The 72,089-nt window shown below is 46.4% G+C and overlaps 2 protein-coding genes across 3 annotated transcripts in view; one reads left to right on the top strand and one right to left on the bottom strand.

The window, feature by feature from the left end:
- Positions 1-5,712: 5,712 nt before the first annotated feature.
- gpn1 (GPN-loop GTPase 1) lies at positions 5,713-49,348 on the bottom strand. 2 transcript variants are annotated; one of them, XM_072264675.1, is made up of 14 exons: positions 49,214-49,348; positions 46,657-46,750; positions 46,511-46,554; positions 45,085-45,147; positions 44,657-44,694; positions 40,760-40,838; positions 38,831-38,925; positions 30,678-30,723; positions 10,063-10,209; positions 8,386-8,468; positions 8,138-8,177; positions 7,297-7,393; positions 6,288-6,398; positions 5,713-6,075 (listed from the first exon to the last, which is right to left on the bottom strand). In XM_072264675.1, exons 1-14 carry the CDS (start codon positions 49,307-49,309, stop codon positions 5,990-5,992), a joined length of 1,119 nt encoding a protein of 372 aa, XP_072120776.1. In that variant the 5' UTR covers positions 49,310-49,348; the 3' UTR covers positions 5,713-5,989. The 2 variants fall into 2 exon arrangements, with proteins under 2 accessions (XP_072120776.1, XP_072120775.1); XM_072264674.1 differs by having other exon boundaries at positions 6,288-6,401.
- Positions 49,349-58,184: 8,836 nt separating this feature from the next.
- The window catches only part of LOC140201975 (endonuclease 8-like 2), a 16,056-nt gene continuing 2,151 nt past the window's right edge, over positions 58,185-72,089 (top strand). Inside the window, exons 1-3 of the mRNA XM_072266842.1 lie at positions 58,185-58,322; positions 58,730-58,980; positions 63,287-63,483. Coding sequence (XP_072122943.1) covers positions 58,185-58,322; positions 58,730-58,980; positions 63,287-63,483 — 586 coding nt within the window. The remainder of the gene's footprint in view (positions 58,323-58,729; positions 58,981-63,286; positions 63,484-72,089) is intronic.

Raw genomic sequence — 72,089 nt, forward strand, 5'->3', positions numbered from 1 at the left:
ACGGCAAAAATGTGGCAAATGTTCAGAGAATATTTGCATGGCATTCTGCATAGGTACATTCCAATGAGACAAGGAAAGGATGGTCGGGTACAGGAACTGTGGTGTACAAAGGCTGTTGAAAATCTAGTCAAGAAGAAAAGAAAAGCTTATGAAAGTTTCAAAAAGCTAGGTAATGATAGAGATCTAGAAAATTACAAGGCTAGCAGAAAGGAACTTCAGTATTCACTACGGAAAAGGACCTTGGCGATTGTAGGGATGACTTACAGTGGACTGAAAAGCTTGACATTAAGAAAGAAGATGTGCTGGAGCTTTTGGAAAGCATCAAGTTGAATAGTCACCCGGACTGGATGAGATATACCCCAGGCTGCTGCGGGAGACAAGGGAGGAGATTTCTGAGCCTCTGGCAATGATTTTTGCATCATCAATGGGGCTGGGAGAGGTTCCAGAGAATTGGAGGGTTGCAAATGTTGTTCCCGGTCAAGGTGGAGCCAAATTCATGATCCCACGACATTCTGGTCAAGGTGGTGCCAAACACGTGATCCTGTGACCTTCTGTCATTTCTGTCCGGCAATGGCAGCTGGGCCAGATGGATTGGCTGCAAATTTTATAAGAAATTTTGTGATATCCTCGCCCCACTTCTCCTCAGAATGATATCTTGCTCTAAGAGAGACAAAGCCTTGTCTAAAACATTGTACGAGGCTAACATTTCCCTCATTCGAAAGAAAGGTAAAGAGGAAACAGACCTGGCCAGCTATAGGCCCATTGCACTTCAGAACTTCGATAGAAAGGTAATCACTAAAATCCTGGCTAACTGGCTAAATAAGCATTTGTCATTTATCATTCATCCTGATCAGACAGGATTCATCCCGGCCAGATTCTCTTTTTCCAGTGTCAGACGCCCCCTTAATACTATGTAGGCTGATCATGGAAAGCTAGTGGGGCAGCAATCTTATCACTTGATGCACAGAAGGCTTTTGACCAGATTGAGTGGCCTTACGTGTTTGAGTCACTGTACAGATTTGGGTTTGGCGAGTCATTTATATCCTGGCTAAAACTGAAATACGCCAGCCCAATGTGTTCTATTATAACCAATGGCAACAATTCAACTATGTTTCCCCTACACTGTTCAGTCCAGCAGGGTTGCCCTCTCTCGCCGGTCTTTTTTGCTGTCGCGGTACAGCCCCTCACCCTAAAGATAAGAAGTCACCCAAATATTGTGGGTTTGAAAGTGGGAGGTATTGAAACACTTATTAGTTTATATGCCAACAATGTGATACTGTACTTAGAAAAGTCAGTCCCCCTTCTTCTAGATTTAATCACTTCTTTTGGCAGACTATCGGGATACTCAATCCATTGGTCAAAAAGTGACTTTGTGCCCCTCTCCGACGTCTACATGTCGGGTTTTTTGGAAAATGTCCCATTTAAAATAGCTAAAAATCACTTTATTTATCTTGGTTTGGCAATACCCAAAGATCCTAAGCTAATATTTAAATTAAACTTCGCAGAGTTCATCTCAAAACTTAAACAGAACATAGAAAGTTGGAAAACCCCACCTCTGTCCATGATTTGTCATATAAATTCAATTAAAGTGGTTCCCTTCCTAGGTTTCTCCATCTTTGTCAAAATCTCCCCGTTTTTCTTACATCAGCCTTCTTTAAAGAGTTGGACTCTATAATTTTGTCTTACATCTGGAATTACAAGAACACAGGATTTCCAAAATTCATTTGCAAAAGCCCAAGTCTGAAGGACGGCTGGGATTACCTGTATTCAGACACTATTATTGGGCTGTCAATGCTAGGGCTTTAATGTTCAGGCAACAGGGGGCTCCGGATAACTTAGCCCCTGGGGCCCCCTTGTGGCTATGTATGGAGTCTAACTCTGTTGTCAATTCCTCCTTGCCAGCCATGCTGTTCTCCAAGTTAGAAAAGCCTGGGATTTCAAAAAGTTTAAGTTTTGTTTTGAAAAACTCTGTCAGAATTCTAAATCAGATTAGAAGTGTTCTGAATCTACCAGAGACCTCTGTACAAACATCAATCTGTTTCAATCACTCCTTTCTACCCTCATGGTCAGACAAAACCTACCATGCTTGGAGGGAAAAGGGTCTAGTTTCTATTGAATACCTGTATATAGAGGGAAGGTTTGCAACATTTAGTCTGCTGAAAGAGAAATTTGAGCTGCCTCGTTCGCACTTTTTTTTATTAGTTACAAATTAGTCACTACGTCCAATCCAAGATTTGTAATTTTGAAATCCTTCCAGGGAAGCATATATTTTTTGATACCTTAAAAAACTCTCCTGATTCCAGGCATCTCGTTTCTAAGTTTGTACATTTGTTTGATGCTTGTACTATTGTCTCTACTGTGAAGATCAGGGAGGCCTGGAGCAAAGAATTGGGCATTGAACTATCTGAAGCTGCCTGGGACAAGAGTTTGTCTATGATACAGGCTTGCTCTGTTAACAGCAGACACCAACTGATCCAGTTCAAAGTTGTCCACTGTCTTCGCTGTTCTAAACTCAGGTTGCACAGGATTTACCCTTCAATCTCGCCAATGTGTGACAGATGTCAAGGGTCAGAGGGCACGTTGTCACACACCTTTTGGTTTTGCCCTTCACTGACTGGATTTTGGTCCAAAATATTCAACTAGTACTCAAAGATCCTTCCCCTTGGAAGCTGGTCTCGCCATCTTTGGCTGTTTGCAATCCACTCTATGCTTCCCATAGCCATACAACACTCTCTGACACTGGGGATGACTGTCGCCAAAAGACTTATTACCCTCTCCCCCTTCCTTCTGGAGGTGGATGGCTGACATGATCTCAGTCATACAGATGGAGAGACTCAGGTTCTTGAGAACCAATTCAATTATAAAATTTTCGGCAATCTGGGATCCATTTCTTGCCTACTTAGACGAGGCCGGGGGCAGACGAATAATTTCCCCCCAGCTAATATCTCACAGCCCTCATTCAAGACTTGATGTTGAGCACTTCTGAGCACTCTGTAAAACAGGCATCCCTCTAATGTTAGGTCTTTTCCCCCTTCATTTTATTTTCACACGTGTCTGAGCTTATATGTTCTTGTTGATTTTATTGTTTTTTGAAAATTTTGAAAATAAAGTATTAAAAAAAATAGGTGGAGCCGAACACGTGATCCCGTGACCGGACAAGGTGCTGCCAAACACGTGATCCCCTGATCTCCCGGTCAAAGTGTGGCCGAACTCATGATCCCATGATCTCCTGGTCAAGGTGGTGCTGAACACATGATCCCACGACTTTCCAAAGCCGTGCCGTGATGCCCGTTGTGTGGCTCAGACTTGTTTCTTTAGATATGTAGTAGGGATGTTACAGGGACAGGGATGTGGGGGATTTAGATATGTAGTAGGGATGTTACAGGGACAGGGATGTGGGGGATTTAGATATGTAGTAGGGATGTTACAGGGACAGGGATGTGGGGGATTTAGATATGTAGTAGGGATGTTACAGGGACGGATGTGGGGGATTTAGATATGTAGCGGGGATGTTACAGGGACAGGGATGTGGGGGATTTAGATATGTAGCAGGGATGTTACGGGGACAGGGATGTGGGGGATTTAGATATGTAGCAGGGATGTTACGGGGACAGGGATGTGGGGGATTTAGATATGTAGCAGGGATGTTACGGGGACAGGGATGTGGGGGATTTAGATATGTAGCAGGGATGTTACGGGGACAGGGATGTGGGGGATTTAGATATGTAGCAGGGATGTTACGGGGACAGGGACGTGGGGGATTTAGATATGTAGCAGGGATGTTACGGGGACAGGGATGTGGGGGATTTAGATATGTAGCAGGGATGTTACAGGACAGGGATGTGGGGGATTTAGATATGTAGCAGGGATGTTACGGGGACAGGGATGTGGGGGATTTAGATATGTAGCAGGGATGTTACGGGACAGGGATGTGGGGGATTTAGATATGTAGCAGGGATGTTACGGGGACAGGGATGTGGGGGATTTAGATATGTAGTAGGGATGTTACAGGGACAGGGATGTGGGGGATTTAGATATGTAGCAGGGATGTTACGGGACAGGGATGTGGGGGATTTAGATATGTAGCAGGGATGTTACGGGGACAGGGATGTGGGGGATTTAGATATGTAGCAGGGATGTTACGGGGACAGGGATGTGGGGGATTTAGATATGTAGCAGGGATGTTACGGGGACAGGGATGTGGGGGATTTAGATATGTAGCAGGGATGTTACGGGGACAGGGATGTGGGGGATTTAGATATGAGGTAGGGATGTTACAGGGACAGGGATGTGGGGGATTTAGATATGTAGCAGGGATGTTACAGGGACAGGGATGTGGGGGATTTAGATATGTGGTAGGGATGTTACAGGGACAGGGATGTGGGGGATTTAGATATGTAGCAGGGATGTTACAGGGACAGGGATGTGGGGGATTTAGATATGTGGTAGGGATGTTACAGGGACAGGGATGTGGGGGATTTAGATATGTAGCAGGGATGTTACAGGGACAGGGATGTTACAGGGACAGGGATGTGGGGGATTTAGATATGTAGTAGGGATGTTACAGGGACAGGGATGTGGGGGATTTAGATATGTAGTAGGGATGTTACAGGGACAGGGATGTGGGGGATTTAGATATGTAGTAGGGACGTTACAGGGACAGGGATGTGGGGGATTTAGATATGTAGTAGGGATGTTACAGGGACAGGGATGTGGGGGATTTAGATATGTAGTAGGGATGTTACAGGGACAGGGATGTGGGGGATTTAGATATGTAGTAGGGATGTTACAGGGACAGGGATGTGGGGGATTTAGGTATGTAGTAGGGATGTTACAGGGACAGGGATGTGGGGGATTTAGATATGTGGTAAGGATGTTACAGGGACAGGGATGTGGGGGATTTAGATATGTAGTAGGGATGTTACAGGGACAGGGATGTGGGGGATTTAGATATGTAGTAGGGATGTTACAGGGACAGGGATGTGGGGGATTTAGAAGTCAAGGGCAGTAAATGAAGAGTCCAAGTCAGAGCGTTCAGGTTGACTGAGGATAAAGATAAGCCATCCCCGAGGTCAATGACTGAGATCGTAGTCTATATCCAGCCCAGTGGACGAAGGGCTGGGGAACCCCCGCCCCCTACAGGTCAGCGACACTCCAAGGTCTTGAGTCACAGATTGGAGTCCGTGTGGGCAGGAGTCATGAGGGACGGTGACCCGTCACGTCAACGAGTCCCAAGGTCAGAGATCCTTGTGAGCACAGAGGTCAAGGCACGGACTTTAAAGTCTGTCATTGATGAGTCCTGGGGTCGATACTAAAGGTCAAAGATCAGGACTAAAGTTGGCAAGTCTTGAAGTTGATGCCTGATGGTCAAAGCCCCTGATTGGAAGCCTGATCTCCACGGGTCTGAATGTCTATGCCAGGGCCAGGAGACCAAGAGGCAGCTTGTCCTGAAGATCGAAGCCTGTCTGCACGTCTGAGTAGGTGGAAAAGGCTTGTTGTGCTGTATCTGAGGCTCCTGATGCTCGAGTTGTTCTGCTGAACATTGCAGCCCTGCTACGTTGACTCCAGAATGCGTGGCGACACTTGCAGACTGCTCCCAGCACTTCTGTGTGTCAGTGTAGGGTGATCGATGGCTGAGTGAATCACAATCTCTGCAGTCAGGGGTACATAACCCAGTAACTGTAGCTCCAGACACAGCAAACATTCTCAGACTTTTATCAGAATAACAAACTGCTTTTATTGAATAAATACCAAACAGGATGACGTATGAAATTATAGCAAGTCAAGTGTTCAGGTGGAACAAGGTATGACCCACGACACAGGCTGGACCCTTCCACTCCACCACTGATTGAGTCCGTGACCAGGTGAAGCGTGGAAGCAGCCAACACATCTCAACCTCCCATCCACTCAGGGTGGGTTTCCGAGAATGGAGTCTCCAAGCAGACTGTTTAGCTGATTGGCTGAGGCACCCGGCCAAGCCGATCCCTCATCATTCTTTGGCAACAGGGAGGTTTCGGAGTTTTCTCTGCTCCAGGTATCTTTGGAAGGCAGGTTCCTCGCTCTGCTCCTCCACTTCTGCAGATGGAAGAGAAAACAATGAGATACAAACAGAGCAGACAGCATACACTACCCACGTCAAATACCATCACCTCATCTACAACATGGGAATGTGCACACTCCAAGTCCCATATCACTGCCCCATCTACAATATGGAACCTTCCCTGTTGTAATGGCTTTGTCTGACATGCAGAGTCCCCACCTGCAGAGCCGAACAATGTGACACTTACTTTGATAATCTAGGTCATCTGTATCTGAATCAACTTCCTCATCCTCTTCATCAGCAATCCCACGGGTTAGGATCAGACCTGAGGGACCCGGATCCACCTCATGTTCTGCATCTGCTAGACATGAAAAGATAAGAAGCATGTTCAATTCCACTACACAGAGGCGAGGAGGCACATCCTCGCCGGGTAACTCCTGCACACCACTACCACCAAACACTGATTGATCAGGATGTGAAGGGAACTTTCCTGGATATTAGACAATCTTTCTGGATGTTAAAGAATAAGGTGATCCAGTAGCTACACTTCATTTGGAGTTTGAGGAGATCTAGCCTGTCCCCAAAGACAGTCGCAAATTTCTACAGATGTACCCTGGAGAGCATTCTGATACAGAGGCACCAATGCACAGAATCAGAAAAAACTGCAGAAGGTTGTAAAGTCAGCCAGCTCCATCATGGGCACTAGCCTCGCCAGCGTCGAAGACATCTTCAAAAGGCGGCGACTGAAGAAAGAAGCATCCATTGCGAAGGGCCTTCTCCATCTAGAACGTGCCCCCTTCTCGTTACCGCCATTAAGGAGGAGCTACAGGAGCCTGAGGACACACACTTAACATTTCAGGAACAGCTTCTTCCACTCCACTGTCAGATTTCTGAACAGTCTACGAAACCATGAACATAACCTCACCCTTTAGCTCTCTTTTTGCACTACTTTATTGTTTTATATTTCTGACTGTAACTTGTAGCTTTTTTACTGCATTAAACTGTACTGTTGCTACAAAACAACACACTTCATGACATACGTAAACCTGATTCTCATTCAAAAACGGCTTTAAGTTAGACTATTGGCCGAGTTTGATAAGTGGAGAAGAGGTTTGAAGGTTCAAACTGTTCATTCCAGCTCCTGTTCATGTTCTGAACCCCCAAACCAGGGAGTCTCAGCTTCCAGCAGCCCTCCCACGCAGAGACCCCAGAATGACCAGGGCTGGTCAGAGAGCAAGGGTGAGCAATCCACTCACAGTTGGCAGGAATGGGGCTGGAATCCATGGCAATGTCCCCCATGTCTTTTCGCAGTTGTTCCAGTTGATCTTCACGCTTCTTCACCTCCTTGGCAGCCTGGGATACAAAGAGGTTAAACTGTGGGTGGGGAGGGGACAGAGGTGAGGGAGGGGTTCATCGCCTCCTTCACCTAGTATACAAAGAGGAGATTAAACTGTGGGTGGGAGATGATAGAGGGGAAGGAGGGGTTTTTCACCTCTTTGGCAGCCAAGAACACAAAGAAGTGGGTGATGGGGACAGAGGTGAGCGAGGGGGATACAGAATGCAAAAGCATAGGCGGCTTAAAAGGCAGGACGGACACTTTCCTTTATTTGCCAGGTAAGGAATGCAAGAGCAGGGAGGGTGTATTGTAGACAACAGTTAGATCACAGCAGGGGGAAAGACGCAGAGCTTTATTTCTTATGTCAAAGTTGAGGTGGTCTTCAATGGAACAAATAGAGAAAAAGGGATATTTTGACAAGTAGTTTATTCAGTGTGAACTGCGAAGACAAAACTGAGCAAGGAGAGGCCATGTGAAGAACTGGAGGGAGGGGAGAAAGAGAAAACTTCTCCCGAGAAGGTGGGAAAGGTGAGGAGTGGAGGCAGAAACCACTCTCACTCTTTCAGTGATGAACAAGAATCATCCGCACTCTCGGTGCATTCTGTAAGAGGATGAGCTGAATGGGCCACCTCCTCCTGGGCAGCACTGCCGCTGTGGCTGGGTGAGTGAGGGATCTGAATGACAGGTCGAAGGGAACCAGGGAGGGGCAGCTGGAGAGCAGCCACTAATACTCTGAGCACTGTCACACGAACATCACTCACCAGATGTTGCTGCATCTTTTCATAATGAGGTCGATAATCACTACGAAGACAAGAAAACTCGAATTAAATAGTGTGTCTGAGAGTCCTGCAATCACCAAAACTTAGTACCCAGGTCTGAGGCGATGGGTTTGGGACAACTAATCAAGTGTTTCTGTAGTCCTGCAGCAACAAGCAGAAACACAGTGAATACAGACATCGGGATGGAGGGCCCCTCACCTCCAAATATTGTGCAAGGTCTTTCAGCTTACCTTTCGTACTCAGCTGCTGCCTCAGTGACCTGCTGCAAGAATTCATGCATTCCAATGCCCTCGACTGCTGAAACCCCAACCACCTGAAAGAAACAAACCCAGTCAGAGCTGCCAAAGTTAAACAACCCAACATTGCCCCACATAGACAACTATACATCCTGTCATACACAATACAGTTACTCTCCACGTAACGGCCATCATACAACCCGTCATACATGGTACAATTCACCCGAGATCATACAGTACGTCACACACAGTACAATCTCACCCCACGTAAAGGCCTCATACAACTAGTCACACACGGTACAATCTCACTCCAAATAAATGCTGTCCTACAACCTGGTACACATTTTACAGCCTCACTCCAGGTAAATGCTGTCAAACAATCCATCACATACAGTGCAGTCTCACTGCAGGTAAATGCTGTCAAACAACGCGTCACACACGGTACAGTCTCACTGCAGGTAAATGCTGTCAAACAACGCGTCACACACGGTACAGTCTCACTGCAGGTAAATGCTGTCAAACAACCCGTAACACACAGTACAGTCTCACTGCAGGTAAATGCTGTCAAACAATGTGTCACACACGGTACAGTCTCCCTCCAGGTAAATGCTGTTAAACAACGCGTCACACACGGTACAGTCTCACTCCAGGTAAATGCTGTCAAACAACGTGTCACACACGGTACAGTCTCACTCCAGGTAAATGCTGTTAAACAACGTGTCACACACGGTACAGTCTCACTGCAGGTAAATGCTGTCAAACAACCCGTAACACACGGTACAGTCTCACTGCAGGTAAATACTGTCAAACAACACGTCACACACGGTACAGTCTCACTGCAGGTAAATGCTGTCAAACAACCCGTAACACACAGTACAGTCTCACTGCAGGTAAATGCTGTCAAACAACACGTCACACACGGTACAGTCTCACTGCAGGTAAATGCTGTCAAACAACAAGTCACACACGGTACAGTCTCACTCCAGGTAAATGCTGTTAAACAACGCGTCACACACGGTACAGTCTCACTCCAGGTGAAGACCGGGCAGCTGCAGCAGTGCTCGGAGTATAAAACAACCTCAGGTCTGGGATGGAGTGTGGTTCCACAGATCTGCTGTACCGGCAATTACCCCACTGGACAATCCGTCTGAACTATTTTAGAGAAATATTTAGTTTCCCATTTAATTTATTTAAAATTTTGTGCACCTCTCAGTCCCGTTTGCAGGTCTTTAATTTAGGGTCAATGCTTGTATGGCTTCTTCCAACAATACTCAAGAATTGATACTGGAACACAGAAAAGAACAGACCCTTCGGCCCATGATGTTGTGCTGGCCTTCTAACTCACTCCAAGATCAATATAACCCTTCTCTCCATTTTTATATTATCCGTGTGCCTATGAGTCCTTTAAAAGCCCCTAAAGTCCATGCACACAACATTGTGTAAAAAAGCTACCTGTGACAGCCTTAAAATTATACCCTATCATTTTATCCATTACTACCCTGCAAAAACGTCTCTGGCTGCCCACTCTATCATCTTGTTCATCTCCATCAAGTAACCTCTCATCTTCCTTCTCTCCAAATGGGCTCAACCCTCTGTTCCACCCTGCCCCCGCCCCAAACGCCCATGGGAGGCAAGTTGATGGTAACCGAGAAGGTAGCTGACGTGATTTACCCGCAGGTTACTGTAGAATTCATCCAGGACAAGACTCATGGAACGAGTGAGATTACTGGCATAGGTAGTCTCTTGGTTCAATGCATCTTGAAATGTTTCAAAATCTGTCATCCACTCCACAGCGAAACCGTGATCCACAATGTCAACCTACAACAGAAGCATAAAACCATAAAATATTGGAGCAGAATTAGGCTGTTTACCCCATCATGGCTAATTTATTGTTATAGGCAATACATCCTGCTAAAGCCAGAAGGTGTAGACAATATGCAGTATTGCAGTTGGGACACACACGGCTACTGCAGCCTCGCTTCCAACCCCTTGTACACCAGTTCCTCTGATTTCAATTGGAGTAGGATGTTTGCGAAGGGGCGTCCAGAAAGCAGGATGCTTAAAACTACGAGAGTTCAAGATCTGCATGTTCCTCTTTGAGTGAAGGACAAGGATAAGGTAGGGAACCTTACCTTATTAGTGATAGTTTTTCAAAACTCTTTAGATTCTGGATTAGTTCCTGAGGATTGGAGGGTGGCTAATGTAACCCCACTTTTTAAAAAAGGAGGGAGAGAGAAACCGGGGAATTATAGACCGGTTAGCCTAACGTCAGTGGTGGAGAAAATGCTAGAGTCAGTTATCAAAGATGTGATAACAGCATATTTGGAAAGCGGTGAAATCATCGGAAAAAGTCAGTATGGATTTGTGAAAGGAAAATCATGTCTGTCGAATCTTATAGAATTTTTTGAGGATGTAACTAGTAGAGTGGATAAGGGAGAACCAGTGGATGTGGTATAGTTGGATTTTCAAAAGGCTTTTGACAACGTCCCACACAGGAGATTAGTGTGCAAACTTAAAGCACACAGTATTGGTGGTAAGGTATTGATGTGGATAGAGAAATGGTTGGCAGACAGGAAGCAAAGAGTGGGAATAAACGGGACCTTTTCAGAATGGCAGGCAGTGACTAGTGGGGTACCGCAAGGCTCAGTGCTGGGACCCCAGTTGTTTACAATATATATTAATGATTTAGACAAGGGAATTAAATGCAGCATCTCCAAGTTTGCGGATGACACGAAGCTGGGTGGCAGTGTTAGCTGTGAGGAGGATGCTAAGAGGATGCAGGGTGACTTGGATAGGTTAGGTGAGTGGGCAAATTCATGGCAGATGCAATTTAATGTGGATAAATGTGAGGTTATCCACTTTGGTGGCAAGAACAGGAAAACAGATTATTATCTGAATGGTGGCCGATTAGGAAAAGGGGAGATGCAACGAGACCTGGGTGTCATTATACACCAGTCATTGAAAGTGGGCATGCAGGTACAGCAGGCGGTGAAAAAGGCGAATGGTATGCTGGCATTCATAGCAAGAGGATTTGAGTACAGGAGCAGGGAGGTACTACTGCAGTTGTACAAGGCCTTGGTGAGACCACACCTGGAGTATTGTGTGCAGTTTTGGTCCCCCAATCCGAGGAAAGACATTCTTGCCATAGAGGGAGTACAAAGAAGGTTCACCAGATTGATTCCTGGGATGGCAGGACTTTCATATGAAGAAATACTGGATCGACTAGGCTTATACTTGCTGGAATTTAGAAGATTGAGGGGGGATCTTATTGAAACGTATAAAATTGTAAAGGAATTGGACAGGTTAGATGCAGGAAGATTGTTCCCGATGTTGGAGAAGTCCAGAACGAGAGGTCACAGTTTAAGGATAAAGGGGAAGTCTTTTAGGACCGATATGAGGAAAAACTTCTTCACACAGGGAGTGGTGAATCTGTGGAATTCTCTGCCACAGGAAACATTTGAGGCCAGTTCATCGGCCTATGGTCAGGCCACACTTAGATCCCCTCCAGTTCGCCTACCAGCCCCGAATAGGAGTTGAGGATGCTATCGTCTGCCTGCTGAACCCTGTCTATGCCCACCTGGACAAGCCAGCGAGCACTGTAAGGGTCATGATTTTTTGACTTCTCCAGTGCATTCAACACCATCCGCCCTGCTCTGCTGGGGGAGAAGCTGACAGAGATGCAGGTGGATGCTTCCCTGGTGTCATGGGTTCTTGATTACCTTACTGGCAGACCACAGTACGTGTGCTTGCAACACTGTGTGTCCGACAGAGTGATCAGCAGCACTGGGGCCCCACAGGGGACTATCTTGTCTCCCTTTCTCTTCACCATTTACACCTCGGACTTCAACTACTGCACAGTCTTGTCATCTTCAGAAGTTTTCAGATGACTCTGCCATAGTTGGATGCATCAGCAAGGGAGATGAGGTTGAGTACAGGGCTACGGTAGGAAACTTTGTCACATGGTGTGAGCAGAATTATCTGCAGCTCAATGTGAAAAAGACTAAGGTGCTGGTGGTAGACATGAGGAGAGCTAAGGTACCGCTAACCCCTGTTTCCATCCAGGGGGTCAGTGTGGACATGGTGGAGGATTACAAATACCTGGGGATACGAATTGACAATAAACTGGACTGGTCAAAGAACACTGAGGCTGTCTACAAGAAGGGTCAGAGCCGTCTCTATTTCCTGAGGAGAACGAGGTCCTTTAACATCTGCCGGATGATGCTGAGGATGTTCTACAAGTCTGTGGTGGCCAGTGCGATCATGTTTGCTGTTGTGTGCTGGGGCAGCAGGCTGAAGGTAGCAGACACCAACAGAATCAACAAACTCATTCGTAAGGCCAGTGATGTTGTAGGGATGGAACTGGACTCTCTCACGGTGGTGTCTGAAAAGAGGATGCTGTCTAAGTTGCATGCCATCTTGGTCAATGTCTCCCATCCACTACATAACATACTGGGTGGGCACAGGAGTACATTCAGCCAGCGACTCATTCCTCCGAGATGCAGCACAGAGCGTCATAGGAAGTCATTCCTGCCTGTGGCCATCAAACTTTACAACTCCTCCCTTGGAGGGTCAGACACCCTGAGCCAATAGGCTGGTCCTAGACTTATTTCATAATTTACTGGCATAATTTACATATTACTATTTAACTATTTATGGTTCTATTACTATTTATTACTTATGGTGCAACTGTAACGAAAACCAATTTCCCCCGGGATCAATGAAGTATGACTATGACTATATTTAAGAAGGAGTTAGATATGGCCCTTGTGGCTAATGAGATCAGGGGGTAAGGAGGGAAGGCAGGTACAGGGTTCTGAGTTGGATGATCAGCCATGATCATACTGAATGGCGGTGCAGGATCCAAGAGCCAAATGGTCTACTCTTGCACCTATTTTCTATGTTTCTAACCCTGATTTACATTAGTTATTATGTCCTTGGCCAGGAAAACGGTTTGGGTCAGGTATAGACAGCTGGGATTGTGAATCCCCAGAGGAGTATACCGGATACATAAGAAAGTAATCTGGAACAGGAATGTTAGATTTGTAGAAGATTGAGAGGCGCAGATAGAATGGACAGCCAGCACTTTTTACACAGGACAATAGCCAACACCAGAGGACATCCATTTAAGCTGAGTGCAGGAAAATTTAGGGGAGATGTCAGAGTGATGGGTGCCTGGAATGCACTGCCGGGGGGATGGTAGAGTCTGACACAATAGGGACATTTAATACTCTTAGATAGGCACATGGATGTAAGAAAAATGGAGGGTTATGGGCTGTGTGGGAGGGAAAGGTTAGATTAACCATAGAGCCAGTTTAAAAAGATCAGCACAACATTGTGGGCTGAAGGGCCTGTACTGTGCTGTACTGTTTTATATTCTGTGTTAGTGAGTATGTCTTGTGGGAGGTTCACATTACTGTAGAGGTGCTGTACATCTTAAAACATATGGACCTAATAATCTCTGCCTGAAATATACTCAATGGCTTGGTCCCCACAGTTGTCTGTGACAATGAATTCCACAGATTCATGACCCTCTGGCCACAGGTCACTCAGCAGTCTACCTGGCCAATCAAGAGGCGTGGGGGATCACCTCAGCCTGGCCAATCGAGGGGCGTGGGGATCACCTCAGCCTGGCCAATCGAGAGGCATGGGGAATCTCCCCTGCCTGGCCAATCGAGAGGCATGGGGAATCTCCCCTGCCTGGCCAATCAAGAGGCATGGGGAATCTCCCCTGCCTGGCCAATCAAGAGGCATGGGGAATCTCCCTGCCTGGCCAATCGAGAGGCATGGGGAATCTCCCCTGCCTGGCCAATCGAGAGGCATGGGGAATCTCCCTGCCTGGCCAATCGAGAGGCATGGGGAATCTCCCCTGCCTGGCCAATCGAGGGGCATGGGGATCACCCTAACCACTACCATGGCTTTGTGGGAACAGCACAAAGGACCAATAACAGAAGGCACACTGCGGGAGTGCAACAGAGAATTAATGTGGGGGCATTTTGAAGCTCAGGTGTACTGATGGATTGAGCAGGGGTCAGGTTTCCTTCCCCGGTAGCTCCAGGTTGTTATGTAAACATTAACTAACTTACCAGTAAACAAACCAATCTTTCCTCACGCTAATCCAGTTTATCGTTTCACTACTCTGTTTCAATCTCACCGACCACAACTCTCACAATTCGGGTGGTCAGAGATACAGCACAGAATACACCCTTCTGGCCCTTCAAACTGCACCGCCCACAATCCCTGATCTAACCCTCACCTAATCGCGGGACAATTTGCAATAACCAATTAACCTACCCAGTACGGCTGTGGATCGTAGAAGGAAACCAGAGGACCTGGAGAAAACACACACGGTCCATGAGGAGGACCATAAGACATAGAAGCAGAATTAGGCCATTCAGTCCATTGAGTCTGCTTTGTCATTCCATCATGTCTGACCCCAGATAGCATTCAACCCCATACACCTGCTTTCTTATCATATCCTTTGATGCCCTCATAAATCAGGAAGCGATCACCTTCCGGTTTAAATAAACCCACAGACTGGGCCTCCACAGATTCACTGCTCTCTGGCTAAAAAAAAATCTTCCTTACCTCTGTTCTAAAAGGTTGTCCCTCAAATTTGAGGCTGTGGTCTCTAGTTCTGGATACCCCCACCAAAAGAAACATCCTCGCCACATCCACTTTATCTCCTCCTTTCAACATTTGGTAGGTTTCAATGAGATCATAGAACATAGAAATCTACAGCACATTCCAGCCTCTTCAGCCCACAATGTTGTGCTGACCATGTAACCTACTCTAGAAACTGTCTAGAATTTCCCTAGTGCATAGCTCTCTATTTTACTAAGCTCCATGTACCTATCTAAGAGGCTCTTAAAAGACCCTATTGCATTTGCTTCCACCACTGCTGCCAGCAGTGCATTCCACGCACCCACCACCCTCTATGTGGAAAACTTACCCCTGACATCCCCTCGGTACTCATTTCCAAGCACCTTAAAACTGTGCCCCCTCAGGTTAGCCTGGGAAACAGCCGCTGGAGAGAGGTTAAATTCAGCAACCTCTCTCAGGAATCTGGGATGTAGTCCATCTGGCCCACATGACTTATCTCCCTAAGACCTTAGAGTTTGCCAAGCATTGTTTTCCTTTGTAATAGCAATGACACTCACTCCTGCTCCCTGACACTCACAAACCACTGGCATACTGCTAGGGTCTTCCATGGTGAAGACAGATACAAAGTACCCATTAAGTTAATCTGCCATTTCTTTGTCCCCCATTATTACCTCACCAGCATTATTATCCAGTGGTCCAATATCAACTCTCGCGTCCTTTTTACACTTTATACAACTGAAAAAACTTATGGCACCCTTCTTCATATTTTTGGCTAGTGTGCCCTCATATTTCATTCTTTCCCTTCTTTTAACTTTCTTCCGTTGCCTTTTGTTGGATTTTAAAAGCTTCCCAACCATCCAACGTCCCACTCACTTCTGCTACTTTATATTCCCTTTCCTTGGATTTTATGCAGTCCTTAACTTCCTTTGTCAGCCACAGTTGCCTATCCTTGCCATTTGAGAACTTCTTCCTCTGTGGGACATATCGATCCTGCACCTTGTGAACTATTCCCAGAAACGTCAGCCACCTCTGCTCTGCCGTCATCCCTGGCAGTATTCTCCTCCAATCCACTCCACCTGGATTAGAGGAGAAGCCATGTCTGTGTAATTCCCTTTATTCCACTGTGATACTGATACATGTGACTTACGCTTCTCCCTTTCAAACTGCAGTATGAATTACGATCACTGGCTCCTCAGGGTTCCTTTACATTAAACTTCCCAGTAAGATCTGGGTTATTACACAACACCCAATCTCAGACATAGTCATAGTCATACTTTATTAATCCCGGGGGAAATTGATTTTTATTACAGTTACTCCATAAATAATAAATAGTAATAGAACCATAAATAGTTAAATAGTAATATGTAAATTATGCCAGTAAATTATGAAATAAGTCCAGGACCAGCCTATTGGCTCAGGGTGTCTGACCCTCCAAGGGAGGAGTTGTAAAGTTTGATGGCCACAGGCAGGAATGACTTCCGATGATGCTCAGTGCTGCATCTCGGTGGAATGAGTCTCTGGCTGAATGTACTCCTGTGCCCAACCAGTACATTATGTAGTGGATGGGAGACATTGGCCAACAGAGCATGCAATTTAGACAGCATCCTCTTCTGCTCACACCATGTGACAAAGTTTCCTACCGTAGCCCTGTACTCAGCCTCATCTCCCTTGCTGATGCATCCAACTATGGCAGAGTCATCCGAAAACTTCTTAAGATGACAAGACTCTGTGCAGTAGTTAAAGTCCGAGGTGTAAATGGTGAAGAGAAAGGGAGACAAGACAGCCTTTTCCTGAGTAGGCTCAAGCACAAGTTGCTCTAAAAAGCCACCTCATAGGCATTCAACAAATTCCGTCTTGCTATCTGACACCAACCTGATTTTCCCAATCCTCTTGCATCTTGAACTCCCTCATTTCAGTTGTGTCATTACTATTATTACATGCCTGTTCCAGCTCCCTTTACAATCTCAACCCCTCATCTAGGCTACTATTTGGATGTCTACAGTATATATGATTCCCATACAACACACATAAAAGTTGCTGGTGAACGCAGCAGGCCAGGCAGCATCTCTAGGGAGAGGTGCAGTCGACGTTTCAGGCCGAGACCCTTCATCAGGACTAACTGAAGGAAGAGTGAGTAAGTGATTTGAAAGTTGGAGGGGGAGGGGGAGATCCAAAATGATAGGAGAAGACAGGAGGGGGAGGGATGGAGCCAAGAGCTGGACAGGTGATTGGCAAAAGGGATACGAGAGGATCATGGGACAGGAGGTCCGGGAAGAAAGACAAGGGGGGGGGACCCAGAGGATGGGCAAGGGGTATATACAGAGGGACAGAGGGAGAAAAAGGAGAGTGAGAGAAAGAATGTGTGTATAAAAATAAGTAACAGATGGGGTACGAGGGGGAGGTGGGGCATTAGCGGAAGTTAGAGAAGTCGATGTTCATGCCATCAGGTTGGAGGCTACCCAGACGGAATATAAGGTGTTGTTCCTCCAACCTGAGTGTGACTGCATCTTTACAGTAGAGGAGGCCGTGGATAGACATGTCAGAATGGGAACGGGATGTGGAATTAAAATGTGTGGCCACTGGGAGATCCTGCTTTCTCTGGCGGACAGAGCGTAGATGTTCAGCAAAGCGGTCTTCCAGCCTGTGTCGGGTCTCGCCAATATATAAAAGGCCACATCGGGAGCACCGGATGCAGTATATCACCCTAGTCGACTCACAGGTGAAGTGTTGCCTCACCTGGAAGGGCTGTTTGGGGCCCTGAATGGTGGTAAGGGAGGAAGTGTAAGGGCATGTGTAGCACTTGTTCCGCTTACATGGATAAGTGCCAGGAGGGAGATCAGTGGGGACGAATGGACAAGGGAGTTGCGTAGGGAGCGATCCCTGCGGAATGCAGAGGTGGGGGGAGGGAAAGATGTGCTTAGTGGTGGGATCCCGTTGGAGGTGGTGGAAGTTACGGAGAATAATATGTTGGACCCGGAGGCTGGTGGGGTGGTAGGTGAGGACCAGGGGAACCCTATTCCTAGTGGGGTGGCGGGAGGATGGAGTGAGAGCAGATGTACGTGAAATGGGGGAGATGCGTTTAAGAGCAGAGTTGATAGTGGAGGATAATGTCTTTTTTAAAGAAAGGGGCTCCCCTTCCTCCACTATCAACCCTGCTCTTAAACGCATCTCCCCCATTTCCGCCAGAGAAAGCAGGATCTCCCAGTGGCCACACATTTTAATTCCACATCCCATTCCCATTCTGACATGTCTATCCACAGCCTCCTCTACTGTAAAGATGCAGCCACACTCAGGTTGGAGGAACAACACCTTATATTCCGTCTGGGTAGCCTCCAACCTGATGGCATGAACATCGGCTTCTCTAACTTCCGCTAATGCCCCACCTCCCCCTCGTACCCCATCTGTTACTTATTTTTATAACACATTCTTTCTCTCACTCTCCTTTGTCCCTCTGTATATACCCCTTGCCCATCCTCTGGGTCCCCCCCCCCCCCCCGTCTTTCTTCCCGGACCTCCTGTCCCATGGTCCTCTCGTATCCCTTTTGCCTATCACCTGTCCAGCTCTTGGCTCTATCCCTCCCCCTCCTGTCTTCTCCTATCATTTTGGACCTCCCCCTCCCCCTCCAACTTTCAAATCCCTTACTCACTCTTCCTTCAGTTAGTCCTGACGAAGGGTCTCGGCCTGAAACGTCGACTGCACCTCTTCCTAGAGATGCTGCCTGGCCTGCTGCGTTCACCAGCAACTTTTATGTGTGTTGCTTGAATTTCCAGCATCTGCAGAATTCCTGTTGTTTGCGTTTATATGATTCCCATAATGGTTTTTTTACCCTTGCAGTTTCTTAATTCCACCCACAATGATTCAACATTCTCTGACCCTATGTTACCTTTTTCTAAAGATGCAATTCCATCTCTTACCAACAGAGGCAAACCACCACCTATGCCTTCCTGCCTGTCCTTTCTCTACAAAGTATATCATAGAACATAGAAATTTCCAGCACATTACAGGCCCTTTGGCCCACAATGTTGTACCAACCAAGTAACCTACACTAGAAACTGTCTAGAATTTCCCTACTGCATAGCCCTCTACGCTTCTAAGCTCCATGTACTTATCTAAGAAGCTCTTCAAAGACCCTATTGCATCCATTTCCACCATCGCTGCTGGCGGTGCATTCCGCACACCCATCACTCTCTGTGGTCCCCTCAGTACCTTTTTCCAAGCACCTTCAAAACTATGCCCCCTCATGTTAGCCATTTAGGCCCTGGGGAAAAGGCCTCTGGCTATCCACACGATCAATGCCTCTCATCATCTTATACACCTCTGTCAGGTCACCTCTCATCCTCCGTCGCTCCAAGCAAAAAAGGCCAAGTACACGCAACCTAATCTCATAAGGTATGCAACCCAATTCAGGCAACATCCTTGTAAATCTCTTCTGCACTCTCTCTATAGATTCCACATCCTTCCTGTAGTGAGGTGACCAGAACTGAGCACAGTACTCCAAGTGGGGTCTGACCAAGGTCTTATGTAGCTGTAACGTTACCTCACAGTTGATGAATGCCAACACACCATACGCCTTCTTAACAATATCAACATGCAAAGCAGCTTTGAGTGTTCTATCGACACGGACCCTAAGATCTCTCAGATTCTCCACACTGCCAAGAATCTTACCATTTATATCGTCTTCAAATTGGACCTACCAAAATAAACTACTTCACATTTAAACCATAAGACCATATGACATAGGAGCAGAATTAGGCCATCTGGCCCACCGAGACTGCTCCGCCATTCAATCATGGCTGATCCTTTTTTATTCTCCTCTTCAACCCCAGTTCGCAGCCTTCTCCCTGTAACCTTTGATGCCATGCACCATCAAGAACCTATCAATCTCTGACTTAAGTACACCCAGTGACTTGGCCTCTGCAGCTGAATGTGGCAACAAATTCCACAAATTCACCACCTTTTGGCTAAAGAAATTTCTCCACATCTCTGTTTTGAAAGGGTGCCCCTCTATCCTGAGGCTATGCCCTCTTGTCCTAGACTCTCCCACCATGGTAAATATCCTTTCCACATCTACTCTGTCTAGGCCTTTCAACATTCGAAAGGTTTCAATGAGATCCCCCCTCATCCTTCTGAACTCCAGTGAGTACAGACCCAGAGCCAAAGGTTCCTCGTATGATAACCCTTTCATTCCTGGAATCATCCTGATGACCCTGCTCTAAACCCTCTCCAATGCCAGCATATCTTTTCTAAGATGAGGGGCCCAAAACTGTTCGCAATACTCAAGGTGAGGCTTTATCAGTGCTTTATAAAGCCTCAGCATCACATCCCTGCTCTTGTATTCTAGACCTCTTGAAATGAATGCTAACATTGCATTTGCCTTCCTCATCACCAAATCAACCTGCAAGTTAACCTTCAGGGTGTTCTGCACAAGGACTCCCAAGTCCCCTTGCATCTCAGATTTTTGGATTTTCTCCCTTTTAGAAAATAGTCTGCACATTTACTTCAACTACCAAAGTACATGACTATGCATTTTCCAACATTGTATTTCATTCGCCACTTTCTTGCCCATTCTCCTAATCTGTCTAAGTCCTTCTGCATCCTACCTGTTTCCTTAACACTACCTGCCCCTTCACTAATTTTCATATCATCTGCAAACTTGGCAACAAACCCATCTATTCCATCATCTAATTCATGAAATGTTTCAAGAGGCTTGTCATGAGGCACATAAGACCCTGCTGCCCCCCTCACTGGACCCCCTGCAGTTCGCATATCGTCCCAACCGTTCAACAGACACGCCATCGCCACCACCCTCCACCTGGCCCTCACCCACCTGGACAAAAAAGACACGTACGTTCGAATGCTGTTCATAGACTTCAGTTCAGCATTCAACACAATCATTCCTCAGCACCTGATTGGAAAGCTGAAACTGCTGGGCCTGAACACCTCCCTGTGCAACTGGATCCTGGACTTCCTGACTGGGAGACCTCAGTCAGTCCAGATACCATCACACTGACCACAGGGCGCCCCCAGGGCTGTGTGCTCAGTCCACTGCTGTTCAATCTGCTGACCCACGACTGTGCTGCAACACACAGCTCGAACCACATCAAGTTCACCGATGACACGACCGTGGTGGGGCTCATCAGCAAGAACGATGAGTCAGCATACAGAGAGGAGGAGGTGCAGCGGCTAACGGACTGGTGCAGAGCCAACAACCTGTCTCTGAATGTGAACAAAACAAAAGAGATGGTTGTTGACTTCAGGAGGACACGGATCGACCACTCTCTGCTGAACATCGATGACTCCTCCGTTGAGATAGTTAAGAGCACCAAATTTCTTAGTGTTCACCTGGTGGAGAATCTCACCCGGTCCCTCAACACCAGCTCCATAGCCAAGAAAGCCCAGCAGCGTCTCTACTTTCTGCGAAGGCTGAGAAAAGTCCATCTCCCACCCCCATCCTCACCACATTCTACAGAGGTTGTATTGAGAGCATCCTGAGCAGCTACTTCACTGCCTGGTTCGGTAATTGCACCATCTCAGATCACAAGACCCTGCAGCGGATAGTGAGGTCAGCTGAGAAGATCATCAGGGTCTCTCTTCCTGCTATTACAGACATTTACACCACACACTGCACCCACAAAGCTAACAGTATTATGAAGGACCCCACATGCCCCTCACACACACTCTTCTCCCTCCTGCCATCTGGCAAAAGGTACCGAAGCATCCAGGCTCTCACGACCAGACTGTACAACAGTTTCTTCCCTCAATACTCAGAGTCTAGACTGACATCCACATCATTTATTATTATATTGTAATTTGTCCTCTACTGCGTCTATTGTCTTGTTTATTAATTATTGTACTGCCCTGCACTGTTTTGTGCACTTTATGTAGACCTTGCAGGTCTGTAGTCTAGTGCAGTTTTTATGTTGTTTTACGTAGTCTAGTGTAGCCTTGTGCTGTCTCACATAGTCTAGTGTAGTTTTGTGTTGTTTCATGTAGCACCATGGTCCTGGAGGAACGTTGTTTCGTTTTTACTGTGTGCTGTACCAGCAGCTTATGGTCAAAATGACAATAAACTTGACTTGACTTGGCTGATATACAGCATAAAAAGTGGTCCCTACACCGACCCCTGCAGAACACCACTAGTCACTGGCATCCAACCAGAGAAGGATCCTATTATTCCTACTCACTGCCTCCTACCAATCAGCCAATGCTCTAACCATCTTAGTAACTTCCCTGTAATACCATGGGCTCTTAACTTGGTAAGCAGCCTCATGTGTGGTACCTTGTCAAAGGCCTTCTGAAAATTCAAATATACAACATCCACTGCATCTCCTTTATCTATCCTACTTGTAATCTCCTCAAAGAATTCCGACAAGTTCGTCAGGCAGGGTTTTCCCTGAAGGAAACCATTCTGACTTTGTACTATCTTGTCCTGTGTCACCAAGTACTAAATCACCTCACCATGCCAGAGTACAATAATTTTTGAAAGATCATTTCTAATGCAACCACAATCGCTAACACTACCTCTTTCAGAACCCTAGGGTGCAGGTACTCTGGTCTGGGTGACTTATGAACCTTTAGGTCTCTCAGCTTTTTGAGCACATTCTCTCTTGTAACAGTAACTGCACCCACTTCTCTTCCTTCACACACTACAACATCAGATGCACTGCCAGTGTCTTCCACAGTGAAGACTGAGCAAAATACTAATTTAGTTCATCAGCCATCTCCTTGTCCCCCGTTATTTCTCCCGCCTCATTTTCTAGCATGCCTATATCCACTCTCATTTCTTTTATTTTTCACATACCTGAAAAAATGTATAGTCCACTCTGATATTATTTGCTAGCTTGCTTTCATATTTCATCTTTTCCCTTCTAATTATTTTTTTAGTTGCTCTCTGTAGGTTTTTAAAAACCCATATCTTCCATCTTCCCTCTAATTTTTGCTTTGTTACATGTCCTTTCTTTTGTTTTTACATTAGCTTTGACTTCCCCTGTCAGCCACAGTTGTACTATTTTACCATGGGAGTATTTCTTCATTTTTGGAATACACATGTCTTGCACCTTCCTCATTTTTCCCAGATGCCATTGCTGCTCTGCTGTCATCCCTGCCAGCAGCTCCTTCCAATTTACTTCGGTTAATTCCTCTCTCATACCACTGTAATTTCCCTTACTCCACTGAAATGCTGCTACATCCGACTTCACTTTCTCCCTATCAAATTTCAAGTTGACCTCAATCATATTGTGATCACTGGTTCCTAAGGGTTCTTTCAGCTTCAAGTTTCCTCATTGCATCCGGTTCATTACGTAATACCCAATCCAGTATAGCTGACCCCCTTGCCATTCCCTGAGTACATCTGCTCCCAAGTTCCTGCCTAATAGCATCATATATCCCCCTACCCCAATTAACTGTTTTCTCAAATTGTCTGCTCCTGTCCCTCTCCAGCGCTATGGTGAAGGAGATAAGAGTTGTGGTCACTACCTCCAAAATGCTCTCCCACCGAGAGATCTGACACCTGACCAGGTTCATTTCCCAATACCAGATCAAGCACAGCCTCTCCTCTTGTAGGCTTATCTAAATATTGAGTCAGAAACCCTTCCTGAACACACTTAAGCTTCACCCCATCTAAACCCCTTGCGCTAAGGATTTGCCGATCTTTATTAGGAAGATTAAAATCTCTCATCACAACAACCCTATTATTATTGTATTGTTCCAGAATCTGCCTCCCTATCTGCTCCTCAATGTCCCTGTTACTGTGGACTCTTTAAAAAAACACCCAGTACAGTTATTGCCCCTTTCCTGTTTCTGACTTCCAACCACACTGACTCAGTAGACCATCCCTCCATAACTACCATCTCTGCAGCCGTGACACTATCCCTAATTAGCAATGCCATGCCCCACCTCTTTTGCCTCCTACTCTGTTCTTTTTGAAACATCTAAAGCCCGGAACACTCAGCAGCCGTTCCTGCCCCTGAGACAAGTCTCTGTAATGGCCACAACATCACCCAGAGAGTGGTGGATATGTGGAATGCTCTGCCCCGGAAGGCAGTGGAGGCCAAATCTCTGGATGCTTCCAAGAAAGAGATGGATAGAGCTCTTAAAGATAGCAGAATCAAAGGTTATGGGGATAAGGCAGGAACTGGATACTGATAGTGGATGATCAGCCATGATCACAGTGAATGGCGGTGCTGGCTCAAAGGGCCGAATGGCCTACTCCTGCACCTATTGTCTATTGTCTCACAAACTCCCTACAAGCTGTCTCTACTTGTGCTCCAACATCCCCATCCTCTGCCTCTTCACTTCAGTTCTCACCCCTCTGCAAATTCAGTTTAAACCTTCCCCAAAAGCATTAAGAAACCTCCCCACCAGGACATTGGTTCCCCTCGGATTCAAGTGCAACCTGTCCTTTTTGTACAGATCACACCTGCCCCAGAAGAGGTCCCAATGATCCAGAAATCTGACTCCCTGCCCCCTGCTTTAATCCTAATCTCGGGACTGCTGCCTATGCCACACATCAGTGAGATCTCCCCGCATTCTTCTGAATTCCAGTGAGTACAGGCCCAAAGCTGCCAAACGCTCCTCATATGTTAACACCTTCATTCGTAGTATCATCCTTGTAAACCTCCTCTGGACTCTCTCCAATGTCAGCACAATCTTTCTGACATATGGGGCACTAAACTGTTGACAATACTCCAAGTGCAGCCTGACTAGTGTCTTATAAAGCATCAGCATTATCTCCTTGCTTTTATATTCTCTTCCCCTTGAATTAAATGCCAATATTGCATTTGCCTTCTTTACCACAGACTGAACCTGTAAATTAACCTTCCAGGAGTCTTGCACTCACTTTCACTACTGTTTCCAGGACCTCCTCCCTCTTTTCACCCATGTTACTGGTACCAATATGTACCACTTTTCAGGATATCATGGACGCATTCAGAAACATCATGGACCCTGGCATCTAGGAGGCAAACTACCATCGGTGCTTCTTTTCGTGTGTCCCCAACCCTCAACCCCCAACCATACTCAAAATGGAGTACTTATTGTTATGGGGTACAGCCACAGGGGTGACCTCCTCTACCTGACGCTCTCCCTTCCCTCTCCTGACAGTCTGTCTCCTGTGGCCTTGAGGAAACTACCTCCTTGTAGCTCCTTTCCATCACCTATTCACTTTCCCTAACGAGCTGAAGATCATCAAGATGCAGTCTCTAAGGAGCTGCATCTCGATGTACCTGGTGCAAATGTGATCATCTCCCAGAAGTCCCACAGCTGACAGGTAGAAAAGAACACTGGCCCTGCTACTCTCTCAAGTTAAATGAGCTAAAAGAAATAAGAAATTAAGGAATGAACTTACCTACCTGCCTTGCCTCCAGCATACGGAGACTCCTTTCAGAAGGCACTGGAAATGAACTTGGCGCTCTGACGCCCCGAGCTGTAACAGCACTGCACTACTCAATGCACCACTGTGGTGTGCTCTTTGGGCTCAACTTTAAACTTACGTGCAATGATCTTCAAATTAAATTAATAAACAGTGTAAAATCTGTGAGCGACATTGGAAAACACTGAATAAAAATGCTTTTATCAGGTAGGCCTTTGTTATACTGATTGAGTGGAAAAGCAGTATATGAACACCTTTCCATCATATAGTTTATCCTTCTAGAATGTAACTGTCCACAGAGACATCACAAGCAAGAAAGCTGATCAATGCCTCTACTTCCTCAGGAGGCTAAAGAAGTTTGGCATATTCCCTGGTGACCCTCATCAATTTTTAATCAATGCATAGGAAGTATCCTATCCAGATGTATCAAGGCTTGGCACGGTAAATGCTCTGCCCATGACTGCAAGAAATAACAGAGAGCTGTGTACAGAGCTCAGCACATCATGGAAATCAGCCTTCCGCCTCCATGGACTCTGCCTCCACTTCTCACTGGCTCAGTAAAGAACCCACCACCCAGACATTTTCTCTTCTCCCTTCTTCTTTCAAAAGCCTGAAAGCATGTAGCACCAGGCTCAAAGACAGCTCCTACCCCACTATTGAACAGACTTCTTGCATAAGATGGACTCTTAACCTCACAATCTACCACCTTGCACTTTATTGCCTACCCGCACTGCACTTTCTCTGTAGTTGTTACACTGTATTTTGCATCGTTATTGTTTGACCTTACTTGGCTCTACCTCAATGCACTGTGTAATTAACTGAACAGTATGCAAGGCAAATTCTTCACTGTATCTCACTGACCATAATAAACCAACTCCAATACCATCAGAAACAAAATTACCCCGAGGCACTTCATCAGAGTATTATCAAGGAACAAGTCACACACAGACAAGGCAAGAGCTTTGTTAATGTTGGCTTTAAGGATCAGTTAGAAGAAAGAAAAATGGAGATAAAGGTGGAGCCACTTAAATTAGGGGTAATCAATGACCAAAATGGGAAAGTACAGATGAGGAAGTAGAAGGACGAGAGGAGAAAGAACATGGTGTCATATAACCTTTAAACCAAAAGCTCATCATTAATCAAGAGCCATCAGTTAGTGGTGACGAGAAAAGAGGTCTCTGAGAATTTGGACTTGTGCATGAGCACTGTTTACGGAAGTGGGCAGAAGCAGAGAACCATGCAGAACTGAGACAACAGGTGTCACTGTGGTCTCACACTCGTTCTGACACCGCCATATTCACAGCTATTGGTGATTGAGGAATGTACTACAGGAACCAAGGATTCAGCTTTCGTCTTCCCACAGCTAGTTGGGAGAACTTAATGCTCATTGGACAAGCAGCCAGTGTTGCAGGTGATGGTAGGAAGGAGACAGCGGCAGTGGGTGGTGTGTTGCAGAAGTGGCATTTGATGTGACGGGGGGGGCAGGGGGGTGCGTTGGAGACATATGATAGACGTCAAACACCCCTTAAAAGTGACGGCACTGCCTCTTTCTAATACCATGTGATCTTGACAAGTTAGCGAATGGAAAACAACTGAGAGCTGAGAATATCGAGCTCTTTGCCTGTGGGTTGTGGCAGCTGAGATTGTGTGACTGAGGTACCACAGCAAAGGTCCCAGGATTGACCATAAGACATTGAAGCAAATTCAACCATTTGGCCCATTGACTCTACTCTGCATTCCGTCACGGCTGATTTATTATTCCTCTCAACATTATTCTCCTGCCTTCTCTCCAGAACCGTTGACACCTTTACTAAACAGGAACCTATCAACCATACAACCATAGAACACTACAGCACAGAAATCAGGCCATTCGGCCCTTCTAATCTGTACCAAAACTTTATTCCACTAGTCCCATTGATCTGCACCCAGTCCATAACCCTCCAGACCTCTCCTATCCATGTATCTATCCAATTTATTCTTAAAACTTAAGAGTGAGCCTGCATTTACCATGTCAGATGGCAGCTCGTTCCACACTCCCACCACTCTCTGAGTGAAGAAGTTCCCCCTAAACCTTTCCCCTTTCACCCTAAAGCCATGTCCTCTCGATTTATCTCTCCTAATCTAAGTGGAAAGAGCCTACTTGCATTTACTCTGTCTATACCCCTCATAATTTTATCAAATCAAATCAAATCTCCCCTCATTCTTCTACGCTCCAAGGAATAAAGTCCTAACCTGTTCAATCTTTCCCTGTAACTCAACTCCTGAAGACCCGGCAATATCCTAGTAAATCTTCTCTGCACTCTTTCAATCTTACTGATATCCTTCCTATAGTTAGGTGACCAGAACTGCACACAATACTCCAAATTTAACCTCACCGTAACATCCCAACTCCTATACTCAATACTTTGATTTATGAATGCCAGAATGCCAAAAGCCTTCTTTACAACCCCGTCTACTTGTGACACCACTTTCAGGGAATTATGTATCTGAACTCCCAGATCCCTTTGTTCCTTCGCACTCCTCAGTGCCCTACCATTTCCTGTGTATGTCCTACCTTGATTTGTCCTTCTAAAATGCAACACCTCACACTTGTCTGCATTAAATTCCATCTGCCATTTTCTGGCCCATTTTTCCAGTTGGTCCAGATCCCTCTGCGAGCTTTGAAAGCCTTCCTCGCTGTCCACAACGCCTCCAATCTTAGTGTCATCAGCAAACTTGCTGATCCAATTTACCACATTATTATCTAGATCATTGATGTAGACAACAAACAACAATGGTCCCAGCACAGATCCCTGAGGCACACCACTGGTCACAGGCCTCCACTCTGAGAAGCAATCATCCACTACCACTCTCTGTCTTCCCCCACACAGCCAATTTCGACTCCAGTTTACAACCTCTCCATGGATATGTAGTGTCTGAACCTTCTGAACTAACCTCCCATGTGGGACCTTATCAAAGGCCTTACTAAAGTTCACGTAGACAACATCCACAGCCTTTCCTTCATCTACTTTCTTGGTAACCTCCTCAAAAAACTCTGTAAGATTCGTTAAACACAATCTACCACGCACAAAGCCATGCTGACTATCCTTAATCAACCCTTGGCTGTCCAAATACTTGTATATCCAATCTCTCAGAACACCTTCCAATAATTTACCTACTACTGATGAAAGGCTCACCGGCCTGTAATTACCTGGTTTATTTTTGGAGCCTTTTTTAAACAACGGAACAACATGAGCTACCCTCCAATCCTCCGGCACCACACCCATGGCTAAGGACATTTTAAATATTTCTGCCAGAGCCCCTATATGTTCCATGACACTACTGCTTGCTTCCCTTCCTTCCATATACGCTATGCCAGTTTCCTGAGTAAATACCGATGCAAAAAACCTGTTTAAGATCTCCCCCATTTCGTGAGGTTCCACACATAGACGACCACTCTGATCTTCTAGGGGACCAATTTTGTCCCTAACTATCCGTTGGCTCTTAACATACTTGTAGAAACCCTTCGGGTTTACCTTCACATTATCTGCAAAAGCAACCTCATGTCTTCTTTTTGCTTTCCTGATTTCCTTCTTTAGTATTTTCTTACATTTTCTATACTCTTCAAGTACCTCATTTGTTCTTTGTTGCCTATACCTGCTATACACCTCTCTCTTTTTCTTAACCAGATCGCCAATATCCCTTGAAAACCAAGGTTCCCTGTGCCTGTTGACTTTGCCTTTAATCCTGGCAGGAACATGCAAACTCTGCGCTCTCAAAATTTTGCCTTTGAAGGCCTTCCACTTACTGAACACATCCTTGCCAGAAAACAACTTATCCCAATCCACTCTTCCTAGATCCTTTCACATTTCCACAAAATTGGCCCTTCTCCAATTTAGGACCTCAACTCGAGGACCAGATCTATCCTTATCCATAATTAATTTGAAACTAATGACATTATGGTCACTGGACCCAAAATGTTGGCCTACACGTACTTCTGTCACCTGACCTGTCTGGTTCCCTAACAGGAGATCAAGTATTGCATCCTCTCTCGTAGATACCTCTATATATTGACTTAGAAAACTTTCCTGAACACATTTGATAAACTCCAAGTCATCTAGCCCTTTCACAGTGTGGGAGTCCCAGTCAATATGTGGAAAGTTAAAATCCCCTACTATTCCTACATCGGTCTGCTATCTCTCTACAGATTTGCTCCTCCAATTCTCTCTGATTATTGGGTGGCCTATAATACAACCCTATTAGCGTGGTCACACCTTTCCCGTTCCTCAGCTCCACCCATATGGCCTCTGTAGACGAGCCCTCCTGCCCCTCCTGCAACCAAGTCTCACTAATAGCAATAATGTCATAATCCCACATGCCAATCCACGCCCTAAACTCATCTACCTTACCTACAATACTCCTTGCATTGAAATAGATGCACCTGAGAACATTTCTATCACATACAAACCTTTGATTTCTGTCTATACATGCAGTCCTCGCATGTCTATACATGTCCATACATGCAGTCCACCTGACCATCTGCTCTAACACTCTGGTTCCCCTCCCCCTGCAAATCTAGTTTAAACTCCCCAGAGCAGCACTAGCAAATCTACCCGCAAGGATGTCTGTGGAACAGGTCCCACCTTCCCTGGAACAGAAACCCAATTGTCCAGAAACATGAAGCCCTCCCTCCTGCACCATCTCCCTAGCCACATATTTAGCTGCACTATCTTCCTATTTCTAGCTTCACTAGCATGTGACACGGGTAGTAATCCTGAGATTGCAACCCTGGTGGTCTTGTCCTTCATCTTTGCACCTAACTCCCTAATCCCTCTTTGAAGGACCTCCTCCTCCTTCCTATCCATGTCATTGGTCCCTACATGAACCACAACATCTGACTGCTCACCCTCCCTCCTGAGAATACTGAGAACTTGATCCGAGATATCGCGGACCCTGGCACCAGGGAGGCAACAGACCATCCGGGATTCTCGATCTCTGTTTAAATATACGCAGCGACTTGCCCTCCACAGCCGTCTGTGGCAATGAATTCCACAGATTCACCACCCTCTGGCTCAAGAAATTCCTCCTCATCTCTGTTCTAAAAGGACATCCCTCTATTCTGGGCCTGTGTCCTCTTGTCTTGGACTTCCCCTACCACAGGAAGCACCTTATCTGTGTAGGCCTTTCAATATTCAATAGGTTTTAATGAGATCCCCCCTCATTCTTAGAGAGGTGTAGCAGAGTTAGATTTAGGTTTATTGTTCATATTTCAATTGCCTGAGAATGTAAGGACAAACAGGTCCAAGGCTTTCCTCACCTAGAAGTTTGAATACTCACCTTATTCATGACGACAATGAACGGCAGTCTGGTTTTGTAGAGGATACTGGAGAAAAGAAAATGCTATTACTTGCTCAGCAGATACAGAGACCCCTTTATCAATAGTAATGACACTTCCCTGTGTTTAGTCCACATCCCTGTTCCTATCTCGATCCATACACCTGTCCAGTTTTTATTTAGTTTCTATTTTTTTTGTTTACACACTGGTGGCTCCTGCCAACACCTCTTTCTTTGGCTGCCTTCTGTATCAAATAACTTGCCTTATATCTCCTTTGAACCAAAAAGTTCTATTCAAAAGATTCAAAGGAACATCTGAACAAGCCTGATGCATTTTGGAAACAAGTCCTGTGGACTGATGAAGTTAAAACAGAACTTTTTGGCTGCAATGAGAAAAGATATGTTTGGAGAAAAAAGGGTGCAGAATTTCATAAAAAAGAACCCCTCTCCAACTGTTAATCATGGGGGTGGATCGATCATGCTTTGGGCTTGTGTTGCAGCCAGTGGCACAGGGAACATTTACTGGTAGACGGAAGAATGAATTCAATGATGATGACCAGCAAATTCTAGAAGCAAACATCACACCATCTGTAAAAAAGCTGAAGATGAAAAGAGGATGGCTTCTACAACAGGATAATGATCCTAAACACACCTCAAAATCCACAATGGACTACCTCAAGAAGTGGAAGCTGAAGGTTTTGCCATGGCCCTCGCAGTCCCCTGACCTAAACATCATCGAAAATCTATGGACAGACCTCAAAAGAGCAGTGCATGCAAGACGGCCCAAGAATCTCACAGAACTAGAAGCCTTTTGCAAGGAAGAATGGGCGAAAATCCCCCAAACATGAATTGAAAGACTCTTAGCTGGCTACAAAGAGCGTTTACCATCTGTGATACTTGCTAAAGGGGATGTTACTAAGTACTGCCATGCAGGGTGCCCAAACTTTTGCTTCGGGCCCTTTTCCTTTTTTGTTATTTTAAAACTGTAAAACATGGAAATAAAAAAGTTTTCTTGCTTAAAATATTAAAGAAATGTGTCAACTTTAGCTTTATGCCTTTTGGAAATCAGTTCATCTTTTACTCACTTAGCTATTCACAGTGACAGAAATTTTGACCGGGGTGCCCGAACTTTTGCATGCCACTGTATATACAAACCCCATTTCCAGAAAAGTTGGGATATTTTCCAAAATGCAATAAAAACAAAAATCTGTGATATATTAATTCATGTGAACCTTTATTTAACTGACAAAAGTACAAAGAAAAGATTTTCAATAGTTTTACTGACAAACTTAATTGTATTTTGTAAACATACACAAATTTACAATTTGATGGCTGCAACACACTCAACAAAAGTTGGGACAGAGGTAAGTTTACCATTGTGTTACATCACCTTTCCTTTTAATAACACTTTTTAATCGTTTTGGAACTGAGGATACTAATTGAGGTAGATTTGCAATTGGAAATTTTGTCCATTTTTGCTTGATATAAGACTTCAGCTGCTCAACAGTCCGTGGTCTCCGTTGTCTGATTCTCCTCTTCATGATGCACCATACATTTTCAATAGGAGATAGATGTGGACAAAGTCACGCTGTTGTAGCCCGTGCAGAATGTGGTCTGGCATTGTCCTGCTGAAATAAGCACGGATGTTCCCAGAAGAGACGTCGCCTTGATGGCAACATATGTCTCTCTAAAATCCTAATATACGCCTCAGAGTCAATGGTACCTCCACATACATGCAACTCACCCATGCCGTGGGCACTGATGCACCCCCATACCATCACAGATGCTGGCTTTTGCACCTTTCACTGATAACAATCTGGATGGTCGTTTTCATCTTTGGCACAGAGAACTAAAAGCCCATTTTTTCCGAAAACTAGCTGAAATGTGGACTCATCTGACCACAGCACATGGTTCCACAGTCTTTCGGTCCATCTGAGATGAGCTCGGACCCAGAGAACTCGCCAGCGTTTTTGCATAAAGTTGATGTATGGCTTCCTCCTTGCGTAATACAGTTTCAAGTTGCATTTCTGGATGCAGCGATGGACTATATTGAGTGACAATGGTTTTCCGAAGTACTCCCGAGCTCAGGTGGCTATAATTGTCGCCTGAGGGCTCAAAGGTCACGTGCATTCAACAGTGGTTTCCGACCTTGCCCTTTACACACTGAGATGTCTCTGAATTCTCTGAATCTTTTCACAATATTATGTACTGTAGATGATGAAAGACCTAAATTACCTGCAATCTTGCGTTGAAAAATGTTCCTTTTGAACTGACTAACAATTCTGTCACGAACTTTGGCACAAAGGGGTGAGCCACGACCCATTCTTGCTTGCAAAGACTGAGCCTTTGATGGATGCTACTTTTATACCCAGTCATGATACCTCACCTGCTTCTAATTAGCCTGCTTAATGTGGAGTTTTCCAAATCGGTGTTACTTGAATATTCTGTGCACTTCTCAATCTTATTTTAACTCTGTCCCAACTTTTGTTGAGTGTGTTGTAGCCATCAAATTCTAAATTTGCGTATATTTACAAAATACAATTAAGTTGGTCAGTAAAACTATTGAAAATCTTTTCTTGCAACACACATCAAAGTTGCTGGTGAACGCAGCAGGCCAGGCAGCATCTCTAGGAAGAGGTACAGTCGACGTTTCAGGCAGAGACCCTTCGTCAGGACTAATCTCTTACTAACTCTTCCTTCAGTTAGTCCTGACGAAGGGTCTCGGCCTGAAACGTCGACTGTACCTCTTCCTAGAGATGCTGCCTGGCCTGCTGCGTTCACCAGCAACTTTGATGTGTGTTGCTTGAATTTCCAGCATCTGCAGAATTCCTGTTGTTTGAAAATCTTTTCTATGTACTTTTGTCAGTTAAATAACGGTTCATGTGAATTAACATATCACAGATTTTTGTTTTTATTGCATTTTGGAAAATATCCCAACTTTTCTGGAAATGGGGTTTGTAGTTAAATAACAATAAACCTGACTTGACTTGAAATGTGTCATTTACGTGAGAAAACAATATGCCCACCAGGGATAAGGTCTGCCTTGTCCTCACCTGCCAACCCACCAGTATCCGCGTCCAGCACATAATTCTCCGTAACTTCTGCCATCTCCAGCAGGATCCCACCACCAAGCACATCTTTCTCTTCCCCCCCACCACTCCCACATTCTGCTTTCTGCAGGGATCACTCCCTATGCCACTCCTTTATCCATTCATCCCTCCCCACTGATCTCCCTCCTGGCACTTATCCTGGCAAGCGGAACAAGTGCCACACCTGCCCCTACATCTCCTCCCTCACGACCGTGCAGGATCCTAAACAGTCCTTCCAGGTGAGGAGACACTTCACCCGTGAGTCTCTAGAGGTCACCTCATGTATCCGGTACTCCAGTTGCGGCCTCATGTTTATGGGTGAGACCCGATGTAGATTGGGAGACCACTTTGCCGAGCACCTACTCTCCATCCGCCGGAAAAAACGGGATCTCCTGGTGGCCACCTATTTTAATTCCACTTCTCATTCCCATATGTCAATCCATGCCCTCCTCCACTGCTGCGATGAGGCCACACTTAGGTTGGAGGAACACCACCTTATATTTCATCTGGGTAGCCTCCAACCTGATGGCATGAACATCGATTTTTCAAACCTCCAGTAATGCCCCCTCACCATTCCCCATTCCCATCTTCCTCTCACCTTATCTCCATACCTGCCTATCATCTACCCTCTGTTACTCCTCGCCCTTTTTCTCCTTCCATGGCCCACTGTCCTCTCCGATCAGATTCCCCCTGCTCCGGACCTGTATCTCTTTAACCAACCAACTGCCCAACTCTTCACTTCACCCTCCCCTCCCGGTTTCACCTTTCACCTTGCGGTTCTGCCTCCTCTCCCCCAACTTTCTTAATGACTCATCTATTTCTCCAGTCCTGCTGAAGGGTCTCAGCCCAAAACAGTCAGCAATGTTCGGGATTTGGGAGGAGATGGTGGCGCGACGCAGCTCGCAGTGGCCACTCCGGTGGTGATGTCTGTTATCTGTCAAGTAGGGTGCCGTGCACAATCCTGATTTGACAGAGACGGACGTGAGAGCACGGAGGAATATCTGGAGAAACTTCTGAAATGCCTGATTCGCTGCCACTGCTACTGTGTGATCCAGAATCTCCGGAGAAGGCCCCGAGTCCTCAGCTTTGCTTGTTGCTCGGCGGCCGGGGCGGAGTCGAAGCACTCGGCAGAGCATGGTGCTCAGAGAGGCTGTGTCGGAGGGACTGGTCAGAGGCTCGAAGTTTTCAGACTCTTGGCAGTGTGGAGGATCAGAGGGATCTTGGGGTCCGAGTCCATAGGACACTCAAAGCTGCTGCTCAGGTTGACTCTGTGGTTAAGAAGGCATACAGTGTATTGGCCTTCATCAATCATGGGATTGAGTTTAAGAGCCGAGAGGTAATGTTGCAGCTATATAGGACCCGGGTCAGACCCCACTTGGAGTACTGTGCTCAATTCTGGTCACCTCACTACAGGAAGGACATGGAAACCATACAAAGGGTGCAGAGGAGATTTATAAGGATGTTGCCTGGATTGGGGAGCATGCCTTATGACAATAGGTTGAGTGAACTTGGCCTTTTCTCCTTGGAGCAACAGAAGATGAGAGGTGATCTGATAGAGGCAGTAGGTGAGGACAAGGGAAACCCTATTCCTACTAGGGTGGCGGGAGGATGGAGTGAAAGCAGATGTGCGTGAAATGGGGGAGATGCGTTTGAGAGCAGAGTTGATGGTGGAGGAAGGGAACACACATCAAAGTTGCTGGTGAACGCAGCAGGCCAGGCAGCATCTGTAGGAAGAGGTGCAGTCGACGTTTCAGGCCGAGACCCTTTGTCAGGACTAACTGAAGGAAGAGTGAGTAAGGGATTTGAAAGTTGGAGGGGGAGGGGGAGATCCAAAACCAGGAAACCAAATGATGAGGAGGAGCCCGTCACTACTGCTGTCTTCTCTATATTTCCATGGTTTCTGGAAGGATGGGTAGCCTCCAACCTGATGGCATGAACATTGACTTCTCTAACTTCCGCTAATGCCCCACCTCCCCCTCATACCCCATCCGTTATTTATTTATATACACACATTCTTTCTCTCTCTCTCTCCTTTTTCTCCCTCTGTCCCTCTGACTATACCCCTTGCCCATCCTCTGGGTTCACCCTCCCTTGTCTTTCTCCCTGGGCTTCCTGTCCCATGATCCTCTCATATCCCTTTTGCCTATCACCTGTCCAGCTCTTGGCTCCATCCCTCCCCCTCCTGTCTTCTCCTATCATTTTGGATCTCCCCCTCCCCCTCCCACTTTCAAATCCCTTACTCACTCTTCCTTCAGTTAGTCCTGACGAAGGGTCTCGGCCTGAAACGTCGACTGCACCTCTTCCTACAGATGCTGCCTGGCCTGCTGTGTTCACCAGCAACTTTGATGTGTGTTGCTTGAATTTCCAGCATCTGCAGAATTCCTGTTGTTTGGTGGAGGAAGGGAAGCCCCTTTCTTTAAAAAAGGAGGACATCTCCTTCGTCCTGGAATGAAAAGCCTCATCCTGAGAGCAGATGCGGCGGAGACAGAGGAATTGCGAGAAGGGGTTGGCATTTTTGCAAGAGACAGGGTAAGAAGAGGAATAGTCCAGATAGCTGTGAGAGTCAGTAGGCTTATAGTACACATCAGTAGATAAGCTGTCTCCAGAGATAGAGACAGAAAGATCTAGAAAGGGGAGGGAGATGTTGGAAATGGACCAGGTAAACTTGAGGGCAGGGTGAAAGTTGGAGGCAAAGTTAATGAAGTCAACGAGCTCAGAATGCGTGCAGGAAGCAGCACCAATGCAGTCGTCGATGTAACGAAGGAAAAGTAGGGGACAGATACCAGAATAGGCACGGAACGTAGATTGTTCCACAAAGCCAACAAAAAGGCAGGCATAGCTAGGACCCATACGGGTGCCCATGGCTATATCTTTAGTTTGGAGGAAGTGGGAGGAGCCAATGGAGAAATTATTAAGAGTAAGGACTAATTCCGCTGGATGGAGCAGAGTGGTGGTAGAGGGGAACTGGTTAGGTCTGGAATCCAAAAAGAAGCGGACAGCTTTGAGACCTTCCTGATGGGGTATGGAAGTATATAGGGACTGGACATCCATGGTGAAAATAAAGCGGTGGGGGCCAGGGAACTTAAAATCATCAAAAAGTTTCAGAGCGTGAGAAGCGTCACCAACATAGGTAGGAAGGGATAGAACAAGGGGGGATAAAACAGTGTCGAGGTATGCAGAAACGAGTTCAGTGGGGCAGGAGCAAGCTGGTACAATAGGTCTACCAGGACAGGCAGGTTTGTTGATCTTGGGTAGGAGGTAGAAACGGGAAATGCGGGGTGTGGGAACTATAAGGTTGGTAGCAGTGGATGGGAGATCCCCTGAGCAGATAAAGTCGGTGATGGTGTGGGAGACAATGGCCTGGTGCTCCTTAGTGGGGTCATGATCGAGGGGTAAATAAGAGGAGGTATCCGCGAGTTGTCGCTGTGCCTCGGCAAGGTAGAGGTCAGTACGCCAGACTACAACAGCACCCCCTCATGATCCTCTCATATCCCTTTTGCCAATCAACTGTCCAGCTCTCGGCTCCATCCCTCCCCCTCCTGTCTTCTCCTATCATTTTGGATCTCCCCCTCTCCCTCCCACTTTCAAATCTCTTACTATCTCTTCTTTCAGTTAGTCCTGACGAAGGGTCTCAGTCTGAAACGTCAACTGTACCACTTCCAAGAGATGCTGCCTTGTCTGCTGCGTTCACCAGCAACCTTTATGTGTGTTGTTTGAAATTCCAGCATCTGCAGATTTCCTCATGTTTGCATTCTTATTCTCCAGTCTTATTTCAATGGTTTCCTCACCAGGTAGTCCCAAAAGTCACTGGTGCAGCACAGTAGTTCTGTGCTGTCCAAGTTAATCCTGTCATCATTACGAATCCAGTGTTTTGTTCCTGCCGATTTCTCCAGGTAACCCAACGGATACACCTCCTGTTCTCCTTGATGCAGGTTTCCAATGTGCCTTTGTACACTGCTCCACACTCACAGGGAATCCTGTAAATGCCACCTGTCTGATTTCCAGGTCATCCTTGACTCGCATAAGCTGGGATTTGAGCTTCCTTACGGGTTCGTGGATGGTATTTCTCCGGTACTCCTTCAGGGTCCTGGCAATCCTTCCAGAAACCATGGAAATATAGAGAAGACAGCAGTAGTGACGGGCTCCTCCTCATCATTTGGTTTCCTGGTTTTTCCGTAGGCCCTCTTCAGGGCTCAATTGATTTTCTTCGCTTGTAACCACTCTGTAGGAACATCATGCGCAATCGTCTTATTTCCTCTTGGAGACTCTCCAGGTCCAAAATAGGTTCTGCATGGTTAATTAAAGTTGATAGAACCACTCTACTTTGGGGGCTATAAGGCCGTGTGAGTGGGCTTCCAATAGATGCAATGCCCGAGGGTACCATCCGGTTTCCATCGTATTAGAATGTCCAGGAACCATTCTTCTCCATCACCATCATAAACTGAATATTCAGATGTATGCTGTTCAGATGACCATGGAACTGTTGGGAGTGCCTGTAGTCCATGAGGCCACGCTACAAAGGTGTCATAACGTACCTGAAGCAGCTTTTCGGGCTGATAATATATTCGATTTTGAACTTTTGCAGTAATTTGTCTCCATCTCATCTCAGTTAACCATTTCTTTACATCACAGAGTCAGTACTCTGCTCAACCCCTTTCACATCTGCTTCGTATAACAGAAGCCAAACTGCAAACTCTCACCAATCCCCATCCCCAGGTACATTTTGTAAAAATTCAAGTTTACATCCCAAACAGTACGTTCCTTAAATCTCGTTATTCTATTGGCTGCTCTGCAGGGTTGTACATCAATTTCTAGTTGTAAGGTCTCATGAGCCAAAACCCCTTCAAGCCCTCTCCTCTTACTTTTTGACCTCCTGTCTCAGGCTCCGAATTCCATCTGCTCTGCCTGAACAGACCCAATCTCTATCCCGGCAGCTCCCTTGGTATTTCATTTTACAGTGTCCATTTCACAGTTTCCATCAACACTAACCAATAACCTGGTGGGCAGCAGCGAGTTATCACTGTCTATGTGCACCAACTCCCCCCAGTGCAAAGCCCACACACATACCTGCAAGCATACAGCATATTAGACATGAAGGTGACAGGGTTCGTGCTCCGCGATGTGTCCATTACGTAGACAATGACAGTGGAGAATGTGGATGCCTATGAACAGAGAACATAGGTCAGTACAGTACAGACCTTTTGGCCCACAATGTTGTGCCGACCCTGTAACCTATTCCAAGATCAATCTAACCCCACTCTTCCTTCTAGCCCTCTGTTTTTCTATCGTCCATGTGCCTATCTAAGTTTCTTAAATGCCCCTAATGTATCTGTCACCACCCCTGGCAAAGTTTTCCACACACCCACCCACCTCCGACATTTGTTACTTTCCACCTAACTCCTCAAAATAAAAACACAAGGAAGTCTGCCGACGCTGGAAATCCAGAGCAACATGCACAAAATGCTGGAGGAACTCAGCTGGTCAGGCAGCATCTATGGAAATGAATAAACAGTCGATGTTTTGAGCCAAGACCCTTCTTCAGGTCTGAAATGAAACGAGAAAGACGCTAAAATAAAAAAGGTGGGGGGGGGGGAGGAGGACTAGCTGGAAGGTGATAGGTGAAGCCAAGTGGGTGGGAAAGGTAAAAGGCTGGAGACGAAAGAATCTGATAAAAGAGCAGAGTGGACCGTGGGAGAAAGGGAAGGAGGGACCCAGGGGGTAAGTGATAGACAGGTGAGAAGAGGTAAAAGGCCAGAGAGGGAGTAGAAGATGGAAGGGGGAGGGGAAAATTACCAGGAAGGAGAAATCGACATTCATGTCATCAGATTGGAGGACACCCAGACGGAACATAAGGTGTTGATCCTCTACACTGAGGGGTGGCCGCATCTTAGCACAAGAGGAGGCCATAGACTGACATGTCGGAACAGTAAGGGGAATTGGCTCCCTCTACGCTGTCCCATCACACACTCCCAGGGTCAGACACAGACTGATGCTCCCTCTACACTGTCCCATCACACAATCCCAGGGCACAGACTGATGCTCCCTCTACACTGTCCCATCACACACTCCCAGAGCTGATTTATTTTGCCTCTCTGCCCCATTCTCCTGCATGCTCCCCATAATCTCTGACACCTTGACAAATCAAGAATTTTCAACCTCTGCTTTAAATATACTCTGCAGCCGTCTGTGGCAATGAATTCCAGATTCATCACCCTCTGGCTAAAGATATTCCTCTCCACCGCTGTTGTCCTTCTATTCTGAGGCTGTGCCCTCTGGTCCCAGACTCCCCACTATAGGAAACATCCTCTCTATATCCACTTTATCTTGGCCTTTCAACATTCAATAGGTTTCAATGAGATTCCCTCCTCATTCTTCTAAACTCCAGACAGTACAGGCCTAAAGCCATCCAATGCTCCTCATATCTTAACCCTTTCATTCCTGGAAGCATTGTCGTTAACCTCCTCTGGGCCCTCTCAGGGTACTGCTTTACCTCAAGGTGCTGTGTAAAGATCTAACCTGTATGAACAGTTTGTAAGAGAAGCTTTTCATTGTATCTTGCTGCCTGCAACAACAATGAACTGATTTACCAGTCTGTTACGCTGGTGAAACACTCCCAGGGCAAGGGCAGCAGCGGTCAGTGAAATAGTGAAGCTCCACGTATACTGCCCAATGAAATACTCCGAGCAGCTGCAGCCCAGGGAAATGTACTACATGGCGTATGAGCCAAGCAAAAGTCTGTATTCAAGTATTCAAGCTCTAAAACTCAGCTTCTTAATTTTAATTATTTATTATTATTACAATTTGCTTTCTGTTTTATATTTGCACACACTGTCAATCTTCGCTCGAGTGTGGTTTACCATTGACTCTATTGTATTTCTTTGCATCTACTGTCAATGTCTGCAGGAAAATGAATTTCAGGGTTGCAGATGGTGAGATGTCTGCCCTTTGATAACAAATTTACTTTAAAGTTGCTGACCCTCGCATGGCAACACCTACCAAGGCCTCTGTGATGATTGTTCCAGATGCGGACCAGGTGAAGACTTCAATCTGTCCAGGAGTGTCTATTACAACATACCTTTAAAACAAATATATTGGCTTACCAGTGCAATCAGCTTCTTTCAACGCTGTACAAACGCAAGCTCCCTAATGACATTCCAGAACATTGTAATTCATGGGCTTCAGTGATTCAGTGATGTGGCGATCATTTACTGGCCATCCTGCTCACCAACCCCCCACCCCCCGTACCGTCACTCAACACAGCAATTAATACTGCTTCCTCACTGCTCTGAGCAGGCATCCTCTCCCAGTGACTGCACACGTCTCCTGCAGTTGTTCAGGCTTCCTCAGGCGTCTCAGAGACCGTCCAGACAGTAACTGAGCACCCAGAGAAGCAGACTGAACCTGGGACACTGGCATAGCTAGTGGGGTTGCTGCCTCATAGTCGCACTGTGGCCCCAAGATCTAGAAAACTGCAGATGTGAGCAAACACTGGATAGGTACATGATGGGAGGCAGTATGGAGGGCGATAGTCCAGATGTGGGTCGATGGGCACAGGCAGAACAATAGCTTGCCAAGAACTAGATGGGCTGAAAGGCCTGTTTCTGCACTGTAGTGCTCCGTGGCTCCATAGGATAAGCTGACGTTGTTTTCTTTGGAACAGGAAAAGCGGAGGGAAACATCACAATATTGAGAGGTCTAGAGAAAGCAGATGAGGAGGGCATCTACAGCAATGAGGTAAAAAAAAAGCAGAAGGGGTGGGAATGTGTGCCATTAATTCAGAGCAATGGAGAAGAATCAGAGGCAAACATGATTCCCCCACAGGATGGTCAGGATGTGGAATCCTCTGCCTGGAAGTCCCCTCTCATGGGAGAATATAAAATCGGGGTCACAGCTTCAACAGGCAGTGCTTAAGGAAGCGGCATCATCGAGGGCTCTCACCACCCTCTCCTCACGACTTACCCTCAGGAGGTGACGAGCCTGAAGATCCATAACCAATGATTGAAAAACAGCTTCTTCCCTCCACAATCACATTCCAGGAACCCATGAACAACACCTCACTGTAAACTGAGGAACCCATAAACACATCACTGTAAACTCAGGAACCCATAAACAACACGTCACTGTAAGCTCAGGAACCCATGAACAACACATCACTGTAAATTCAAGAGGTTCCGCAGTTGCTGGAAGTGCAGAGCAACACAAACAAAAAGCTGGAAGAACTCTGCAGGTCAAGCAGTATCTAAGGAGAGGAATAGTCAACATTGGGACTGGATGGACTACCTCACTGTTTGTAATTTAGAGTCATTTTGTGGCTTTGCACTGTACTGCTGCCACAAAACAGCAAATTTCACTTCACATAAAACGATGATTCCTGTACCGAGGCTCTGGTCAGTAAAAAGGCACGTGTCAGGAATCGGCAGTGGTAACTAAGTGAATCCCTTGAGTACAACGGATATAGAAATGCATTTAAGACAGAAATTATAGGGCAAAAAGGGCCATGGGATATCCCTGGCAGATAAGACCAAGGAGAATCCAAAAGATTCTACATTCAGAGTAAAAGGGGGGCTCAGTAGCTCAGGTGATTGTAGGTCCCTTAAGGATAAATGATAGAGATTTATGTGTGGAACGGAAGGAAATGGAGGAGGTTGTAAATGAACACCTTGTCTGTGTTTACCATGACAGGAGCATTCAGAGGAGGGGAACACACCAACATTACGAAGGAGCTGGTGTAGAATGCTTTGAGCGTGACCAGATGAACCACGGGAAGCAAGGGAAGACAGAGTTGGGAGCTGGCCGAGATATTTGTAAATCTGGTAAACACAGGTAAGGGACTGGGCACAGCTGATGTTATGCCCTTATAGATGCTGTGTCATAACAACAGCCTCTCACTCAATATCAGCAAGAATAAGAAACTGATTGCAGACCTCAGGAGTGGGAAACCAGAGGTCAATGAGCCAGTCCTCATTGCAGAATCAGAGGTGGAGAAGGTTAGGAACTTTAAATTCATGGGGTTACTATTTCAGAGGACCTGTCCTAGACCCAGCGGGTAAGTGTAACTGTGAAAAAAATCACAGCAGGAGCCTACAGAGATTCTGCATGACATCTAAAACTCATGTGGACAAACATCTATAGATGTGTATTGGTAGAGTGTATTGACTGGCTGCATCACGACCTGGTATGGAAACACCAATGCCTTTGAAAGGAAAATTCTACAAAAGGTAGTGGATTCAGCCCGGTACATCACCAGTAAAGCCCTCCCAACCACTCAGCACATCTACATGAAACACTGTCGTAGGAAAGCAGCATCCACCATCAAAGTCCTCACCACCCAGGCCATGCTCTTTTCTTCCTGCTGCCATCAGAAGGTACAGGAGCCTCAGAAGTCACACCTCCAGGCTCAAGAACAGTTACTACCCTCAACCATCAGGCTCCTGAACAAACAGGGATAACTACACTCAGTTGCTCATCCACAGAGATGTTCCCTGCTGATCTCACTTTAAGGACAATTTATCTCATGTTCTTGTTACTTATTGCTATTTATGTATATTTGCTTTTGCGGTTTGTTGTCTTCTGCACTCTGGTTGATCTTTCATTGATCCTGTCATAGTTACCATTTTGTAGATTTGCTGAGTATGTCACAGGGAAACGAATCTCAGTGTTGTATATGATGACATACATACTTGGAAAATAAAATTTATTTTGAACTTTAGCACAGGTAAGGTACCAATGCTGTGCCTTTATTGAAGAGCAGCAGGGCCAAGTCAGGGAACTGCAACGCAGTGAGACTAGTGTTAGTGGTGCGGTTTTGAGACAGGATTGATCTGACTTTGGACAGGCAAGGTCTGATTAGGGACAGACAGCATGATCTTGTGAGAGTGAAATCATGTCTCACGAATTAGAATGACTTTTTTTTAGGTGAGTCCAAGGGTAGGGCTACATAGACTTTAGATAGGCCCCTAGCAGGGTGAGCTAACCAATGAGAATATAATTGGCTTGGTGGGAAGAGGGCTGTTTCTCAGATTGCCCTGTGACCAGTGGTGCGCCACAGGGAGCAGAGTGCCGGAGTGCTGTTTGTCAACTATATTGATGTTTTCAATGAGAATGTAAAGGCTCGATTAGGAAGCTTACCCACAACATTAAATTGGTAGTTCAAAAGAAATAAGAAAGAAGAGCAGGAGTCGGCCGTCTAGCCCGTTGAGCCTGCTCCACCATTCAATAAGATCACGGCTGATCTGACCATGGACTCATCTCCACCTACCTGCCTTTTCCTCATAACCCTTAATTACCCTAATGTGCAAAAATCTATCCAACCTTGTCTTCAATATATTTGCTGAGGTAGCCCCCACTGCTTAATGGGGCAGAGAATTCCACAGGTTCACCACTACCGGGAAAATCAGTTCCTCCTCATCTCCGTCCTAAATTTACTCCCCTGAATCTTGAGGCTATGGACAGTGAGGAAGGTTGCCAGTTACAAAAGGATCTAGATCAACTGGGAAAATGGCAAGGACTGGCAGATAGAACTTAACTCAGACAAGTGTGAAGTGAGGAAATCAGGGTCGAAGTGGGACAGAGAGGCCTGGGAGTACAGGTACATGGTTCACTGACAGTGGGAACCGTGCTGCAGGTGGTGCTTGACGTATTTGCCTCATCAGCACCGAGTACTGAGCATGCGACAGGGCTACAAAATGGTGCTCAAGTCATACACAAGCATTGTGTGCAGTAGCCCCCACTTTATGGAAATTTGCACAATTTCATTTCAGGTCAACACAGACAGGTTGGGCCAAAGGGTCCTGCTTCTATGCTGAACAACACCATGGTCCTCAAGCTGTGAAGGAGATCACCCATTCATCATCAGTAACATCCAGAATGGCTTTGCACATTGAAACCACTCACTGACAATCCTGCTGCCTCTTCTCAATGAACTTCATAACCTGTAGAAGATGGAGGGAATAAACAGTGTGAACAACCCACCCCCAGAGCTGACGGACAACATGCCCATGCAGACCTCACCTCTTCCTGCCCCACTCCTTCGTCGCTCTGCCCCTCCGTCCAATCCCCTCTCCCCCTCCCCACTCCCTCCATCCCTCCGCCCCTCCCTCCAATCCCATTCCCCTCCCCACTCCCTTCGTCCCTCTGTCGCTCCCTCCAATCCCCCGTCCCCTCCCCACTCCCTCCAATTCCGTCCCCCTCCCCACTCCCTCCAATCCCCTGTCACCCTCACCACTCCCCCCAATCCCGTCCCCCTCCCCACTCCCTCCAATCCCGTCCCCTCCATCCCTCTGCCCCACCCCTGAAGGCAGGAATGAAATACAGAAGCTCACCTGATCAAACCGCGTCGCAAACAAATTCAAAGACGTGACGATACCACCATTGGGTCCAAGTCCATATCTGAAGCACTGGGTCAGGGAAAGAAATCAGCAGGCAGGGCCAGAGTGCAGGTACAGACTCTGCCCCATGGACACAACCCAGGCAGGGCCCAGACTGCAGGTACAGGCTCTGCCCCATGGACATTCACAAACCAGGCAGGGTCAGAGCGCAGGTGCAGCCTCTGCCCCATGGACATTCAATGGATACAACCCAGGCAGAGCCAGAGTGCAGGCTCTTCCCAAGGGCTCGTTCAGAAAGCATTGGACATACACCAGCATGCCAAGTTTAGAGTTAGGCTATGAGGGTTGTGTTCCAGACTGGTATTAAAGCTCCTGCATCTTGTCATGACACCGCATCAGGGTGGATAAATTCTCAGGGCCTGACAAGGTGTTCTCTCGGACCCTGTTGGAGAAAAATGCAGAAATATCTGCGGCCCTTGCCGAGATATCTAAATCATCCTTCACAACAGGTGAGGTGCTGGAGGATTGAAAGATAGCCGATGTTGTTCTGCTGTTTAAGGAAGGCTCTGAAAGTAAACCAGGGAATTAGAGGCTGGTGGGCCCTGACATCAGTTGTAGGAAAGTTACTGGAAGATATTCTAAGGGACCGGATATATGAGTATTTTGATAGAAATGGACTGATTAAGGATTGTCGTCACGTGCTTGGTAGGTCGTGTCAAACCAGTCTTATAGCTTTTCCAGGAAGTTAGAGGAAAGTGGATGAAGGCAAGGCAGTGGATGTTATCTACATGGACCTTAGCAAGGCATTTGACAAGGTCCCGCATGGGAGGCTGGTCAAGGAGGTTCAGTCACTCAGCATTCAGGATGAGGCAGTAAACTGGATTAGACATTGGCTTTGTGGGAGAAGCCAGAGAGTGGTATTACAGTCGAGGGTTGCCTCTCTGACTGGAGAGCTGTGACTAGAGGTGTGAAGCAGGGATCAGTGTTCCGTCCGTTGTCATCTCTATCAACAATCTACATGATAATGTGGTTAACGGGATCAGCAACTTTGTGGATGACACCAAGATTGACGGTGTAGTGGACAGCGGGGAAGGCTATCATGGCTTGCAGAGGGAAAATTTTCTTTCATCCCTCCAACACGTGTGTGCAAACCGAAGACTCTTACAGTATAAAACTGTCCCTGAAAACACAGATACCCCTTCCTTCTTATCTACCACTTCAAATACTTTCTCCAAGAACACACAATTTATTACCTTGTTCTTAACAATGGACTGCAGGATTTTGACAAAAGTTCAAGCCAACAGGGCTACAAGTCACCTCTTGTCCCTCCCTCTCTTCTTGTGAATAATAGTGTTAGGTTTGCACACACACTATTACAGTTTGTTGCTCACAATTGCACCACTGTCTCCACGACCAAAGGATATTGCTTCATCACCTCCCTGTAGTTCACAGTGTCCCGAATATCTGAAAAACAAGTAGCATCACAATGTGGCTCCCAGCAGCCAGAACCTTGCACCATCCTGCTGTAACATCACCCACCCTGCACCTCTACAGCAAAGTCCTCACCGATATTAGCTGGGATAGGAAACTCATGCACTGCAGGGTCCAGGTTGATCACATATGGAGGAGATCCTTTAGTGTGCAGATGACCAGTCAGTCTCTGAGGAGCAGAAAGAAATCAGAGTGGTTCAGAGCTCGTTCATACCTGTCCAGTTCAACAACCACCACTGTGTCTCCAATCCCTCTCCCCTCGATCCCCAATCCCCCCTCCATCCCTAATCACTCCTTCAATCCCCAATCCCCCCTTGATCTCTAATCACTCCCTCAATCCCCAATCCCCACCTCGATCCCCAATCCCTGCCTCGACCTCCAATCCCCCCTTGATCTCTAATCACTCCCTCAATCCCCACCTCGACCCCCAATCCCCCCTCGATCCCTAATCACTCCCTCAATCCCCAATCCCCACCCTGATCACCAATTCCCCCTTGATCTCTAATCACTCCCTCAATCCCCAATCCCCACCTTGATCCCCAATCCCCATTTTCCCCTACCACCTCAATCCCTATTTGCCCATCCCACCCACTTCCTCCAAGGCCATGTTCAATCCAGTCCCTCAATCCTTTGCGGCTATCCCCTCTGCACTTCACTTTTCCCTCCTCCATCCTCCACCCCATCCCCTCCCCATTCTGCGCCTCACTGCCTAGCCCTTCCCTCTTTCCTCCACGCACCACCCCATCCATCCTCAGACATCCCACCTCTCCCAGGAGTTCCAGGAGTCTCCCGCATATCGATAGTGGCTCCCTGATGCCCGGGAACTATATACAATATCCCGGAAATAGATTTTTTGAGAGGAAGAGGGAGAGGGAGCATCCTGATTGGTCTCTCTTCGTGCTAAGAGTGGTCCCCAACCACCTGGCCGCGAGGAAACAATATGATTTGGCGATATGAAATGATATGAGTCAGCTGCACCTTTCCTCATTCCCTGTCACGCACTGTTGAATTTTAACGCACGCGAGGTCATCAGTGACCCAAGATGTGCAAAGGAATGGGTCCGTGACCCATTTGTGAATGTCCCCGGTGAATCATCCATGTCAGCGCGGGAAAAAGATCAACTCCTCGAGCTTGCAAATGACAGTGGGCTGAAAAGTATGTTTGACGTAACATCTCTGCCGGCATTCCGGATCAAAGTCAAGACTGAATATCCTGAGATAGCCACGAAAGCACTGAAAACGTTGCTTCCATTTCTAACATACTTCTGCGAAGCAGAGTTTTCTGCAATGAATGCAACGAAAACTAAATGCGGAATAGACTGGACATAAGGAACCCCCTTCGAGTATCGCTGTCTCCCATCACCCCTCGATGGAACCGTCTTGTTGCAGGAAAACAAGCCCAGGGCTCCCACTGATTCAGCGATATTGGTGTGTTGCAATGATTTTATATGTTCATATGAGGAAAATATGCGCTGTGTGTTTAACATCCAAACGTTACTTAAAATGTTATGATGCTATTGACTTATAGGTGACTTATAATTCAGTGGTCCCCAGCCTCCGGGCCGCGAAGAATACAGCGGTGGCTGGAACGCTCCCAGCACATCTTTAAGAAAAAAGCCGAAATAAACAAGCTAATTAATTAGGTGCCGCCCAGCACGTAAATGTCGGCCCAGATCAGAGGCGATTGCCGATTGCATTGTCTCTGATTTGGACCGACATTTACGTGCCGGGCGGCACCTAATCAATTAGCTTGTTTATTTCGACTTTTTTCTTAAAGATGTGCTGGGTGCGTTCTCGCTACCGCTGTACCGCTGCATTCTTCGCGGCCCAGAGGTTTGGGACCACTGTTATAATTGACTTATTGCCACATTCATGCGAGGAAAATATGCGCTGTGTGTTTAATATTAAATTCGTTAGATAAACACCTTTAGAAACAAAATTGAGTGTATTTGCCTCTTACAAGTGACTTATAGTTGACTTATCACCTATATTCCGATCGCGTTTAACACCCACCCACCCCCCCCCCCCGGGTCGGCCGGTCCGCAAGAATATTGTCAATATTAAACTGGTCCGCGGTGCATAACTCGATCTGTCCTTTGTCTATTGAGACACAGCAAATTGACCCTTCCAGTCCTTCAATCTACTCTGTCCAGCAATAGCACCCCCACCCCCGTGTTTAACCCTAATGTAATCACAGGACAATTTATAATAACCAATTAATCTACCAACTGGTACGTCTTTGGACTGTGGAATGAAAGCGGAGCACCCGGAGGAAACTGACACGGTCACGGGGAGAATGTGCAAACTCCTTACAGACAGCAGCGGAAAACGAACAGTGTTTGCAACCGGTCTCGATCACACTGTGTCCTGACATGCTTCCTACAGCTGCAGATCGACCAAGAACCCACCTACATCTCCACCCAGATCATCACATCAGGAGGTCCCAGTCACGGACCGCGGCTGTTCACAGCGCCCCTCTGCATCACCACCGTCCCTGGCCCCGTCCCGGCCTCGGCTCCCATCACCTCAGGCCGGGCCGAGGCAAGCTCAACTCCCCCAGCCGAGCCTAGACACTGCAGTCCCGAACTAGTCAGCTTTCCCCAAGTCCCTGTCCCTGTCCTTCCCCTGGGTACCTGGACGAAACTGGTTTTCCCGGAGCCCGCCATGCCGAGGACGATCAGACAGACAGCGCCGACCTTCGGGCCTCCGGGCTCTGCGGCCGCCGCCATTGCCGCCCGACGCCGAATGATGACGTCCTGGAGCGGGGTGATGGCGACCGGCACCCCGACGCTGAATGATGACGTCCTGGAGCGGGGTGATGGCGACCCGCACCGAGCGGGAAGCGCGGTGACCCTGCCTCCCCAACTCTTCACAACAGGCTCTCCGAGGCCCCGCTGGCGAGACCTGTCCCTCCGCAGTGATCCGGTCGCCCCAACTCTCCATTGACAAGTTCTCCGAGGCCCCGCTGGCCAGAGCCGTCCCTCCGCTTTAGGTGCCGGAATATGGTGACGCTCCGGGGAGCGGCGAGGTGGACAGGCCGCCCCTGTACCTCTAACGACCAGCTCGGTTTATTATTCTGTGAAAATGCTTTTGCGGATTGCAGACATCCCACCCTGCAAAAACTCATTTCAGGGAGGTAACACCCCCCCCCCCCGGGTCAACCTCCAAGGGTGACTGTAAACAGGATATTTGATATGAAAAATCACAACAATTTATTTGAGCACATATTGAAACTATTTATACACACACACACACATATATATCACAGATTTCACTTTGGGCAGCTTCCCCCAGAACTCCTCAACTGGCAAACTTTTGTAGTTTGGCACCAGTCCTTCAAGGTTAATTAAGACAGAATCCAGGACTTCCAAGTGGAGCTGTTCTCTTGCATCTGCCTTGATCACATTTGGAAATCTCTCTGCCAAAGTCAAAATCTGGTCTGGATTCACCTCATCTTGGCTCTTTGTATTGACCACTTACAGATCTTTCAAGATTTGGTCTCTCATTGGGAACTTCTCCAAGATTTTTTGAAAGCACCCGACATAGAATTATCTGGCATCTTTGAAGAACTGCTTTGTCTTGTAAGGGGGGATCTCTTGTGCTTCCTCGCTTAGCAACTGCTTCCTTGCCAGATACCCAGTAAAAAGCTCTTCATCTGGGCGGTGAATTTCAGGGTTGCTCACATCTATCTCCTGAATGTTCTGTTCTCTCAATACTTTTGGCTCAATAAATCTGCTTGCTGTGTCATGCAGGAGCTCTTCTACACCCTGATCCAACTTGAAGAGGATAGGTGCCTTGTTTTGAAAAACCAAATTGAATTTGTCAAACATTGTGTGACATTATGGAGAAAGCACATGTATATTTTCATTTGGGGGTCTTTCAGCCTCTTCTGAATATGAGATGACTTCTGATTCTCACTCTTTGACGCAAAATATGAAATAAAGGCTGGCCATTGGTGGAGCAGATGGTCCAAACCTTTTCCTAAAGGAAGCCAGTGTGTAGGACAATGCTTTTGTACTCCGTGCTGGGCAACACTGCAGAACTCCTGAAACTGTTTTAGGTCTTCTCTTCGTTTGGAACTTTTCTCAAAGTAGTGGAAGATGTCAATGAGCAGCTCTTCAGGTGACACTGAGAGCTCCTTAGCAGCAGTTTTGGCACAAACGTTGACCAGGTGACTTGGACAGCCAGCGCTGTAAATATGAGGGGCCTGTGCTTTCACTCCTGATAAGACAGAGTTGTTCTTGCCAATCATCACATTGCAGTTGTCACTGCTAAATCCTACACAATTAGACCATTCAAAGCCTTTGTCATGCATGGATGATGCAATGCAGTTGAATATCTTTTCAGCTTTGTCATCATTGCACACTGGCTTGTCTACAAATCCAACTGTTACCTAATCCTGTGTTTCATTCTAGTACCTGGCTAAAATAGCACATTCCTTCTCACACATGATATCGTTGCTTTCATCAACCAAAGTTCTGTACGGCCTTCTTTCTGTCCGGATGAACCTGTACAGATCCTCTGAACTTTAAGGTTCCAGTGCCATTTTCACAATTGCTGCTATCTTGGTTGATCAGCAGGCATAATTTTTTGCTATTTCGGTACATTATCAATAGACAATAGGTGCAGGAGTAGGCCATTTGGCCCTTCGAGCCAGCACCGCCATTCACTGTGATAATGGCTGATCATCCACAATCAGTATCCAGTTCCTACCTTCTCCCCATATCCCTTGACTCCACTACCTGTATCATGGAGTCGTTTTTTTTATTCTATTACAACTTTAAGCACGTCTACAGGGGGTTTGGCCTTATCACGTAGGACATCAATAGAGTAGCTCCTTAGCAGCTAGCCAGCTAGTTTAAATAATGTTAGCTATGCTAATGAATGAATGACACCTGTTAAACTCACCTCAACGTGTCTTTTACGGTCATTTGGGCAATAGAAAAGTCACTGTTGCAAACAGTGCAGCGAGCAACACTGTCATTATTTTTGACCCCTATTAGGCAGGGGTTCACTTTAGTGTAGTCTGGGGTGAATTGCGTTTTATATATTTTCTTCAAACACTCTGCCATGGCGGTGCAAGACATGAAACTGATCTGATGGAGAGACGGGTCGACTCTAAAGCCCGTCCACAGAGAAAACTGATAGGTCTACTTATCACAAGGAGAGATCAATCAGGATACTTGCTCTCCCTCTCAAAAAACTCAATTTCCGGGATATTGTATATAATTCGCGGGTGTCAGGGAGCTGCCATCAATATGCGGGAGACTCCCAGAACTTCCAGGAGAGGTGGGATGTCTGGGATTGTGGTGGGATGTTCCAATTCATTTATTGTTAGATTTTAGCTTGGGTTATACAGTTATTCACTTGTGTATTTGCGGGTCACCCTAACTGTAACCGGGGTGTGTGATGCTCACCTCCCCCATCTGTGTGAGACTGGTTGGGTTCACTTTCCGGGTCATGGTGCCCGGTCTGATTGTGTCTATCACAATAAAATGGTTGCTGAGTTAACGAGCTTCCTCATCTGTCATTATGAACCAAATGCTTGCCACAATATCCTGTAACCTAGGCTCCCCAGGTCTACCCAAAAACAGCTTCCTACACTATAACGAGTATCTGAGGCACACCATGATCACATGTTCCACTATCTGTGATACCTTACAAAAGTCACTCCACCTGTTTCCATGTTTACCAACAAGTGTCAAAGTAGAGTGCAAACCCATGTTGACCTCAATCTCACCAACCACATATCTTCCTTCCTATTCCTTCCCAAAAAGGAGCTTCTCTGAAACAAATTGCAATACCACCTCCCTGGCCCACTCCCATCCCACAGTTTCTGCCATTTCCCAATCCCAGCCAAGAGTCGGCTTCGTACTTCCCTATATTGACTATAACATCTATCTCTGACTTATTAAGTGCCAGTTCTGCGGTAACATCTGCCCTTTCATTACCCGATACTGTACACCCATATGTGCAGGGATCCCAAAAACAGTTCTACTAATCCCGCACTCTCCAAATCATAGTACACTTCCGTCAACAGATCAGGTATCCTTGAACACTTCAATTCCAAACCACTGCAGTACCAAGCAGATCACGACTCTGCTTGACTAAGCTTGCTCAGCCTATGACAGACTCATGATAATGGCAAAAAATTCTGCTGTATAGACAGACAACCCATTGGCAACCTTTTCCCCAGCTCAACATCAAACAAGGAAAGAAATATCCCAGAGCCCACCCACTTACTAACTGGGTCTTTACTTTACTTTATACTTTATTGTTGCCAAACAATTGATACTAGAATGTACAATCATCACAGTGATATTTGATTCTACGCTTCCCACTCCCTGGATTACAAATATTAAATATTAAAAATATTAAAATTAGTAAATATTAAAAATTTAAATTGTAAATCATAAATAGAAAATAGAAAAATGGGAAGTAAGGTAGTGCAAAAAAACCGAGAGGCAGGTCTGGATATTTGGAGGGTCAGGATCCGTTCAGCAGTCTTATCACAGTTGGAAAGAAGCTGTTCCCAAATCTGGCCGCATGAGGCTTCAAGCTCCTGAGCCTTCTCCCGGAGGGAAGAGGGACGAAAAGTGTGTTGGTTGGGTGGGTCGTGTCCTTGATTATCCTGGCAGCACTGCTCCGACAGCGTGCGGTGTAAAGTAAGTCCAAGGACGGAAGATCGGTTTGTGTGATGTGCTGTGCCATGTTCACGATCTTCTGCAGCTTCTTTCGGTCTTGGACAGGACAACTTCCATACCAGGTTGTGATGCACCCTAGAAGAATGCTTTCTACGGTGCATCTATAAAAAATTAGTGAAGGTTTTAGGGAAAGGCCAAATTTCTTTAGTTTTCTCAGGAAGTAAAGGCGCTGGTGGGCCTTCTTGGCAGTGGACTCCGCTTGGTTGGACCAAGTCAGGTCATTTGTGATATTGACCCTGAGGAACTTAAAAACTTTTGACTTTTCCACTCTAGAAGCATCTGCAAAGATAAGCAAAGGAAAAATACTGCCGTTGTAAATGACCAGACACCCTCTCACTCACAGTACCCTCTCTATCCCTCAGAAACATCAAATCTATTCCACACCCAGAAATTTCCACCATGGAACTCCAGGCCAGGCCACAGTAGGCTAATCCTCAAATACCCAAGACCATACTCCTGCATGTACTCCCTAATTATCTGCCTAAAACATTTACCAACTCTGCTAGTATATTCTAAAGATCAATTAAAAATGTTATGATAGTCATGGGAGACTTTCACATGCAGGTCAATTGGGAAAATCAGGTTGGGAATGGATCTCAAGAGTGAGTTTGTTAAATGCCTATGAGATGGTTTTTTGGAGCAGTTTGTCATTGAGCCTACTAGGGGATCAGCTATACTGGATTGTTATGTGATGAACCGGAGGCGATTATGGAGCTTAAGTAAAAGAACCGTTAGGAACCAGTGATCACAATATGACTGAGTTCAACTTGAAATCAGATAGGGAGAAAGTAAAGTCTGATGTGGCAGTATTTCAGTGGAGTAAATTAAATTACTGTGGTATGAGAGGGGAGTTGGCAAAAGTAAATTGGAAGGAGCTGCTGGCAGGGATGACAGCAGAGTAGCAATGGCATGAGTTTCTGGGAAAACGACGAAGGTGATGCATTCCGAGAACAAAGAAATAATCAAATGCCAAAATAGTACAACAGTGGCTGACAAGGGAAGTCAAAGCTAATGTAAAAACAAAAGTCGGGGCATACAACAAAGCAAAAACTATTGGGAAGCTTTTAAAAACCTACAGAGAGCAACTAAAAGAATCATTAGAAGGGAAAACATGAAATATGAAAGCAAGCTAGCAATAATATCACAGTGGATAGTAAAAGCTTTTTCATGTATGTGAGAGTGGATATAGGCCACTGGAAAATGAAGCAGGAGAAATAAAAACGGGGAAGAAAGGAAATGGCAGGTGAACTAAAAGAGTATTTTGTGGTATCTTCACTGTAGAAGACACGAGCAGTGTGCCAGATTATGCAGTGTGTGAAGGAAGAGAAGTGGGTGCGGTTACTATTACAAGAGAGAAGGTGCTCAAAAAGCTGAAAGACCTAGAGGTGCACAAGTCACCCAGATGAACTGCACCCTGGGGCTCTGAAAGATATAGTGGTGGAGATTGTGGACGCATTAGTAATGATCTTTCAAAAATCATTGGACTCTGCCATGGTGCCAGAGGACTGGAAAATTGCAAATGTCACTCTACTCTTTAAGACAGGAGGAAGACAGCAGAAATGAATTTATATACCAGTTAGCCTGACCACAGTGGTTGGGAAGAAGTTGGAGTCAATTGTCAAGGATGAAATTATGGAGTACTTGGTGACACAGGGCAAGATAGGACAAAGTCAGCATGTCTTCCTGAAGGGAAAATCCTGCCTGACAAACCTGTTGAAATTCTTTAAGGAGATTACAAGTAGGACAGATAAAGTGGATGTTGTATATTTGTATGTTTTCAGAAGGCCCTTAACAAGATGCCACACATGAGGCTGCTTAACAGGTTCAGAGCCCATGGTGTTACAGGAAAGTTGTTAACATGGTTGGAGTATTGTCTGATTGGTAGGAGGCAGAGAGTGGGAATAAAAGGATCCTTGTCCAGTTGGCTGCCAGTAACTAGTGGTGTTCTGCAGGGGTCGGTGTTGGGACCACTTCTTATTATGCTGTATATAAATGACTTAGATGATGGAACAGATGGCTTTGTTGTCAAGTTTGCAGATGATATGAAGATTGGTGGAGAGGCAGGTAGTGTTGTGGAAACAGGTAGGATGCAGAAGGACTTGGACAGATTAGGAGAATGAGCAAGAAAGTGGCAAATGAAATAGAATGTTGGAAAATGCATGATCATGCACTTGCATGGTCATGATCTTTGAAGAATCACAGCCACCACCCAGTACTGTAAAATCCAAACTTGGAGCTGACGACTCACTACGCCACCTAGAGTTTTGTTGGAGGACATGGGACGTCTGGGCTGTGCTCACCTCCACACCCTTATCAGAGCTCTTTTCTACAGGCAAGTCTTTATGTGTATTTAAGGCAGAGGTTGATAGATTCTTGATTAGTCAGAGCATGGAGGGATACGGGGAGAAGGCAGGAGATTGAGGCTGAGAGAAAAATTGGATCAGCCTTGCTGAAATGGCAAAGCAGTCTTGATGGGCCAAATGGCCTAATTCTGCTTCTATATCTTATGGTCTTATGCTCCGCTATCTTTAGAGATGACTGGTCCCCTCAGCCAGCTGCAGAGAAGCAAGTCGGCAGGGCTGGATGGGTTGACAGTTGGGGCTGATTACACAGGGATTTGGGGGAAAACCTAAGGACAGCTGAGATGCCCCCTCTCGGTGCAGTACATTTGTAGCCCTGCTGCCAAAGAAGGGTGATCTCCATTGCCTAAAGAATTGGCGCTCAGTCTCTCTCCTCAGTGCGGAGTACAAGATCTTTGCCCAGACAATGGTCTGGGCTCTGTGCTGGTGCAAGTGGCCTGCCCTGACCAGTCGTACACAGTCCCAGGACAATATCCACCTTATTGGGGATCTGACCTACTTGTCCCGAGAGGCTGGTCTGTCAGCCGCTCTTCTCTCCCTTGATGAGACGAAGTTTGACAGGGAGTGGACCACGTTTAAACAGAGTTCTAAGAGTAAACCTAGCAATTATCGGCCTGTGAGTTTGACGTCAGTGGTGGGTAAATTGATGAAAAGTATTCTTAGAAATGGTATATATAAGTATTTGGATAGACAGAGTCTGATTAGTAACAGTCAACATGGATTTGTGCGTGGAAAGTCATGTTTGACAAATCTTATTGAATTTTTTGAAGAGGTTACTCAGAAAGTTGATGAGGGTAAAGCGGTGGATGTTGTCTATGTGGACTTCAGTAAGGCCTTTGACAAGGTTCCACATAGAAGGTTAGTTAGGAAGGTTCAATCGTTAGGTATTAATATTGAAGTAGTAAAATGGATTCAGCAGTGGCTGGATGGGAGATGCCAGAGAGTAATGGTGGATAACTGTTTGTCAGATTAGAGGCTGGTGACTAGTGGTGTGCCTCGACGATCTGTACTGGATCCAATGTTGTTTGTCATATATATTAATCATTTGGATGATGGGGTGGTAAATTGGATGAGTAAGGATGCAGATGATACTAAGGTAGGTGGAGTTGTGGATAATGAAGTAGGTTTTCAAAGCTTGTAGAGAGATTTAGGCCAGTTAGAAGAGTGGGCTGAAAGATGGCAGATGGAGTTTAATGCTGATAAATGTGAGGTGCTACATTTTGGTAGGACTAATCAAAATAGGACATACATGGTGAATGGTAGGGCATTGAAGAATGCAGTAGAACAGAGGGATCTAGGAATAATGATGCATAGTTCCCTGAAGGTGGAATCTCATGTGGATAGGGTGGTGAAGAAAGCTTTTGGTATGCTGGCCTTTATAAATCACAGCATTGAGTAGAGGAGTTGGGATGTAATGTTGAAATTGTACAAGGCATTGGTAAGGCCAAATTTGGAGTATTGTGTACAGTTCTGGTCACCGAATTATAGGAAAGATGTCAACAAAATTGAGAGAGTACAGAGAAGATTTACTAAAATGTTACCTGGGTTTTATCTCCTAGGTTACAGAGAAAGGTTGATCAAGTTGGGTCTTTATTGTTTGGAGCATAGAAGGTTGAGGGGGGACTTGATAGAGGTATTTAAAATTGAGGGGGATAGATAGAGTTAACGTGGATAGGCTTTTTCTATTGAGAGTGGGGGAGATTCAAACAACAGGACGAGTTGAAAGTTAAAGGGCAAAAGTTTAGGGGGAACTTCTTTACTCAGAGAGTTGTAGCTGTGTGGAACGAGCTTCTGGTTGAGGCAGGTTCGATGTTGTCGTTTAAAGTTAAATTTGATAGATATATGGACAGGAAAGGAATGGAGGGTAATGGGCCGAATGCAGGTCGGTGGGACTAGGTGAGGGTAGCGTTCGGCACGGACTAGAAGGGCCGAGATGGCTTGTTTCCGTGCTGTAATTGTTATACGGTTACGTATGAATACCTTTTTGGGACTCTGTGAGCGTTCGGGGTCGGGCCATATTTTGCTGTATCACTACCGCGGTGTGCTTAGTGAAGGTGAACGGGTCCCTCGCAACGTCCTTCTGCTTTGGGAGGGGGGTGCCCCATGTCGGGACAGTTGTACTGGGTTCGGTGGAGCCATTCCTGTGCCGTCTATGGTTTGGTGCTATGCCACAGCGCGGAGATCATTGAACACCTCCTCTCACAGTCTCCGATCGTGTTGACTTGCAGAGGATGCTGACTGCCAGCGGATCTCGGCCGTGTCAAGTGTGCACACCGCTTGGTGGGTCAATGGCAGAAGGGAGAGACCCTTTGCGTGTACCACTCACTACCTCCACCTGAGCTAGGCGCAGCCGCTGAACTGAAGGGACCCGGAGCCCCGGAGACCCGAGGCTGTAAAATGAGGGGGAGCGGCGCGAAATTATCCCGAGGTGTCCACGGCACGTGGTGCGGGCGGGTGGGGTCGGCGTTTGCAGCTTTTGTCGACCCGACGGCAGCAGCCGGTGGTCGCTCGGTCGTTGTTTCACGTTGGGCCGGTGCGGGATGCCTGAGGGACCGTCTTTACGGGTGTTTCACGGGCGGAGCCGCCGGCTGCTGGGCGCTGTGGTGCAGCGGGCGGGGGGTCGCACTCGGCAGCTCGACGTTCGGCAGCTGGAGGGGCGGCAACTGCAACAGAGCCAGGTCAGTCCGTCCGTCCGTCCGAGCGACGACCCTCCCCCCCCCCCCAACCCAAACCGCTGCACCATGGGGCTCGGCCGTTGTTGACACCGGTGCTGGGTGTTACCGGGAGTTGCCACCGACTTTGGGGGGGGGGGGAAGGAGGTGTTGTCCCCAACGGGGGGAGGGCAGAGTGATGTTGTTCCTGATTTGGGGGGGGGGGAAGCTTTCTGCCTTTTCCCTCCCCCCCACTTTGTCGCTTCCCTTCCCCCTTTTTACATCCCTCTCTGCCCCCCCGTCTGAACGCCGCCCCCCCCCGCCTGTCTGGACGCCCCATCCCCCACTCCGTCTCTGCCTGTCTGGATGCCCCATCCTCTATCTCCCCCCCCCCCCGCCTGTCTACCTGATCCACTTCTTGCCCCTTCCTTCAGGTTCATGGGAAGTGTCTCTTCCTGGGATTTGGTCGTGGTCCAAGGTCCGGTTTCACCACAGATCCAGAGTCTGTCTCTCCCACTGGGAGCAGTGTTCCTGTCTCTGCTGGTGGGAGCGGCATTTCAGGCAATCCAACCCCAAACCTTTGGCTTCGCTTCCACTTCGGCTTGTTTGGCAGCGTCCGATGTGATGAGTTTGCCCGAGCAAAGCGAGCAAACAAGAGAGGAGACTGGCAAGACCCCTCCCCCAGGTAATGTGTCTCCAGCGAGTGAGAGTGGGCCAGTATCGGGGTGTTGGGATAAGGGTGGCTAGGGCAGGGTCTCTTTATTGCCCTTCCCCCCAACTGTTGATTTATCTCTGTACCACCCCTTATTGATAATTCACCAAGGGGTAAAGGTGAACCCATCTCCAACCTTTTCCCCCATTGATAATTCACCAAGGTGAGCTGACCCCATTTCCGTCCTTTCCCCCATTGATAATTCACCAAGGGGTAAATGTGACCCCATTTCTGTCCTTTTTCCCCATTGTCTATTCACCAAGGGGTAAAGGTAATCCCATCTCTATCCTGTCTTCTATTGAAATTTGTTTATTATTGGCACAAGGATCAAGAGACAGTTTGAAAGAAATAACTCGTCTTGCAAATTTCTTGTACAGATCGGATCATTAGACAGTGGAATTGGGCAGAACAAGGTGAAACAAGAATAATTCAGAACAACGTGTAACAGTTACTGAGAAAGTGCCATGCAGATGAGCAATAAAGTGCACGATCATAGTGAAGCTGATTGCAAGGTCAAGAGCCCATCTCATCGTACAAGGGATCTGTTCAACAATCTGATAACAGTGGGATAGAAGCTGTCCTTGAGCCTGGTGGGATGTGCTTTCAGGATTTTGTACCTTCTGCCTGATGGTGTAGGGGAGAACGTCCAGGGTGGGTGGGGACCTTGATGCTGGCTGTGAGAAGTGTAGACAGAGTCCGTGAAGGGGAGGTTGGTTTCCCTGATGTGCTGAGCTGTGTCCACGACTCTCTGCAGTTTCTTGTGACGGACAGAGTGGTTCTGTACCAAGCTGTGAGGGATTCACATAGGAGGCTTCCTATAGGTCATCGACAGAAATTGTTAAGGGTTGATGGAGACATGCTGAATTTCTTCGGCCTCTGAGGAAGTAGAGGTATGGGTGAACTTTTGTGGTGATAATATCTACACCAGGGGTTCCCATTCTGGGGTACACAGACCCTTTGCTTGATGGTAGGTATTGGTCCATGGCATAAAAAAGTTGGGAACCTCTGATCTACACTGTTGGAGCACGACAGACTATTGGTGATGTTCACTCCTTGGAACTTGAAGCTCTGAACACTCTCAACATCAGTTCTTGACGTACACAGGAGCATTGTCCACCTACAAGGGTCAATGGTTGTCCCCAAATGATCATCGCAAATAATAGTCCGTAACTTCAGAATCAGAATCGGTTTATTATCACCGGCATGTGACATGAGATTTGTTAACTTAGCAGCAGCAGTTCAATGCAATACATCATCTAGCAGAGAGAGAAAAAAATAATAAATAAAATAAAACATGGTAATAAATAAACAAATAAATCAATTACTTATTGAATAGATTATTTAAAAATGTGCAAAAACAGAAATACTGTATATTAAAATTGAGGTAGTGTCCAAAGCTTCAAAGTCCATTTAAGAATCGGATGGCAGAGGGGAAGAAGCTGTTTCTGAATTGCTGAATGTGCGCCTTCAGGCTTCTGTATCTCCTACCTGATGGTAACAGTGAGAAAAGGGCATGCCCTGGATGCTGGAGGTCTTTAATAATGGACGTTGCCTTTCTGAGACACCACTTCCTAAAGATGTCCTGGGTACTTTGTAGGCTAGTGCCCAAGATGGAGCTGACTAGATTTACAACCTTCTGCAGCTTCCTGTGCAGTAGCCCCTCCATACCAGACCTGTCAGAATGCTCTCCACAGTACAACTATAGAAGTTTTTGAGCGTATTTGTTGACATGCCAAATTGCTTCAAACTCCTAATGAAGTATAGCCACTGTCTTGCCTAGTTTATGACTACATCAATGTGTTGGGACCAGGTTAGATCCTCAGAGACCTTGACACCCAGGAACTTGAAGCTGCTCACTCTCTCCACTTCTGATCCCTCTATGTGGATTGGTATGCGTTCCTTTGACTTACCCTTCCTGATGTCCACAATCAGCTCTTTCATTTTACTGACATTGAGTGCCAGGTTGTTGCTGTGGCACCACTCCACTAGTTGGCATATCTCACTCCTGTACGCCCTCTCGTCACTATCTGAGATTCTACCAACAATGGTTGTATCGTCAGCAAAGTTATACATGGTATTTGAGCTGTGCCTAGCCACACAGTCATGTGTATAGAGAGAGTAGAGCAGTGGGCTAAGTACACACCTGAGGTGCGCCGGTGTTGATCGTCAGCGAGGAAGATATGTTATCACCAATCTGCACAGATTGTGGTCTTCCAGTTAGGAAGTCGAGGATCCAATTGCAGAGGGCGGTACAGAGGCCCAGGTTCTGCAATTTCTCCATCAGGATTGTGGGAATGATGGTATTAAATGCTGAGCTATAGTCGATAGACAATAGGTGCAGGAGTAGGCTATTCAGCCCTTCAAGCCAGCACCGCTATTCACTGTGATCATGGCCGATCATCCACAATCAGTACCCCGTTCCTGCCTTCTCCCCATATCCCTTGACTTCACTATCTTTAAGAACTCTATCTAACTCTTTCATGAAAGCATCCGGAGAATTGGCCTCCACAGCCTTCTGGGGCAGAGCATTCCACAGATCCACAACTCTCTGCTGAAAAAGTTTTTCTTCAACTCTGTTCTAAATGGCTTACCCCTTATTCTTAAACTGTGGCCTCTAGTTCTGGACTCCCCCAACATCCGGAACAGTTTCCTGCCTCTAGCGTGTCCAATCCCTTAATAATCTTGTATGTTTCAATCAGATCCCCTCTCATCCTTCTAAGTTCCGGTGTGTACAAGCCCAGTCACTCCAAATTTTCAACATATGACAGTCCCGCCATCCCGGGAATTAACCTTGTGAATCTATGCTGCATTCCCTCAATAGCAAGAATGTCCTTCCTCAAATTTGGAGACCAAAACTACGCAGAATACTCCAGGTGTGGTCTCACCAGGGCCCTGTACAGCTGCAGAAGGACCTCTTTGCTCCTATACTCAACTCCCCTTGTTATGAAGGCCAGCATGCCAACAAGTGGATAACTTTCTTCACTGCCTGCTGTACCTGCATGCTTACTTTCAGTGACTGATGAACAAGTATACCTAGATCTTGTTGTACTTCCCCTTTTCCTATCTTGACACCATTCAGATAGTAATCTGCCTTCTTATTCTTGCCACCAAAGTGGATAACCTCACATTTATCCACATTAAACTGCATCTGTCCACTCACCCAACCTGTCCGAGTCATCCTGCATTCTCATAACACCCTCCTCACATTTCACACTGTCACCCAGCTTGTGTCATCTGCAAATTTGCTAATGTTACTTTTAATCCCTTCATCTAAATCATTAATGTATATCGTAAACAGCTGCGGTCCCAGCACTGAACCCTGCGGTACCCCACTAGTCACCGCCTGCCATTCTGAAAGGGACCCGTTAATCCCTACTCTTTGTTTCCTGTCTGCCAACCAATTTTTTATCCATCTCAGTACCCTACCTCCAATACCATGTGCTCTCATTTTGCCCACTGATCTCCTGTGTGGGACCTTATCAAAGGCTTTCTGAAAGTCCAGGTACACTACGTCCACTGGCTCTCCCTTGTCCACTTTCATAGTCGATGAATAGGTGTTTCTTTTGGACTTGGAGGCAATTTGGTGTGGTGGAACCGAGGCAAGACGAGGCAGCGGGACTGTCACCAAGAGCAAGGAAGGCCCGAGGTTTGATCAGTTTAAGCATCATGCGGAATTGAAAAGGTCAGGTACAGGTCGACTTGAGGTTTTCGGGTCCAGGCACCAGAGCATATTGAGGCGATTGAACCCGAGGTTCGAAGGAAGATTTAGGTGCAGGGCCAAATCAGAAAGGTCGGGTACAGGCTGAATTGAGGTGTTGGGGTCCAGGCACCAGAGCATATCGAGGTGATTAAACCCAGCGTTTGGATAGAGATTTAGGTGCCAGGTCAGGTTGAAAAGGTCAGGGTGTGGCGGCCCGAGTGCAGTTTGCTGCTGCAACGTTCACTTGACTCTGCACTAAAGCTGAACTATGGGTCTTGGACTTTCTTTGTGGACTTCACTTCAGAACGCCATTTGCTCACAGTTACTGTTGGCGTGATTTATTTTTCCCTTCTCTGCACATCCTGAGTCTGTTTTGTGGCTGCCTGTAAGGAGATGAGCCTCAGGATTGTATAACACATACATACTTTGATAATAAATGTACTTCGAACTCCTTTTAAAACTGACCTCCGAACCCAACTGTCTGCTCTCAAATCGATATGCCTGAGTGTGAGGGTGACCTCTGGGAAGGGAGTGTTAAAGTTGGGCCAGACGCTGATCGTGACCTCTCTCTCTCTGCAGGCTGGTCCTCTACTTCCCTGGAGATCGTTTCCTGGTGTTCTACAACTGCCGGCTCTGTGTCTGTGGTGATCCTCGACTGGACCCTCACACTGACGTCCTAAGTCGGGAATTTGACAAGGCCAAGGCTCTGTGTGCCCTCCAACATGCTCAGCCTGTCTGCTATACCCTGCTGTGCCAGCATCACTTCTCTGGGCTGGGTCCGTGACGTACTGCGGTAACGGTGGAGATGGGCATGAAGGGTGGGAGGGACAGGGACACCAGGATGTGGACAGTTGGCCCTGTGGAGGGGGTGTGTAGAGTTATAGGAGACTACAGCATACAAACAGGCCCTTCGGCCAATCTAGTGCTTGCCGAACCACTCAAACTGCTACTCTTGTCGACCTCTGTTCACAGTCCCCTTGCTGCTGTGACCAGGCCGTTCTTGGAATTTCCAACACATTACCCTCAGTGCCCTTCTCCAGATGATGACTCAAGCAGCCACCCCACCCTGTAACCCCTCTCTGTAACAGCCCCTCCTGCCCCGTTTCCGAAATAGTTCTTCTCACTCCTATACAAGTCAACCTCTGCTCATTGCCCTCATCCCCAGGCTTTGCTCACTGAACCCCTGGTGTGGGTAGGTGACTACATGGCTGAGCAGATGGTGCAGCAGAGAGGGCCTGTTTATGGAGAAGGTATGTCTTGTCTAAACTGGATGGGTAGTTATTGAACGGGAGTGGGTCTAAGAACCTGCAGGAGAGTATTCAGAATCAGATTTGGGGAGCCCAATCGCGTAGTAGTTAGTGCAGTGGTGCTACAGCTTGGGGTGTCAGAGTTTAAAGTTCAATCCCAGCGTCCCTGTGGAATGCCTGGTTTATTCTGAATCCTCTGTACGTCGTCCCTGTGGAATCACCTGGTTTATTCTGGACCCTCTGTACACCATCCCTGTGGAATACCTGGTTTGAGGCTGATTTATACTTGTGCGTACTAGCTTACACTTGCCGTAGCCTACGCAAGTGGGCTACGCCGTTGTGAGCATTTATACTTGTGCGTTGATGTGTCTGTGTCGCTCTGCAATTCACCACCAAAATGCTAGTTGGCGGTGGGGTTTCTATGCCACTGTATTGAGTTTCTTCGTGTTGAAACTCAACATGAAGAAACTCAAACTTCAAACAATGGCGACTGAAACTGAAGGAGGGTGAATTTTCTGTGCTTGTCCGGCCACTGAGAGACATGGACGAGGAAATGCATTTCAAATATTTTCAGATGTCGGCAGGTAGATTTGACGATTTGGTTCGTCGTCTCCAACCATTTATTTCGCATCAGTATACACACAGTATACTCAGAGACTGGCAATCACCATTCCAGTTTTAGCTTCAGGTGGGAGTCAACAGGCTGTAGCAGCTAGCTACAAACTGGCATCAAGCACAGGGTCCTCCATAATTTCAGAGGTGTGTAAAGCTTTATGGAAAGCATTGCAGCCAGAGTTCCCTCCCTGCCCTTCAGTCACCCAATGGCAAGCTATTGCAGCGTAGGGGGAAATGTGATGCTACCAAGCCGACCAATCACAGTTGTTGCGGTCTGCGACACCGCGACGTGTAGTTACGTTTTGGGAGAGGTGCACGTTAGGCTACGGCGTAGGGTTCGGCGTAGAGTACAGCGTAGGGCACGCTGCTACGCCATACCTACGGTGTACATTTGACGCACAAGTATTAATCATCCTTTATCCTGGGTCCTCTGTACGTCCTCCCTGTGGAATACCTGGTTTATTCTGTGTCCTCTGCTTTACTTCCACAGTCCCAAAAACATACCAGGTAGGTTAACTGATCATTGTAAATTGTCCCATGATTAGCTTCTGGTTAATTCGGGGGTTGATGCGGGTTATTGGGCAGTGCAACTCGAAGGGCCTATTCCACACTATCTCTCTATAAAGCAGTATCAGGTTTATTGACAAATGTCATGAAAGTTGCTTTGTGGCAGCAAACAGTGCAAGATTTTAAAATTACTGTAAGCTACAATAGTGAGGTATTGTCCATGGGTTCATGGACATTCAGAAATCTGATGGCAGAGGGAAGTAAACTGTTACTAAAACATTGAATGTGGGTCTTCAGGCTTCTGTACCTTCTGCTTGATGTTTGGTTATGAGAAGAGGGCATATTCCGAATTGTGACTGTCCTTTGGGTAGACATTGGTCAGCACGGAGATGTTGTGCGAGAGGACTTGTTTCTGGCCTCTGTGGCTCTGGACTGTTTTGGCAGGTGTATGAGGTACAGTGGAGTCAGCTGGTGGAATCAGAGGATCCACGTCAGATTCTGAGGCGAGTGGAGTTCAACCCAGATTAATGTGAAGTGGTTCACTTCAGTCGGTCCAGTTTGAAGACTGAATATAGTAGTAATGGTAAGACTCTTGTCAGTGTGGAGGATCAGAGAGATCTTGGCGTCCGTGTCCATGAGACACTCAAAGCTGCTGCGCAGGTTGGAAACCATAGAAAAACTACAGCACAGAAACAGGCCTTGTGGCCCTTCTTGGCTGTGCCGAACCATTTTCTGCCTAGTCCCACTGACCTGCACACGGACCATATCCCTCCATACACCTCCCATCCATGTATCTGTCCAATTTATTCTTAAATGTTAAAAAAGAACCTGCATTTACCACCTCGTCTGGCAGCTCATTCCATACTCCCACCACTCTCTGTGTGAAGAAGCCCCAACTAATGTTCCCTTTAAACTTTTCCCCCCTCACCCTTAACCCATGTCCTCTGGTTTTTTTCTACCCTTGCCTCAGTGGAAGAAGCCTGCTTGCATTCACTCTATCTATACCCATCATAATTTTATATACCTCTATCAAATCTCCCCTCATTCTTCTACGCTCCAGGGAATAAAGTCCTAACCTATTCAACCTTTCTCTGTAACTGAGTTTCTCAAGTCCCGGCAACATCCTTGTAAACCTCCCTGCACTCTTTCAACCTTATTTATATCCTTCCTGTAATTTGGTGACCAAAACTGAACACAATACTCCAGATTCGGCCTCACCAATGCCTTATACAACCTCATCATAACATTCCAGCTCTTATACTCAATACTTCGATTAATAAAGGCCAATGTACCAAAAGCTCTCTTTACAACCCTATCTACCTGTGATGCTACTTTTAGGGAATTTTGTATCTGTATTTCCAGATCCCTCTGTTCCACTGCACTCCTCAGTGCCTTACCATTAACCCTGTATGTTCTACCTTGGTTTGTCCTTCCAACGTGCAATACCTCACACTTGTCTGTATTAAACCCCATCTGTCATTTTTCAGCCCATTTTTCCAGCTGGTCCAAGTCCCTCTGCAGGCTCTGAAGACCTTCCCCACTGTCTGCTACACCGCCAATCTTTGTATCAGCAGCAAATTTGCTGATCCAATTTACCACATTATCATCCAGATCATTGATATAGATGACAAATAACAATGGACCCAGCACTGATCCCTGTGGCACACCACTAGTCACAGGCCTCCACTCGGAGAAGCAATTCTCTACTACCACTCTTTGACTTCTTCCATTGAGCCAATGTCTAATCCAATTTACCACCTCTCCATGTATACCTAGCGACTGAATTTTCCTAACTAACCTCCCATGCGGGACCTTGTCAAAGGCCTTACTGAAGTCCATGTAGACAATATCCACTGCCTTTCTTTCATCCACTTTCCTGGTAACCTCCTCGAAAAACTCCAATAGATTGGTCAAACATGACCTACCACGCACAAAGCCATGTTGACTCTCCCTAATAAGTCCCTGCCTATCCAAATGCTTGTAGATTCTGTCTCTTAGTACTCCCTCCAATAACTTACCTACTACCAACGTTAAACTTACTGGCCTGTAATTTCCCGGATTACTTTTCGATCCTTTTTTAAACAACGGAACAACATGAGCCACTCTCCAATCCTCAGGCACCTCACCTGTAGACAGCGACATTTTAAATATTTCTGCCAGGGCCCCTGCAATTTCAACACTAGTCTCCTTCAAGGTCCGAGGGAACACCCTGTCAGGTCCCGGGGATTTATCCACTTTAATTTTCCTCAAGACAGCAAGCACCACCTCCTTTTCAATCTGTACAGTTTCCATGATCTCACTATTTGTTTCCCTTAATTCCATAGACTTCATGCCAGTTTCCTTAGTAAATACAGATGCAAAAAACCTATTTAAGATCTCCCCCATTTCCTTTGGTTCCGCACATAGCCGACCACTCTGATCTTCAAGAGGACCAATTTTATCCCTTATAATCCTTTTGCTCTTAATATACCTGTAAAAGCTCTTTGGATTATCCTTCACTTTGACTGCCAAGGCAACCTCATGTCTTTGAGCCCTCCTGATTTCTTTCTTAAGTATTTTCTTGCACTTCTTATACTCCTCAAGCACCTTATTTACTCCCTGTTTCCTATACATGTCATACATCTCTCTCTTCTTTATCAGAGTTGCAATATCCCTTGAGAACCAAGGTTCCTTATTCCTATTCACTTTGCCTTTAATCCTGACAGGAACATACAAACTCTGCACTCTCAAAATTTCTCCTTTGAAGGCTTCCCACCTACCGATCACATCTTTGCCAGAGAACAACCTGTCCCAATCCATGCTTTTTAGATCCTTTCTCATTTCTTCAAATTTGGCCTTCTTCCAGTTTAGAACCTCAACCCTAGGACCAGATCTATCCTTGTCCATGATCAAGTTGAAACTAATGGTGTTATGATATCTGGAACCAAAGTGCTCCCCTACCCAGACTTCTGTCACTTGTCCTAACTTGTTTCCTAACAGGAGATCCAATATTGCATCCCCTCTAGTTGGTCCCTCTATATATTGATTTAGAAAACTTTCCTGAACACATTTTACAAACTGTAAACCATCTAGACCCCTAACAGTATGGGAGTCCCAATCAATATATGGAAAATTAAAATCCCCTACCACCACAACTTTGTTTCCTGCAGTTGCCTGCTATCTCTCTACAGATTTGCTCTTCCAATTCTCGTTGACTATTGGGTGGTCTGTAATACAATCCCACTAATGTGGCCATACCTTTCCTGTTTCTCAGCTCCACCCATAAGGACTCAGTAGACAAACCCTCTAATCTGTCCTGCCTGAGCACTGCTGTAATATTTTCCCTAACAAGCAATGCTACTCCCCCACCTTTCATTCCTCTGCCTCGATCACATCTGAAACATCGGAACCCTGGAATATTAAGCTGCCAGTCCTGCCCCTCCTGTAGCCAAGTTTCACTAATTGCTGTAACATCATAATTCCACATGTCAATCCACGCCCTCAACTCATCCGCCTTCCCCGCAATACTCCTAGCATTGAAATATATACACTTCAGAAGATTTTTACCACCACTCACAACCTTTCTATTAGCGGATTTGCTTGAACTTTTAACATCATTTATTTTCACCCCAGCCATACTGTCAGCTCTGGCACTCTGGTTCCCATCCCCCTGCAAATCTAGTTTAAAGCCTCCCCAATAGCACTAACAAATCTCCCTGAATGGATATTGGTCCCCCTGTAGTTCAAGTGTAACCCGGTTGACAGTGTGGTTGAGAAGGCATACGGTGTGTTGCCATTCATCAACTGTGGGATTGAGTTCAGGAGTAGTGAGGTAATGTTACAGCTATACAAGACCTTGGTCAGACCCGACTTGGAGTACTGTGCTCAGTTCTGGTCACCTCACTACAGGAAGGATGTGGAAGCCATAGAAAGGGTGCAGAGGAGACTTGCAAGGATGTTGCCTGGTTTGGGGAGCATCCCTTGTGAGAATAGAAACCATAGAAACTACAGCACAGAAACAGGCCCTTTGGCCGTTCTTGGCTGTGCCGAACCATTTTCTGCCTAGTCCCACTGACCTGCACACGGACCATATCCCTCCATACACCTCCCATCCATGTATCTGTCCAATTTATTCTTAAATGTTAAAAAAAACCCACATTTACCACCTCGTCTGGCAGCTCATTCCATACTCCCACCACTCTCTGTGTGAAGAAGCCCCTCCTAATGTTCCCTTTAAACTTTTCCCCCCTCACCCTTAACCCATGTCCTCTGGTTTTTTTTTCTCCCCTTGCCTCAGTGGAAAAAGCCTGCTTGCATTCACTCTATCTATACCCATCATAATTTTATATACCTCTATCAAATCTCCCCTCATTCTTCTACGCTCCAGGGAATAAAGTCCTAAGCTATTCAATCTTTCTCTGTAACTGAGTTTCTCAAGTCCCGGCAACATCCTTGTAAACCTTCTCTGCACTCTTCAACCTTATTTATATCCTTCCTGTAATTTGGTGACCAAAACTGAACACAATACTCCAGATTTGGCCTCACCAATGCCTTATACAACCTCATCATAACATTCCAGCTCTTATACTCAATACTACGATTAATAAAGGCCAATGTACCAAAAGCTCTCTTTACGACCCTATCTACCTGTGACAACACTTTCAGGGAATTTTGTATCTGTATTCCCAGATCCCTCTGTTCCACTGCACTCCTCAGGTTGAGTGAACTTGGCCTTCTCTCCTTGGAGCGACGGAGGATGAGAGGTGACCTGATAGAGGTGTACAAGATGATGAGAGGCATTGATCGTGTGGATAGTCAGAGGCTTTTTCCCAGAGCTGAAATGGCAAACATGAGGAGGCATAGTTTTAAAGTGCTTGGAAGTAGGTACAGAGAGGAGTCAGAGGTAGGTTTTTCACACTGAGTGGTGGGTGCATGGAATGCACTGCCAGTGACGGTGGTAGGGGTGGATACAAAAGGGTCTTTTAAGACACTTAGATAGGTACTGTACATGGAGCTTAGAAAAATAGAGGGCTATGATGTGTTAGGGTAATTCTGGGCAGTTTCTAGAGTAGGTTACATGATCAGTACAACATTGTGGGCTGAAGGGCCTGTAATGTGCTGTAGATTTCTTTGTTGTAAATATACCTGGCCTCCACAGCCATAAATTCCACCGATTCACCACACTGGCTAAAGGATAACTAAGTCTGTCTGGTAGACAGTGCTCATAGTCGAGGTACACTGAATAGTGAGGAGCAAAAGACTGAACTGATAATGCATAGAGTCTGACAGGTAAATAATCACATTGTCATTCTGAGAAATATGGCTGAAAGGAGGCACCCACTATTTCGCATTGTACCTCAGTGATAATAAATGTGGGGATGGTGTAAGAAAGGTGTTACGAACTGTAACGTTTTAGAAACAAACCAGCAGCAATGGAGTTCATACTGGAGTCTGGTTTTGATGTTAAAACCACTATCTTTATTAGTATCTACTTGTATAGTAACTTAACCAAGATAAACCAAAGTTAACAGTGTTATGTGTTTGTGCGTGTAACTATAACTCCCAAACTATTGAGCTCAGGGGAACAAGGCTTAGAGTCTTGAGATGGTAAAGTAGGAAAGTTCAGTTCATCCACAGAATAAATGGTAAAAGAGAGATTTTTGTAATCCAGGGTAAATGTAGAGAGAAGACAGTTACGTCGAATTCCACAGGTTTCACAATGGTGATTAATAAATATCAGTTGTTGAAGATCCTCCATTGAGCCGTTCCAAATCCACTTACAAATTACCACCGGAGTGAGCTGTCACAGGGATGTCGCCTTCAAGGGGTTACCACATAACATACCCAGGCAAGGGTTAACTTCGAGTGGTCCCACAGGACATTCCTTAATCCACTCCTAGGGATTATATGGAGTGACAACCACAAAATTCGATGTGCACTGGATCGATGATCAACCCACCCTTGTGGGTGCAGCAGAGTTCCAAATCCCCAGCTTCGACAAGCTGGAGCTGCTACCCTTTTCCAGGTCTGTTTTTTTCCCTCCCTCCCCCTCTCTCCCTCCCTCCCTCCCTCCCTCCCTCCCTCCCCCCTCCCCCCTCTCTCCCTCCCCCCTCCCCCCTCTCTCCCTCCCTCCCTCCCCCCTCTCTCCCACTCCCCCCCTCGTCCCACTCACTTGCACCTAGACCATATCCCCCCTCCCCCTCCCCCCAGTCCCACTGACTTGCACCTGGACCATATCCCTCCATACACCTCTCACCCATATACCTGTCCAAGTTTTTCTTAAATGTTAAAGGTGAGCCCGCATTTACCACTTCATCTGGCAGTTCATTCCACACTCCCACCACTCTCTGTGTGAAGAAGCCCCCCCCCATGTTCCCTTTAAACTTTCACCCTCAATCCATGTCCTCTGATTTTTTCCTCCCCTAGCCTCAGTGGAAAAAGCCTGCTTGCATTCACTCTATCTATACCCATCATAATTTTATATACCTCTATCAAATCTCCCCTCATTCTTCTACGCTCCAGGGAATAAAGTCCTAACCTATTCAACCTTTCTCTGTAACTGAGTTTCTCAAGTCCCGGCAACATCCTTGTAAACCTCCCTGCACTCTTTCAACCTCATTAATATCCTTCCTGTAATTTGGTGACCAAAACTGAACACAATACTCCAAATTCGGCATCACCAATGCCTTATACAACCTCACCATAACATTCCAACTCTTATACTCAGTACTTTGATTTATAAAGGCCAATGTACCAAAAGCTCTCTTTACGACCCTATCTGTGACACCATTTTTAGGGAATTTTGTATCTGTATTCCCAGATCCCGCTGTTCTACTGCACTCCTCAGTGCCTTACCATTTACCTTGTATGTTCTACCTTGGTTTGTCCTTCCAACGTGCAATACCTCACACTTGTCTGTATTAAGCTCCATCTGCCATTTTTCAGCCCATTTTTCCAGCTGGTCCAAGTCCCTGTGCAAGCTTTGAAAACCTTCCTCACTGTCCACTACACCTCCAATCTTCGTATCATCAGCA

Source organism: Mobula birostris, chromosome 8 (genome assembly GCF_030028105.1).
Source record: "Mobula birostris isolate sMobBir1 chromosome 8, sMobBir1.hap1, whole genome shotgun sequence".
Taxonomy (NCBI): domain Eukaryota; kingdom Metazoa; phylum Chordata; class Chondrichthyes; order Myliobatiformes; family Myliobatidae; genus Mobula; species Mobula birostris.

What these genes read in the sequence shown, in the direction of transcription:
- gpn1 (XM_072264674.1), bottom strand. Translation starts at nt 49,309, where the DNA reads ATGGCGGCGGCCGCAGAGCCCGGAGGCCCGAAGGTCGGCGCTGTCTGT. An exon ending in TCATTGTCGTCATGAATAAG is followed by an intron (nt 10,210 to 30,677) that starts GTGAGTATTCAA and finishes CTTCTGTTGTAG; the next exon opens with GTTGACATTGTGGATCACGG. An exon ending in AATTCTACAGTAACCTGCGG is followed by an intron (nt 8,469 to 10,062) that starts GTAAATCACGTC and finishes TGTTTCTTTCAG; the next exon opens with GTGGTTGGGGTTTCAGCAGT.